At 36.6% G+C, this 72,089-nt stretch overlaps 1 long non-coding RNA gene across 3 annotated transcripts; it reads right to left on the reverse strand.

Annotated features, from left to right (window-relative positions):
* Positions 1-30,486: 30,486 nt before the first annotated feature.
* On the reverse strand, positions 30,487-56,900 carry LOC132072660 (uncharacterized). Of its 3 annotated transcripts, none has more exons than XR_009418364.1 (4): positions 56,835-56,900; positions 48,441-48,569; positions 32,114-32,185; positions 30,487-31,169 (listed from the first exon to the last, which is right to left on the reverse strand). It is a non-coding gene; the product is annotated as an uncharacterized LOC132072660 (long non-coding RNA). The 3 variants fall into 3 exon arrangements; XR_009418365.1 differs by having other exon boundaries at positions 48,441-48,539; positions 56,835-56,878; XR_009418366.1 differs by lacking the exon at positions 48,441-48,569 and having other exon boundaries at positions 56,835-56,897.
* Positions 56,901-72,089: the final 15,189 nt, after the last annotated feature.

Here is a 72,089-nt window from a genome sequence, read left to right on the forward strand (position 1 = left end):
ACAGGACATCCAAAGAATCACACCATGTGCCTGAGACGGTTGTCCAAATGCATCTTGAGCCCTGTCAGGCTTGGTGCTGTGACCACTTCTCCAGGGAGCCTGTTCCAGTGCCCAGTCACCCTCTGGGTGGAAACCTTTCCCTTATATCCAACCTAAACCTCCCCTGACTCAGCTTTATGCCATTTCAGTGAGTCCTGTCACTGGCCAGGGTGAAGAGATTGGTACCTGGCACCTGGCCCTCTCACTTCATGTGAAGATGGAATCAGGCCTCCCCTCAGTCTCCCCCAGACTGAACAAATCAAACACCTTCTGTTTTTTGCCTTATTTCTATGACAACATTCCTGTTCAGCCTAGTCAGCCTTCTGCCTCTGACTTGAGACATTTGGGAATTGCCTGCTCTTATGTCTTTAGAAGGTGATGTTTAAAAATTGACCAGCAGTGATGGACCCCAGCATCTGCAAAAACATTTTCCCAGGGGACTTTACTCACTCTTGCCCTGAGTAGCCCAAAGTCTTCTCTCCTCATGTTCACAGCTGAGGTTTTGCTGGCACTTTTCTTCCCATCAATAGATTTTAAACTCAATCACTTCATGGTTGCCATCATCAAGACAGCCACCGATCTCCACTTCTCTCACACATCCTCTCTGCTGACAAGCAGCAGATCAAGGACACCTTTTCAAGCCAGCTCCCTTATGACATGCTCCACAAAGCTGTCATCCAGGGCTTTTAGGAATCCTCTGGCCCCAGTTTTACCAGCTGTGTGATGCTACCAGCTGATTACTGGCAAGTGGGAGTCCCCCATGAGGAGTTGACTTGCAGGTGTCCCTTAGTTCCTCAAAGGATGATTTTTCAGTGTCATTGTCCTGCCTAGGAGGACTAGGGCACACTTGTATATGACATCTGCAGTACCTTTTTGCCCCTTGATTCTTATCCAGAGGTTCTCAACTGTGCCATTGACAACTGACTTCCATACATTCTAACTCTTTCATTGCATGCAGTGCCATTCCTCTGCCTCTTCTGCCCTTACAAACCCTCCTAAAAAGCCTGCAACCATCCAACAGGCTACTCCAGTCACAGGATTCATCCCACCAGGTTTCACTTATGCCAGTGATGTCAGATCTCTGGGACTGGGCCAAAGCTTTGAGCTCATCTTGCTGTCTCTTTATGAAATACATTATTTTACCCAAGTTTTGTGGATAAAGACAGGCATAGTAAGCAGCACCAGGAGAAAGCTGTGACAATGCAGCCAAGGCTGGAATACATTATATCATAAAAGGGCAACACTAATCTCACAAGAAACTACTCTGAAAACAGTTGTTTTATCCTGAAGTTACTTTCATTTTTCACCCCTCTAACGAGACTGCAGATTCTGCAGTCCAAACTGTGACGGTGTTGAGGAAACACAGAAGCAGCACAGAAAGAGGAACCAGCAAATCTTGTATTGATAAATAACTACTACATAAAATAAAGATGCACATACATCATAAATCAATCCTTGCCATGACAATAAAATGTAGAGAAGTCCACAAAACTCAGTGTTGTTGATGGGTATGACCAATGGGAACTCAGAAGTACTCTGAAGTCCATGACACTAACAAGTAAAGAACTGTAGGAAACTAACACGAATGGCTTGGGTTGGAAGGAACTCTAAAGATCAGCTTGTTTCCAATTCCCCTGGTGTTGACAGGGACACCTGTCACTCAACCAGGCTGCTTAAAGCACCATTCAACCTGGCCTTGAACACTTCCAGAGATGTGGTATCTACAACAACTTTAGGTAACATGTTCCAGTGTGTCACCACTCTCATAGTAAAGAATTTCTTAATATCTAATCTAAACCTATACAGTTGGCATACTGGGCCCTCTGTTCCCCTTACAAGGCAATCTCCAACAACTATAATCCTACTGTTTTATTACAGCTTTGTAATCCAAAGAGTTGTTAGAATACCAATAGTCATAATTCTGATTGACAGATGAACTAGGTGCCACCTCAGCTGAGTGGAGACCTGCAGCTGCTGGAAGAACAAGGCACATAAGTAGCATTTACTTTCCCCAGTTACTAATGGGAGCCTAACAACCTGCTCCTACCAACCAAAGATGTCTTGCCTGCAAGCGTAGGTCATAACTGCACTCCTACCATTCTCAAGCATGCTCTTGGCACTGCCAGTACAAACCAACACCTCCACATTTATGACACCTGGACTTCCACAGATTTCCAGTACTAAAGACAGGACCTACAGAGGAGCCTGGCTAACACTAGTGTCATCTAACAGACTACTGCAAGTGAACTTCATACCAGTTAAGACAACAAATTCAGGGTTCTCCCTGCTCCAGGAGTGGTGATTCCTTGGTGATACCTTGGCAAGAAGGGGAAGGAACATGGCAACTTTCTTTTTCATCTACTGCACAGATCAAAGGTTATAGTTTCATTATTTTAGCTTCAGAGAAAATTGTATATTTTATACCTGTCAGTTTTTCTTCAGAATATCTCTGTAGGATGACATTTTCCCCTCCCACATATCCTTTCTGTCTAACCCTTACTTTTTTGAAATTTTCATCATCCATTCTGTGCTTTTCTTCATGTTTAAAATGCTCCCTATAAGAACTCAAAAACCATGTTACTATAGTAAAAGGGTACTATGTTGCAATGATTGATTTGATCACCTTGAAAACCTTAGGAGAAAAAAAATTTAAAGGACACAAGAATGAAAAAAGCATCCTAAAATATTCCATCAACAGCACAGTGTTATTCTTGCCAGCATAAGGTTTTTCATTTTATCCCTAGAAGATTGAGAAAAACTCCAACTTGAAATTATAGGGGAAAAAAACAGAATTACCTCCATCAAGACCAATGGGGGCCAATTCCAAACCCAATAGTTTTAACATACCAAGAAGTTTCAGGGTGGAGTTTGACAGATGGGCTATGGTGATACACTGTGCTAGCAGTTCTATCTCTTACAATTTCTGTTACAACTACAGCTCACAAGTATTCAGGGAGCACATTGACTTTTACAGTGTCCCAGTGACTTCCTAAGACACACTATCTGGCAGAAACATCTTCAGGACACACTGCAAAAATATAAAAAGCAAGGCTGTTTATGGCTCTTATGTTCCAAGGAGTGGGAAACAGAAATCATACACAATCAGTATTTTTTCCTAAATCTGCAGCATAACTCCTAAATAGCTGAATTGTTCTGCTAAAATTAGTGTTTTACAACAAGAGACCACTAAATAAGGGACAAAATGGGATGGGTCATTTAGGTGAGGGGGCTATATAATGAAACTATACCAAATTCTAGACTATTCAGTTTTGTTTTCAGAAAACTCAGATTCAATATCAGATTTAAAAAAAGAACAAAACCCAATCTACTTCAGATATTTTTAACATTGCACTGGTCTGCATGAACCCTTAGCCTCAAAATATTACAGAACTGACCTCTGTAAAACGTAACATGTTTATTTTACTGTTAAATCATCTGTTAACATTGCTTACATTATGTTATCAGAAGATTATAGAAAGCAAGCATGCATCTTGGCCAATGTGCTACTGCTGAGAAAGTAAAGGGCACATTAAGATTCAAGAGGCATTCTACAATGCAGACATCTATACAGAGAGTACAGAAGCCAGTTGAAAGATTTCCAGTTAAAATTACTTGCATCAATAATAGAGAACCTCTAGTCAACAACATCAGGTCTGCATTATTTTCTCAACTATTGAGATATTACTGTGATCATTTTTGTACTAAGTATATTTCAAAAGTGGTTTCTAAATTTACTTCTCTACTATTTTTGCTAGATAAACTTAAATCTGTCATTTCAGAATACAAGTCATTCCAAACAGGTGAACTACTGCAGTTGTACAATATACAGCATCAGGAGAAGGTCAAACATATACATATGGTGGCATACAACTAATTTATGTTGCTTGAAAACAGTTTTCTAGCTCCTGAGTGAAATAATGATGGGGGAGTTCATATCCTGTCTTCCACAGACTAGGCAGGGTTTTTTTTTCTTCATCCTTTCAATTAAGACTAAAGCCTATTACAAAAAACCACTTTTAACAAAAATTGACTTTCACAGCAGTCCTCAAGTATGAGCAGCAGAGGATCTCATTTGACCAAATGTAACAAGATGTTCTTTCAGCTGTGTTTTTTCCCTTTTCCTGAACCTGCCACATACATTTTACTGCTTTTTGACAATAAAATTGCACCATAGCATACAACTGTAAACAAATTTCAGATACATGAGCCTGCTCATACAGGAATTTCTAACCGGAAGCCTTTTTTCTCCTTTGTTTCTTTCAATATTCCCCATTCATTGTTTTCCTAAAACAATGCACAAGTCTGAATGACAACATTAGATTTTTTGTTTTGGTAGAATTGCTTTTAGTTTAATTCTACTGATATGTAGAATTATTAATTTTACTGCTGTGTAAAAGCATTTGCTAGCCTATCTGTAGGTAAAAATGTGACTGCAGAGATCCATAAGCAGGGCCTTTTAGATGGAGTAGCCAAAGTGATCTTTCATTAGAGAGACAAACATATACCTCTTAGCAACTCGATAGCATTCACTTTCCACAGCTAATTTTAAGGAAATTGTCCTTGGATATCTACTGCCACTTGGGGAAATCAAAAATAAAATTGTAGAGTGGACATGTTATGTTCAGTAAAATAAAAGAAAGGCACAGGGAAATCTCAATTACTTAGCCTAATTTCCTTTATTTTCAGCTTTTTTTTTTTGTTTTCTGGCTAATACCTTATGACTAAAGTGTAAGATCAAGTTTTAATGATAATAACAGATCAGTTTAAATTTGCTTCCTCTTTGGCTTGAAGCTGTATTAAAACCTGGACATATTTTATTACCCAAGTCAAAGCCTATTGAGAACTATCAGTGACCTGTTTGCTGAAGTACATTAATACCCTGAGATCCTGGGCTGGGCCACACTGCCCAGGGTATGACACAGGTCCAGAACAGTGATAAAAGGATTAAAACAGCCTGATATAGAACAGATATTTTTAGCTTGCAGGAAATTATTCAGCAGCAGAAACTATAGTAGAAAAGGGACATACTCAAAGGGGAAAGGTTGCTGGATTACTGAATCCGATCTACTCTACAAGCTAGTACCCATAAGACTGTGAAGAGGATTTAAGAAAGTACATGAGCCTCCTCAAGAAGAACACTGGAACCCCTCGAACATAACCTGGCTGTGTGGGCAGGAAAACACTTCTGCTAGGTAGTTGTATTAAGTGTTATTGACACAAACAGCCGAACCATGTCCCTGACATCACACTGAGAAATAAGCTGACATCACACTGAGAAATAGGCTGAAAGAAGAAAACTGCAAGGTATGAAACTCAGAACTGTAAGGAAATGAAAAGCCTCCCAAAACCGCAGTGTCAGTTCAGCATTCAGTAGAAAACACCCCTGTTTGCAGGTGAACAGCTGCTGCACACTTCCCCATGGTATAAAAACACAGCTACTAAGTAAATGTAATTTGAGGAATCCACTGAGGCTCCCACCAGTTTGCACATACTGAGATACATCATTTGTGTTTCAGGAGGAGGCTTTTGAGCTGGTTTTGGCATTCACATGGAGTTACAGTCATGGCAGTCCTGCTCTGGACATACAGGCAGCATGTGAAAGGTCAGTGGATTTTCAGTGAGAAGGGCAGTGAGGCTGTTATCCTGAAAGAGTACACTTAACAGCGAGGCTCTCCAGGTGCTCTGAGGAGGGTAACAATGTCAGGTAAACAATTTGTGTTTATATGTCATTATTTGGTATCCTCAGGTTTGATCAAAAGCTCCTGACACAAACAAACAAACAAACAAAAAAAAAAAGTTGAAACAAATGTGCATCTTAGCAGGCCCCATAATTCAATCACAGCTGCAGAAAGGTTTCTTCAGCCAGAGAGATACACTCAAATGGCAGTATGCAATTAAAGGTGCAGATGTCAACAAAAGGTGGCCCTCATCCTCTTTCATTTCCATATCACTTGAATGTGCAAAAGCTATTCCATAAAGAAATAAAACTCAAATATAAATTACTCGCTCTTTATTGAAAGTTTGATTGTACTTAGAAAAATGTTCTTTTATTAATTCTAGATAGATGAACTGCCTATAGATGAGTTGACTCAAGATGACTTAGAAGCCAATTACTGCTTAGAGATGGAATACACCTACATAGTGCATGACAGAAGTTGATGATGAGTTACATCCCTGAAAAAAGAATTCATGAGCCAGACATTCAGAAAATTTCTTGTATTAGAAGGACTTCCAGATTTTTAAAGTGCTCTTCTTTATACTTCCTAACTGCCTGCTTTTAAGAGTTACAAGGTTTCATTTTCTTTTAACTTACAGAAGAAAAAGCATTTTCTTATTTCCCTTGCTAATTATTTTATGATGCCATAGACTGCATCAGTCAGAACAAAGCCAGTAGTAAAAGAACATTTAATGACATGCATGACCTCTGAATGCACATGGTCCTGGAAGTACATGGTGTAGCATAAAAGTACTTGATAAGTGAAAAAAAAAAAAAAAAAAAAGAAGCAGCCAGAGTAGCTGTTGCAATAGTACTTCAAATTAAAAGTGTTTGCATTTGTTTTCAGTGAATACCTTTTGGAAAAGAGACCTTACCTATTCTTTAAGTTAGTTACACAAAGCAAAAGTTTCCCCTAGTGCGAAAAAACACAAGGAAACAAATTTGAAAACGTTTTCTTCAAGTCATGTTGAATGAGTCTTTGGCTTAATCACTTTTTAAAATTATGAACTATTCAATAAGTATGGTTGCTATGACAAACATCTACGCTTCCTTCATTTCTAAAAGGATTCAAAGCTCCTGACCAACTAATCTCTTAGGATATGTGGGAGATGAGAAGGCATGGCAGGAAAAGGACTGGAAAATGAAATACATCCTTGGAAATTACCTCAGAGCTTCAGCTTGATGTAAATCCAATTATTGCTCAGTATCAAACAGCTAATTTTTTAGTAACTAATTAAAGGGAAGATATTATTGTGTACCACATTCAGAGAAATATTTCTCTTCATCTTCCTTGTAAGCCAACTGCATAATGAGAGGAATTATTACTAGGAAAGGAAATTAAAATAGGAACAAATAAAGAGTAAAGAAAAATAAAGTTTTAAGTTAAAATATAAACCAACTTTGAATAAATGAAAATTAAATGGCTCTAGTGAAATTATAAAATGTACATTTCAAAATTCAATGTAAATTTTCTTTCTGAATGAGACAGTATAAGTAATGTAAGGAAAGAGAAACAGACAACCAGCCCAATAATTAACTGCATTCCCCGTGATGCATTTGAACACATGCAGATTTCTTGGGGAAGATCAATAATGAACATGGACTGAGCATTAGTACTAGATACAATCTATGGATTTTCAGTATTTCTTTGATCGGAGGTGGCATCTTGTGTTTTCTGAACCTGAATGTTTAATGTCAAAGCACTGTTAAAAAGTTATAAATCACCCATCAGGAAGAAGCACAGTGCTGTCAGCCCCACCTATAATTGCTAAGATGACTGTCACCTTTATGAGAGTCTTCTTTACTCCTCTTTCTACACCTAAGAAACAGAAGTCTTAGAACTCATTTAATTATGACATAACTTAATTATGGCAATTAACATAAGGATACATGTGACTGTGAAGACATTGTCACCTCCAGTCTGACAGAATCTAGTATCTGTTCCATTAACCCACTATAAATTACATCCCCAGGAAAAAAGAACCGGTTAGATCTTCATCATAAAATTCCCCTCCTCTTTCAATCACTAGTGGTATATTTCCATACATCCATTCCAGATGCATATATATAGACATAAATACAGGTATGTATATACATATTTATGGACACAGAGACACATATTTATGTGTCCTGAGCAAGGGTAACTTGTCCTTTCATTTCTAGAGGATTATAAGTTTTTGCATACTCTAATTTAGGAGTTTTAGTCTTATTTGCATGGTGACATTCAAGAGTGGCCCATCTAAGGAATAACAAAAATATTTTGTGCACTCACTCAGAGTCAGTGCAAGTTCACCAGCATGGTCCAGTTAGCTGGCTCCTTATCTCCAGAACAGACAATGAAATTGGGCAAATGTTGTTTGGCAGATGTAATGAAACCTTGTCAACACATTTTGGTTTAGGTTTTGGTTTTTGTATGGTTGGCTGGGTTTCTGTGCAGTGAACGTTTGTTGTTGCTGCTTATGTTGTTAGTTTTTTTTCCCCAATAATGATACCTCCCATAGAGAGTGCTGGCCTTATTGCATTAAAAGTTTATTTTTCAAATGAGAAGTTAGATAATGCATTCTAAGCCAAAGTGCATTTTTTTTTCTCTACCCGTTCCTAGAAGAAAAAATTAGTAACGTTTCCAATATCATATTAATAGATCCATTATCACAATTTTTAACAAAACTGCAGTTTTGAAAGCCTTTCCAAGTACTTTTCAGAGGCTACTCATAGTTTTCTTCTTAGTAACACAGTCACTCAAATGCTTGTATGAGATGTCAGTGCATAGTTTTAGCACATGGTTATATCACCAAATAAGGCATTTCCAAATGGGAAGTGTTGCCTGTCAGCTAGATAGGCTGTTTTGTTAGCTTGAGTCCCAGGAGCCTGAGACAATGAACCATCCATTTTAATGACACTCAGTGATACTCTACTGCATGCAATTATAGGACTCTCTCTGACGAGGCCCCAGGGCATCAAAGCAATCATTAGTAACTTCACAGATTTCAAAATATTACTATAAAACTGTAGTGTGTAACAGGTATAAGCACAAAGCCAGGCAGTTGCTGGGAGGAAATTCTGCCTTTCAGGTTGCAAGAACAGCTTGCACTCCACATGTACTGCTGGATGCCAGGTGAATGTTTTGATCTGAATGCATTGTCATACATAGAGGCCCTACATGTGGTTAAAACAAAAATTACCCTGCACCACACATTTTATGCTTCACATGCATGATGCTCATTGCAGAAAGGGCTCAACTGGCTCATTACCAGCTGTATTCAACATACTAAGTCACATTTCACTCATGGCATAAGATGCTTCATCTGAGAAGAAATACCAGAAAAATCACTGGCCAGGCTGCATCACAGTATTTTATAGCCTAGAATATATCTAAGTAAACAAACCCAGTGGAACAAAAGAGAGCTGGCTTCATACTACATACATACTACTGCACAAATCAGGTCTGGAGTAGACATCCCTGCTACAGCAGTACTCCCTTCTATGTGCACTGTATAGTACTATGCACAACAAGATTTAAGGTTATACTGACAGCTAGAACTATGGTTTCCCTCACTGTAGACAGAGTCTAAGACAGTCACATTAATTTAAGACATTTGGTTTACACAGAGCATATGTGTTGTGCAGTATGCATATAGACAAAAGCACATAGGAGTTTATACTTTGATAGAAAATATTTATGAGAGAATTTTGTGCTCACTATGAAGGTATTGCATGATGAGATAATCTGTATCTTTTGTTCAAAATGTTGATTTGCCCATGATTCTAAAAAACAGTAGTTTAGTAGTATTTTTCAAGCACCTTCTTAAAATTCTTCTGATAAATTTCTTCCCTGAAGTGAATGATTTATTTGCTCAAGTGGGCAATGAAACTCGTAGCCGTAGGATAAAAAACTTTAGTCCCATTAGCAAAAAGATCTCACTCTAATGATTGGGGGAAAAAAGGCTGCAGCTATAAGATCCCTTCATCCATAAAATAAGGAAGTAGAATAGGTGTACCTTTTCCCATTAAAATGTAAACTAATACCCCACAGTAATTACATTTAAACTTTGGAATGAGATAGCTGTGTTTTAGATAAGATTTTAAGATTAAGAATAAATTTTACAATAGCACTAATAGAACAGCAATTGAATAGCTATAATTCAACTATACAAACTACTCACTGACCTCCAAGGAAGACAAAATTAACTACACAACTACAGCCTGTGAGAAGGGAGCCTTGATTATTCAAGCACACACTGGCCATCTGATCTTAGATGCTGGCGATATGTAGTGCAATTATTTGGATAATTATAACATTGGTTGCTCCCATATGTTTCATTAAACAAACCTGTGGCTTGTGAACAGGCTGTAAGCAGACCTGTCAGAACTGGAGATACCTGAACTCTTAAAAGGGGTGGCAAAGCTTAATGAAAGAGAATTAATGGCAACACATAAGCCCAAATACCAGCTAAACCACAAAGGCGTCTGATAGCTTAGCCTCCAAAAGACAAAAAGTGATGACAGACCAATGCAGACAATTCAGCAAAGTGGCATCTTTCGAAATTCAGCAGTGGACAAAACTTTAGACAAAATAAAACAGTACAACATTTATGAAATAAAACAAGGTTCCTTCTTATGAAGCCTTTCTTAAGAAGGGAAGACTCAAGAACATTTAGAACCATGTCTGTTGTCTCAGAAATTGAGTTAGTTAATTAAATATATCAGATGATAGAGCATTTAAGTAAAATTCTCAGCAGAATGAGTTCTTCATTTTATCTTCATTCAACTGTATTTAGTATTGGGGTAATTGTTGATTTAACTGAGCAGAGAAGACATTACACTTCAGTGAAAGTATATCTCACAGTTTCTTTTTTTTTCTAGAGGTACCATTTACACATATTGGTAAACATGTTTTATGCAGACATTGTGCATCTGGTCTAAAACATTCACCTGTCCCTTCCCTCCTACTAAGGAAACAGTGTTTAAGTAAAAATAGAACCTGTGTGATTTAGTCAGTCTCTAAATTCTGGATCAGCATTATCTCGTTTTCCTGGAACAGAGTCTCTTTATCCCCCAAATAATTTTACCAAGTTTGGGCACACAGAGGTTCTTCTCTGGACTCTCTACCAACGAAATTTTATTCTAGGGTATAGTTTTCAAATTAAATTGTTTGGAATATTTGTGCAGAGAAGCCTTTATGGCATATTAGCACACTTTCTTCAAGACACTATTCCCACAATGAAAGAAGCTTATCTGTGATTCTTCTTCTAAAAAAAAAATTAAAATCCAGAAGTGATGAAATACATTACTGAATCAGTGCCTATAGAAACGTACTGACACCCTGCCAACAAGTGTAATGTATGTGTAGAAGTAATTTCTTGCAGATATTCAAAAAGCAGTTTTCAAATGGGCTGGGATTCGTTTTAGAGGAGTACAAATCTTACAGAAATAAAAAAGCATAGTCTAATTTTGCTGAATGGAGTGTCAATATAAATTGAAAGAAATACAGCACTTTTGCATGCTTAAACAGTTTGTTGTGGCAACCTGAAATATTTTGACATTTTTAGGTCGTGGTTCTAGAATTGCTTTATCATCAGATGAGGTACAGCTGCAAATTCAGAGGGATCTACCACTGCATCAGCCATTATGGACTCCAGCCATATGCTCATGTGCCAAATTGGTACTCAAACACTCCCTACTGGCTGGATATGACAGTTACTGCTTGATCCAAATGATGTTTAATTGTCACGTTGCAGCACATTGATCATGCAAAACTTGGTGGAGTGCTCTAACTTGTCATTGTGTTTGGCATAAAGCACTGTTACTATATTTTGTTACCATTCAAATACAGTATCAGGTGTCATTTTTATTTTCTTCCAAGAAGCTGATGAGCCTGGGCACCAAAGCTGCCTGGGCACCAGCATGGCCTGCTGCACAGACCATCAGCATCTGCTCCTATTCCAGTGTCCTATAGCACAAGTGAATCCTTTTTGCAAACCTTTGTTTTCTTTCAGATTTCAGTAAAGAGCAGCTAAGCTGTTTGCCCTTATACAAAGGTCTAATATCATCATCCAATTTATTCTGCAAAACTCATAAAGAGGTTAATTTGAACAAGTAGCTATTTTTATGACTCAAATGCCTGAAATTTTTTTTTTTTTCTGTGTATATCTGGGGGGGATATATCAGACAAGTATCAGAAAGAATTATTGCTTAGGACTCCCCTGTTACTTTGCCATTACAGGCAGGTTTGCTCTGGTGCCCTGGATTTGGTCACGTTTACTTGATTCTAGGTTTACCAATGAAACCACAAATTTTAGCAGATTTGCATCAAGCTTTCATAGGGAAATGAGCAGTTGAATAGCTCTAATACTCCATGTTACAATTACCAGCATATTACAAAATCTCATTCTTATAAAATACATGGATCTTTAAAAAATATAACATTTCATGAACGGCTCTTTGAAAAGTGATTAGTCAAAACTCTTTTTTCCTGTTAGGTGCTTGGAATTAATAACATCATACAGGTCATAATGTAATACATGTAAAATATGTAATGTTTCGATATAACATAATGGTTATATCGAAACATTACATATTTTAACTGAAATATCATCCCAACCTTCCTGCACTCTACAGCATCTCTTGATGACTTCCTTATCCCTACCACTTGGCTATAAGCAGGTAAGTACTCTGTTGTCTCAAAAACGAACACTCCGCAATTCAGAAAGTTGCAATCTTTAAGTATGGAAAAGAACCTTACTGACAAAGGCGCTATTTGAATTAGTATTTAAAACTGAGTTTCCAAGGTCTCACTATTAATATTTCACATAAGGGTGTCTAAAAAGCATAAAGTCAGAAGGCCAGGAGTCAAGTACTGCTGCTAGCTGGATCCAGAAAACAGTCTCTAAATATAGCACTTAGAATTCATTTAGTGCCTCCTGTCATGTCACCAGTTCCTTATGTTGGAAATTACTATTCTAGGGAAGAATGCTTGCCAAATAGTCACTTCCTTTAAAAAAAAATAGCTTTTGTTTCTATTTCACACAAAAAAATTCCCTGTTTTTTCTTTCAAGATCACAAATTTAGCTACAATTTACTAAACTCCCTGTTAAGAGTACAGGCTTACACGTATGTAAAATGGGAACTCACTTTTTTCTGTCACACATTGCTGAATGGATGGCAAGTGCCTGCAGCACTTTAGGATTAGGGTGATTTCATTTTGATCACTAAGGGGCCATTTGTGCTTTCTCCTACTCTTCTTTCTTATACAGCTCCTCCTCACTCCTTTCTCCTCTTACTCCTGAGGAGTGCCGGGCCCAAACAGAGCCATGGCAGTCCCGTGGGCAAAGAAAGTGAGAGTAAAGCCCTGTCATCTGTCAGAGCAAAGTGGTTTCTTGCCTTAAATATGCTGACACTCTCTGATCCAAGACTTAAAAATAAACATCAGCTTTTCAGCAACTGCTCCAATAAGTGCTACACTAGAGTGCAGATAACCCTTATTAAATCAAGATAACAATGAAACACCCGTGGTCACAGTGAATTGGAGGCGATATTCATGGGTGAAGACACTTACTCTTGAGTAGTATAATAAAAATAAAATCTGATTTGACAGTTATGTCTGCTTTTCACTGAACTGCTAAAACACCCTGAAGATAAAAGACTTCCTGAACGGCTGCTTGCATCTAAAGCTACTGAAGTAAAACCTTCAACACAAAAGCTCACCTCGCACACACAGACCTCTTACTCAAAAACAACAGGAAGAAAATCCACCCAAACAGGCAGAGTTCAGATTCCATTGACTGCTGCAATTCCCATATAACTTGTCTAGCTATCACTCTTTTTTCTTCCCTAAAGACACTGAATAAAAGCAGAAGTAAAAAGCATCAGAGAAAACTGATACTGTTTTGTCAGCACCTAAGCTTAAAGAAAAAGGCAGTTTACCAGGTTAATGAATTTTTTTGTTTTGCCCCCAACTTTCTAATACACCCTAAGGTCACAGAGTGGAGGCAAAACAAAAATGAGAACAGTTTGTATAACAGCTGCCTGAATAATATTCCAGCAGAGAACAAATGTCTCCAATCAATAGCATTGAGCAGCCACTCTAGACCACCTGGGATTCAAAGAAATCATTCCAGCAGACAGGAACTTGAAGTTAGGGATGTTACTCATCTCTTTGTGAGTTTTGCAGATTAAACCAGGTCATGCCTTTCTTTAAATACAGACATTTACATAAGGAAGCCAACAGAGAGAACTAAGCATTTTCTTTATGTTGTTCAAGGCTCTTTGATATCCTGACTTTCCCCCTAAAAATTAAGACCTAAATCTAGAAGCAACGAAATGTTAACCACAAAATTATTCAGAGTGACACAGAAAAGTCATCCTTAGAGAAAGAAAGTAACTAAAACAAGTGATAAAACACAAACCTCCTCCACTATTAGTAAAAATTGGCATTTTCTTCACCATAAAGTGCTGACACAATTATGGAAAAATCAAAAGCAAAAAACAATGCTTTATAGGGAATTCTGGCTTGCTTGAAGACCAGTAGCTGACAGCTTACCAAACAAGCCTATACACAGTAGATGCTCTAACAGAAGCTTGTGCATTTTAATATTGACAGCAAACAACCTGATATTCCTCCCATACTAAAGCTTTACCTTCAGGCAGACTCAAACACCACTAAAATACCAGAAGTTTCAAACACTTAGTCGTTCACAGCTCTCAGTAAAAGTCTAATACTCATATCTTACCCAGCTGTTTAATCCTCAAATGGCTGGAGGCAGCTGCAAGGTACAGTGAGATACTCTGAAGATCGCTAGAGAGAAAGATGTAACTATCACTGCAGCTGCTTTGGGCAGAAGTCTAAAGCCGACATGTTTCTCGCAACAGGGATGTAAAGAGATTTTTGGGTATTTGCAACCTCACTTGTACTGGAGAGTCCTGCATCAATAAGCATCATTCATCTGCATAATCACTACAACTCCAGTATTTCAGCTCAATCACATAGGCAGCAATTCTAAGAAAGACTCAGCTGCTGCATCTGCATAGCTCAATTATACACGAGTTGTACAGACAGCAGGCTTCACAGTGGCTGAGTGCCACAGAGCTGCCTGGGGGAAGGGGCAACACACACATGTAATACTGAGAAGAAAAATATCTCAAGTACAAGAAAGTCCAGGGTTGTGTTGGCAAATAAATATTCTAATTTCAGGGGCATAACTATAACATAGATTTAGGTTGGGAAAGAGGACAGGTTACTTACCAGCCCTTACATCACTTAACATATTTAGACGCCATACACAAATTAAGAGCAGTTTAACTTGCTTACCAGAAGTTTGCATTTCATGGTTTGTGAAACTGTTGAGCTACCTCTCATTAAAAAAACCAAACAAAAACCAAAACAAACCAATAAAAAAAAAAAAAAAAAAAGAACACAGACAACAAAAACTCATTAAAACCTTACCTCTTTTTAACAAAGTAATTTGATCTCACCTACTAAACTAGCTCCTTGCTTTGCTCTCCACCATTCTCCAAGAACCTCTCTCCCCTAAACAGCTTTTACATAACACACCAACTCCCTATTTCACCTTAATTTGAAACTGGTGAAATTAATTAGATTCAAGGAGATTAATTAGAATCAGATACTGAAATTTCCTCCTTGGGCTTGTTTCTGTCATCACAAGAATGTAAGAGTGAAGTCATATTTGTAGAGAAAATTTGGTCTTACCAGTATCTCCTCTAATTTTATCTCGACTCATATATAACCAAATCATGGAAAGCTTGAAAATAAAAAAAATAAATCTTGGGAAAAAAATGGTCCTGCTGGATAACAAGTTGGCCATGAGCCAGCAAGATGCGCCTCTGGCAAATATGGCCAACAGCCTTCTGGGCTGCTGAGCATTGCTAATAAGGCAAAGTGGGGGCCCTTGCCCTCTACTCAGCCCTGGTAAGACACACCTGGAGTGCTGGGTCTAGTGATGGGCTCCTTGATACTAGAAGTAATTGGAAATACTGGAGAAAAATCCAAAAAAGAGCCACAAAGATGATTAAGGGACTGAAGCATCTCTCATATGAAGCTCAAGTTGAGGAAGCTTGGAGTGCTCAGCTTGGAGAAGAGAAGGCTCAGGAGGATCTCATCATGTATATAAAGGTAAAAAAAGATGAAGCTGGACACTTTTCAGCATTCCCCAGTGACAGGATAAGAGACGATAGGCACAAATTAAAATAGAGAAAATTAATTTTAAACATAATAAAATATTTTTTCCCGTGAAGATGGTCAAATACCAGCACAGGTTTCCCAGGGAACTTTTGGATATTCAAGCCCTAGCTGGGCATGTGTCCTAACCTATTCTAACTGACCCTGCTTTGAGCAGGGGAAGTTCCATTAGATGATCTGATGAGGTCTTGGCCAACCTCCTATAGTTTGTGATAACTCTGTAATGTGGCATGGTAACTATGCAAAAACTCCTCTGCAAAAACATAATAAACATGAAATATTCCAAACATAACAAATCTTTATAGCTGCCAGAAAAAAAAAAAATGTTTCTGCATAGAGAGAACTGCTCTTTGAAGTATTTTTGTACCTTTTAAGGTAGAGAAGTCAAACAAGCATGATTTTAGAGGAAATGACAAAAACATGTCTATTTTCAAGCTTGTAAGGGAATATTAAATAAGCAGTCACATAATGAAATAAAGCTGTTAAACTAATAATGTTCTTTGAGTGTTGCAAACCAAGTTTACCCTTGCACAAAATTCAACTCCGCAAGGATTATCCAATGTGAAAATTCATTTAAACTTGCAATACAAATATTCCTAAATATTCCTCTGAAGGGTTCTTTCAAGGAACTTCTGTGGTTAGGTTCCACTCTCTCCTATATCCTGTATTCTGTATAACCCAATTGTATTAATTACAGAAGGTAAAATATCAGCTGCATGTTTAACCAGAGGAAAATTAAAGACTTCAAGAAACAATCATGTTCAATGTTTCAGCTAGATTGCAAAATTATGAGATGTGATTGAAGTTATTCTGGTTTTCACTTCATGGTATCCATTAAAAGTAGGACCATCTTGGGAAGTTGTGTCTTTTCAGAAATATATAAATTATACACCTTGTACTACTATTGCTGTTGAATATTGTAGTTTGAAAAAATAGTTTACTTCAGGAGAGAGCAATTCATGGTGGCCAAGACTCTAAGTAAGAGTCTAGTTAAGTTTTCTCATTGAAGATACTTTCTGAATATTCGAAAATAGACTCTAAAAATAAGAGGAGGGTGAATCTACCTATTCATAGATGTCAAGCTTTCATGTGTTTCAGCAGCAGAGAATAAATGATTCATTCCTGTCTGTATTGAGGTTCCTGGCAAATTTCGCATTACCTTCAATGAAGGGAGGGACTGTCACTGTGGGTCCCTGAGGATGAGGGTTATTCTTAACAATAAAGCAATGTGGATCACTGTGCAAAGAGACCAAAGGAGCTGCCCCAAGAACACACAGCGAGACGCGCTGTTGTTCATTTCTCTCTGAAACCCTGTGTTGCTCAATGTCCCTTTTCTGTGGAAGCCAGTCTTCTTCAAAGCCTGACTGCGAGGAAGATACCTCACAGGCACACAGTCCAAGATTCAAACATTTTGAGGAGGTGTTTGATGTCTTTCTTCTTTCCTTTTTCAAAAGAAATTAGCCATATCCAAATAAATAGCCCTTGCATTTGGCCTCTAATTAAACTCATGCTGCACAATAACCCTGCTGCCATGATGTTGTGTACATTGCTTTCCTATAGCCACTCTTCTAAAAACATTGCTGTGCATGTTGAGATAGCAGACAGTGGCTCAACTGATTGCAATCCTGGTTTTAGAATTACTGAGGCACTGCAGTTTGTTCTTTCAGGAGGCTGTGAAGCCCGTGTTCCACTAAAATTTCTGATGTGTGTTTCTATCCAGGAAGATAAAATGCTTCCTTCTAGTGCTGTTAGTCCAACAGCTTCACAAAATCTAGGAGCCTGACACAATGGCAGCATCATAAACTGCTATGAGGCATTTACAACCAAAGCAGACGTGTGCTCTAGAGTTTTACACTGCTTTCCACATCAATTGTTTATGTTGAAATGCCAATGAAAGCCTGCATACACTAGGTTCTGAAAGTACCCTGGTAAATACTTAGACCCACTGTTTAAAGAAGGGTATAAACACAAAATGCATTAACTGGCAACACTTCTGTCTGCTTGTTTGATTTGAGAAAACAACATAGAGTTTTAGTTAGTGAGTTAATCTCCCTGAAGCTAATTTGAGGTTATTTTTAAAATTTAAATTACTAAGGGAGAGACAAAATTCAGACTCTATTATTTGTTTCCTTTTTTTTTTTTTTTTCCTTTTACATAGAATTCAAATATGGAGGGTCAATAAAAAAAATTAAAATTACACATCACGTTCTTTCCTGTGTTCTATATCACAGCAACACCAAAATTTGCTCATGCGCTTCTTGGAAGTGTTATTGTATAAAGATTTTACTCTTGAAAGCTTTCTCAAAGGTGTTTTGTGGGGGGAAAAAGGGATGACCCTAATCAAGAGAGAACCCTACAAGAGATCCATGATGATGTTGCAGGGTCAGCCAGGAGGTTGTACCTGCACAAGGCAGACATGACTCAAGAGAGCTTTCTGTCGGGGCAGGTCTCCAGCTGATTCCTATCAGTGGTCTGATTTCTTCACCACCCATCCTGACCAAAAAACACTTCACCTTTTCCTCATGGCAGCTGTTCTACAGATGTGCACCAGGCAACTGTGCTGGTGAGAATAAAGGTGGCTGCGAAAACTTCTTTGGAGCTTAAATAGGAATATTTAGGCCTGTCATCACTTAGAAAGTATCTTTGCTGAGGAAATGCTTAGTAGCAATTCAGATATTACCACAATAGAGATAAAGAGTTTCATTTGTTTCACTATGGCATTCAGTAATTAGCTTTAAAATCTTTCAAGGCCAAAGTTTTCTGATTGCAATCCAATTAGTATAGTTGTTATGTTATCCTCATTACAATGGAATTTCATTAACAATATAATCTAAAGCACAAATTGTCTTACGACTTAAAGGGCAGTTACTTCCAAATTTGCCCATTCCATACAAAAAAAAAAAAGTAATAATAATTTGAGGCCTGTTGCAATTCAAATTTTTAAAATATCTTAAGATTTTATGTGTGAAATGAACAATTGGTTATTTGGTTTGTACAGATGTACTGAACAACTCTAAGAGACAATTTAATAGAAAATATTTGATTTATGTTTACTGCAGTTTATATCTGGCATGTTTGTAAAAATAGTTTATACCTGGCAGAAGACAGCACCAGACCAGAATTCTAACAGGTATGCTTATTTGATTAGCATGCATTAGCCTTAAATAGATATAGTATCTTTATCTGTTAGTACAAAAACTGAAGTGTGAAAAAGATTTTTTTTTCTCTTTCCAGCTACCTACCTTATTTTGCATTTTTTTAAGTCCTGAAGCTAGAAAATTCAAACTAAATTTTAAGACCATATTTTTCATAAAGAAGTTCATGTATTTGGTTTAAATCTTTAGATTGCTATGAAAATACATCATGGTATGATTTTCTGAGTCTTAATTTCTTTCCTTTCTCCCCCTCTACATCATTCCTCCTTTCAGCAACCTTTGTTTTGTTTATGACAGAATGAAGCTCAGGCAGGCAACTCTCAGAAGATTAAAAGGCAAAATATTTAATTCAAGCTTTCTAAACTCTTTCTTTGTTATTGTTATTAGACTCCTTGTAACTTATGAAATTTAGCTTAATTCTGGACAATTTATCAGCATACTGAAATGTAAAAGAATATGTGTTAAATTAAAAGGCCAAATATCCCTTTATTTACTATCTGATAAAGAAATAGAAATTTAATTAATTTCACAGAGATATGCAGGAATGCATTATATTCCCTTAATAGCTTGGGGGGCCTTTAGAAAATATTTGAAACAACTGGTGACTGAAAGAATCAAGAATATGGTCATTGCATGTTGAAAATAAAGTTGGGGGAAAAAAAAGATTCATTAAGCAGGGCCAAAAATATTTTTAAAAGCTGAATCACTTGGTTTCATTTTGACCCTTAAAACTGCTCATCAGAGAAGCAGATCTTTCAAACAACAAAAATTTCAAGATATCTAGAAGCCAAAATATTTTTTCCCAGACTTCTGGAGGAGTTTATATGAAACCAAGGGACTTACTGAAACAATCACAAATTTGATAAATATATTGTGATAATAAATATTCTTTTTGGAAAAAAAACCCCAAAAACCAATCAAACTATTCTCAGTGTTGTGCAAAGGTAGTTCTGCTTGTTAGTTCCACTGAACATAAGAATTTGTATCACTAGTTATCTGCTCTGCAGTTTATTTAAAGCAGTAAGGAAAAGCACATTGTGCTCCTTCCAAGAATTCAAGTGAATGTATGCCTAATGCCTTTATTAATTTGGCAACTAATCCTGAATTATTTTTGATTACGTATAATCTCTGAGCAACAAGCACATAGACCAATAACTGTCAAAGTGAGAATTGCATTACATTTATCCTAACGTTTTCTGTTAAAAGTTCTGCAAAAACAATTTGCAAGAAACTAAACCATTACTGAAAACTATATTTCATTATTTTTCCTTCCTCAGCCTAGTTATTTGCTTTGAGGACAGCCTTTGAAATTAAATGAATAAATTTTATGCTCAAAAATTATTAATAATATTGCACATTATTTCTCCAAAGCCACATAGATTGGTGGAAATGCTAATATGTCATAATATATGTCATTGTTTTCTTTAATTCTCTATAGAAATCAATTACCTGATAAGACAGGTTGTCACATTATTTTGTTATTATTGTTGCTGTTGTTGTTGTGAAAACAGCAACAATACTTGTAACAGAAGTAGATATACCAGTCAGTAATATCAGTATCACTGCCTTGTTATAGAATGTGCTAAAAGATGGACATGGCATCTTTGAAGAAATATAATAGCAAAAATAATTTTTTTTTTCAATTAACTCCCGTTTCATATCAATATGGCATAACAGCCAAATATAGGAGTGGTCTTTGAACATTTTGCAGCCCAGAGCATATGTCTAGAGATTTTCTTCTAAATAATGAGCTGTATGTAGCTAAGACCTGGTTTTTGCTGTTAGCAATCACACTGTTCTTGTTAAACGGGGCGGAAATAAGGATGAGGCAGGTGAGGGGCAGAAAGGTTTGCAGGGTCCTTCAAGGTAGGAATTCCTATTCTTCTGCAAGCAAGCTGTAGGAATAGCTCCAGAGAGTGCAGCAAGAGCAATGGAGTCAAAACCTGGTTTCCCTTGATGAACATTTCATATGTCAAACACAGTAGATATTGTTACTCTTTTCTTGTGGTTGAAGAACATATTTGCTCCATAATCTCCAAGATTTTATTCTAAATTGGCAACACCCTTTACCTGTTCCATAGATATCTTTCTGTCACAACTAAAATAATTCAAATAATTTGAGTGCTTTTATGCATAAAATCAATGAATTTCAGTACATAATTTTTAGACATTTTCTGCCATATTTTGAAACTCATTGTTTTTGCTCTAATGGAATCAATTTCTTTATAGAAGAGGCTTATACTGCTAACCTGAACCTTCATAAACTTTCAACATTGTTCCTATGATTGTCTTGAAAATCTGGCACAGTATAAAAGAAATTGGTCTCTCTCTCTCTTCAGTCTATGTCTTAGAAGACAAAACTGTGACTCTTTATTAGTTTGAAATGGTGAACGGGAGAAAACGTGACCTCCACATCTGATGTCTCATCCTTTTGTTTCTCTGCAGTGAGTGGAGATGTGCCCAGCCCAAAGATTCTGTGGCACTGCTCTGCAAACACCTAAAGGCTTACGGCAGTGACAGCCTCTTGAGGGATGGAAGGATGCTGCTACTCATCCATTTACTCCATTACTGTGCGGTTTCAGCACAGTCAGGGGAGTGGAAAGTTTGTTACAACTACTCAGACAAACTCCCAAACTCGGAATGGGTGTCAGTAGCAGGCAGTGGGTCGGAGCAGAAGGCACATGCAGAGGGTACATCATATATGCCCAGAGACATAAACATTCGGTGCTATCAAAATTACATGTCCTCAAAATTGAAAGAAAATATCCTCTGGTTACCAGATGTCCTCAACCCCACACAGAAAATTTGCTAAGTATAAATTGCCAGATGACCAAATATACCAAGTACTGTTTCTTTCCTTATTTGTTCACTGAAACAACACTTGGATGCAAAAGCCTAAAAAGGTTAAGGACCCAGTTTGAGAGCAAATCAGTGTTTTTTCCTAGGGTTTGCAGTTTCAGACATTAGTTCATCAGAATTAAATCAACTCCTTACAGCCTGATCTGATCAGAAAGTTGCCTATTTTAAAGGATCTGTTTTAAGTTTTGAGGCCAACTTTAATTACTCACCAAGTACTCTCTATGCAACATTTTCAAATAAACAATAAAGCAGAAAGTACACCTAATGCTACTGAATGACATGTAGGAAAATCATAACTGTAAACTTAGGATAACAACAAAGATGCATTTTGAAAAGAAGTCATTATAATGTGCATCAAATGAAAGTTAAACATACACTATCATATCCATACTCTTAATTGCAATATAATGCAATACAGATTAAGCTCCAAAATCTACATATATTCACATTTTCCATAGTATTTGTAGGCAATTGAAAGTAAAAGTGTTTTAGCTCTTTGATTAACTCACATTGCTTTAATCCAGATTAATTTAAGCACCTAGAACCAGATTGATTAAATAAAAAAAAAAAAGAAGCTAAGGAAGAATTTGATCCTGTATTGTGTGAGTTTCATAATAAAACACCTTTTTATAATACATTTTCTTAACACTTAAAAAAAAAAAAAGCCTCAGCTATCTCTTTTGGCAATATAAGAAAATGAAATTGATAGAATTCTAGTTTAATTATTTCAGCTCATAATTGTTTGCTTCTTTCATTATTTCATTAGCTTTAATTCAAGACTTGAAAAAAATGGAGGAAAGGAAGAAAAGCTACTTCTAACATCTTTCTTGCAAAAAAGCTTTTTCACCTACCAGTTCAGATATTGTTCCATATTGTGAGATCAAGCAAAAAAATACAAAAAGGAATTTTTTTAATATTCAAATACAGCAGTGAGGACTATTTCCTATAAATTATTTCAAAGTATGTTATGACAGGGCATATTGTACTTAAAGTCTTGAAAGGCAATTATACCATTTGTACTTTCTGAAAAGTAATAAAATCTCACAAGATTTAAGTTCAGGTTACCTTCCTTATAAAACTGACTCTTCTAGTTTTTTTAAGAATTTATTACTTTTATTTTCCACCAAAAATGTGGAATCATAAAGGCATAATATTTATTATTTATTTTAAATAAAATTGTACAGCTACCACTAAGTAGTGTACTTAGCACTCAAGCACTAGCATAGTATTTTTTTATTTTTAGAAGGTACAGCTTGATTTGTATGTAATTCCTGTCTTTTCAATAATACTCAAGAGCTTTTATGGTTTCTACTAGCTGTACATGTTATTTCTCTTCCCACTAGAGACAATTATTTTATGCCAAGCATAGCCGACCTTTCATGGTTTTCTTTGTTTTATTGCTTTCATCTTATAACATTATCATTACCTTCTATCCTAATTTAAATGCAAAATCAATTTTTTGACAACATGAGTAAAAAATATTCAAGTTTTCAAATGCCAAAGAGTGTAAATAATCACTACAGAAATTTAAGGGATGTTTTTTGCTAGAGGAATGCATGCTCCTTCCATTTTCTATTCTCTTTCATCCTTGTAGCTTTTGCTTTGAAAATCCATGTTTCCAGGCAATAACAAGGGCATGAAGTTATTTTCTGCAAATTGTGCAGTTCTAGCAATCTTTGTTTCTCTTAAGCATCTCTGCCAAAATGGTTGCATAAGCATTTTCCAATTACACATCAAAATGTTAAGCTGTTCTAATGCATGCAAAGGCCAGAACACTGGGTACTCTTGCGCTAGGTCTTCTCCATCAGCTTCTTATTTGACCCACACCCCTTTATCATGGTTAGAAGAGGAGCAAGATACCCTCTTAATAGTAAACAAGTAGGTAAAACAGAGAAGGAAAAAAAAAAACAAAAAAAAAAAAAAAAAAAAAATGGAAGCAAAAGGGAAGCATTTTAGTTTTTAAGTAAGACTTACATCTGCTTATAGCAAGCCCACAGTTCTCTGTGTTCAGTACAGCTCTTACAGCTGCTAGAGTAAAAGTCTACATTTGCCTCTCTCACTTTTCCCTTCAAGCAGGCTTCCCAAAATTCTCCTGAGCCTCAATGCCCAAAGAAGATGAGATCTCTATGTAAATGGACTTCTAATCTTGTCGAAAATTCCCTTTCCTTCTGCAGCCTCCATTCCTCATGTCCTCACAAAGACAACTTGGTATTTCAGCAATACCCGTAGGATAAATTGCATAAGGCAAGAGTTCTGTTTAATCAAAGAGGGAGGAAAGGTGGTTGTGGGTCAGGTTTAGCTGTGACCAAAGCAGTTCTTTCAGAGGCAGCTGCTGGAGCTTCTTGGAGACAATTTGTAAAAGAATCAGCAGCCACTTCAGCTGTGCCCCGGAAACCGTCCCACAACTTCTAATGTAGAAAGGATTTTACCTTCTACCCATTTGGTACAGCAGGAATGCTGCAGATGGAACAACTGGTGTGTCCACTGCACAGCTGGTGAATTAAAATCATATTCCTATAACTAGGCACACTAAAACAGTACTCCAAAAGGGCAGGTGCAGATTGCATGCTAAAACACGGTATGATGTAAGCGGAATGAATGCAATGTACATCACTATGTAGACTATCCTGCTCTCCCACTGTACTTACTTAGCAAATAGAAAACTTTTGTGAGAAAAATTAGTTAAAACATTAGTTAGTTTACACAATCCTAAGCAAGTTGTGTAATCAGCTATTTTGAAACTACTGCTCTTAACCAGTAAGTTTCCTTTTCTGAAAATGAAGAAGGAAAAAGAAAAGAAGAAAAATGAATAGGTTGAGTAGTAGAAATATGTGATACTAGCGACCTTCTTTTCACCCTTATATTCTTATCTACAACTCTTCATATTTTAACCATAGCACTCTCCCACTTTTAAGCTTGCCTTTCATGTCCTTGGAGAAAATCTCATCACTCTCAGCTCACAAGAAAGTGTGCTGAAACCAATGACAACCAGACTGATTTCCCTGCCAACTGATAAGCCTGTCAGCTTTACTAGATATTTCAGAATTTATAGCATAGATTGCATCTTCCTAAATTAAGAATTCAAAAATACATTTGTGTATTTTCATATCAGCTGATGACCTTCCATTTTGTTTATCTTCAGTAGATAGTCTGTTGCAGGCAGTACAGTCAGGGAAAGCTGCTGAATTGATGTTCTTGATTTTACATTCTACACCTCTGCTAGTCTTTGCTAGGATAGAGCTAATTTTTTTCGACAGTAGCTGGTATGCAGTGATGTTTTGGTTTTGTGCTGAAAATAGTGCTGAGAATTCACAGATATTTCTGCTATTTCTGAGCAGCATTTACACAGAGTAAACACCTTTTCTGTTCCTCAGCCCACCCCTCCTCTGAGGGGCCTGGGAGTGGACAAGGAGTTGGGAGGGGAAACAGCCAGGACAGCTGACCCCAACTGACCCAGGGGATATTTCAGACCTTATGACACCACACTGAGTATATGATGGGGGGGAAAGAAGGACCAAGGGGAGGAGGGCATTTGGAGCCATGTCATTTGTCTTCCCAAGTCACCCTTATGTGGAATGGATCCCTGCTTCCCTGGGGATGGCTGAACACCTGACTGCCCATTGGAAAGGGTAATTGAATTCCTTGTTTTCCTTTGCTTGTGCAAACACTTTTGCCTTCCCTATTAGACTGTCCTTATCTTAACCTATGAGTTTTCTTATTTTTCCCTTCTAATGCTTCCCCCATCCCATCAGGGGGATTGAGCAAGTGGATCTGTGGTGCTCAGCTGCAGGCTGGGGTAAACCAGGAGAGCATAAATAAATTCACAATGAAGGAAAATACTTGCAGAGCAAATATTTGCAGCATATTTCACAGCACACATACAAGACAAACAGAGATTTCTGAGCACAGAAATCAGAAAGTGACTTTCAGTCCAACAAGAAGAACAAGGTCCTAAGCCCACACCATTTAATGAAAAACAGAAGTAGCTCATCAATACAATTTTGCAGACATAAATTGATCAGGATCTGAGGAACAAGACAGTGCCAGTCACCTGATGCATAATGCAAATACCTGTTTCCTCACATGCAGCCGGATTAGACATATCCTCTTCCTTTTAAAAGGTGGGGTTTTTTTCATTTACCTTGAACTATATTTTAATTGATACAACATTATTTTAATCTTTGGTTTGCTATGGACATATAATCATCATACATATCTAAATCCCATTGATACAAGGACATCAAGTTTAAATAAATTACTTCAAAAGCAGAATTTTTTTATAAATGCTCTATGTAATAATATTTTTCTAATTGATTAATGTTTTACATTTTTTTGTATTGAGTATTAGAAAAATTTAAGACCTATAATTAATGTTATAAGAAAATATTTCAAAGTAAATGTAACAGAAGTTAAAGAAATCTAATAAAGTATCATTTGATTTTACTCTTTCCTGTATTAGTTGTTTTTTTTCTCTTTTCCTCTTGACATTTGTTTTCAGTAGCATCCTTCTATCTTTTCTTGTTTCTTCAGTTACCTTTTTCTTCCCTCAGTCACTTTATTCCCTTTTATTTCTTCCTGCACTGTTCTGTCCTACTATTTTAGCTTATTTGCTCCTGTGCCTTTTTCAACCATCATTTGGGCTCAGTAAGAGAGCAAAAACTATTTCACACAAGGAAAGAGCTGCATGGAAAAGAACAATGTTTTTTCTCAGTCTTCCCTAATGAATCTGTGGCTTTTTCAAGTGAAAATACTTAAAGAAATTATTTGCTGAAATTCACTAGTGTACCAGGGAAAAGTTGCACTTATCTGACATTTAAGTAGTAATGTGCTTTAAAAACAGGCAGCACAATTATGGTGTCCATGCTCATGAAAGTGGTATTGAATCTGTAACTTATGGCAATTTGTGGTTTACAATAGGCAGACATAGACTAGCTCTGGCTTGCTAAAGATGTTTTTATTCTTTCTTGGGTGCATATTCTTCTCAGAGTTGCAAAATCCAAAGGACATAAACATGAATGCAGAAAGTTAATAAATTCCTATTGATCACCCCTTAGATCTATCAGTTACATGTTGGGCTAAACCAGTGACACAACATTGTTATAGAAATACTACCTATGAAAAAATAGGATTAAGTTTCAAGACATTACACATTATCATTGATTTATTACATGACCTCATTTTTATGTACTATACAGTTTAAAATAAAAATTATTTTCATATAGAAAAAGGTTTTTAGTCAAACTCCACATTAAAAGAGAGGTTCAGAATATGTTACAAGTGCAGAAATACAACACTCCAGTTTGGATAATATTAAAAAAACCAAATTAACCTCGTCTTTGTCTACTCCAAAACTCTGCTTTGAATATAACCTTTCAGCTTCATAAGAAAAAGTAATTCTGAGAAAATCAAGCAGTAAATATTCCAAAAGTTTATTTTTAATAATTGTATTGTCTTTAATACCCACCAGTTTGGAAAAATTTTGGAATTCCTTTTGCATGTGTACTGCATTATCAGACAGAAAAGAGTTTCTGCCCTCAATGGAGGATAGAGTACTTGGACAAAAAACATCTCTGGACAGGAAATAAAGTCGGGAGAAGTACATTATCTTTGGCATATCCTAATTTAACAACTTGCAACTATCTTCAAGCAACATTGACAGTTCCCAAATGTTTAAACATTTATTGCTTATACAATTCAGTATCAGCACATGCTTGGAGAAATGTAATACCATGCATTATTTTAAACAGGATTATTTTCCCATACCCTGCAAAAGGATATGAATTTCTTGCACTTAAACACAGTGAAGTAATTATCATTTTAAAGAGCTTTTAATGAAGGTATTTCAGTATTCAATAAGGTGTATGGGAGCTGTGGAATAACCATTTTACATATAAAGTTTCCCTGTGAAATTCAGAAATAATGAAAAAATCATTCCAAAGGAAATAAATGCAGGAAATATTTTCTGTACTATTTCACCAAAGAAGCTATTAGAACCTTAAGATTATAAATAAAGAATCAACTCCCATTTTTATCTCTGTATATTTCTGAGCTGAGTGGTGGGGTTGACACATCTAAGAAATGTGATTCCATCCAGAGGGACCTGGACAAGCATGAAAAATTGGGATATGGGAATCTCCAGATGTTTAACAAGACCAAGCACAAGGTGCTGCACCTGGGTTGGGGCAGGCCCAGCATGAACACAGGCTGGGGATGAACAGATCCAGAGCAGCCCTGCTGAGAGGGACTTGAGGGTGCTGTGAGAGGCTGGACATGACCCAGCCATGAGCACTCACAGCCCAGAGAGCCAAAGGTGTCCTGGCTGCATCCAGAGCCCCGAGGGCAGCAGGGCAGGGAGGGGATTCTGCCCCTCTGCTCTGGTGAGGTGCACCTGGAGTAATGCACCCAGCTCTGAGGCCCCAGCACAAGGAAGGACACGGACCTGTTGGGGCAAGTGCAGAGCAGGCCACAAAAACAGAGGGATGGAGCACCTCTGCTATGAGGAAAGCCTGACTGATTTGGGTTTGTTCACCCTGGAGAAGGCACTTGGGAGACCTTACTGAGGCCTTTCAGTACTCAAAGGGGCCTTTTACAAAACATGGAAACAGACTTTTTAGTAGGCCTTGTTGCAATAGGACATGGAGTAATGGCTTTAAACTAAAAGAAGGTAGAATCCGACTGTAAGGAAGAAATTACTTATTGTGAATGTGGAGAGACACAGGAGCAGGTTGCCCAGAATGGTGGTAGATGCTCAATCTATGGAAGCATTCAAGATCAGGTTGGACAGAACTCTTAGCAACTGATTTAATTCAAGATGTCCCTGCTCATTGCAGGGAGATTGGTTTGGATTGGAAGGAATCTTTAAAGGTCATCTAATCCATTCCATGATTTCAATAAACAAATCAACATATTTCATAAATGAAATAAAAGAGAGAATTGCTTATAATGGCATATGTTTAAATGTATGGTCCATTTCTGCACTTCTGAGAATGATCATCATCTCCATTTCAGTGGTAATTTAATGGAATAATTTTAATTGTGAACTATATGGTATATTTCTGTGTATTAGGTAACTGAGGCCAGAGTATTCAGAAACACACATGTCATATTTCTCTGAATAAACAAGTCCAAGCACCTCTCTTCCCCTTGGTGGCTTAATTCACTATTTGAGGATGAATGCACACACTACCTGGTTAAGTTAAATGAGACCTCTGAATCCCAACATATTCAAGATATTGAAAATAAGTAGTCAAAAGTACTAGAAAGCAAAAATAATTCTGGAAGAACTTATATCATAGGTCTGCTTAAAATCTGAACAGACAAGGCAGTCCCCAGACATCTTTTGCTTTTGTGATCTATGGAGTAGCCATTTTCAGCACATAATATTCTAAACTCAGGAGATCTGATTTCATAAAAGAGTTTCTGAGTTCCAAAAACAGCTCGTATGAGCACATATACTACAACCTAACCAGTTCAGAGAATTTGCTAAAGCATAAAACCTATTTTTTACGTTACTATAAATAGTTGTTGTTCTTCTCAACACAGTTTCAGAAAAATTCAACTTCCTGTCACATTTTTTCTTCTCACAATGAAAATTTTTCTAGCTTAATTTATCTCCAAGTCATGTCTAGCTAAAACCTACGTTTCTATTTTATGTAGCTAATTCTGGAAGAATCACATGAATCATCTCGAGTACTCTCAACTGCAGGAGTATGACAGTAGCCACTTATGGTTTTGCCATGAGTGAGATGCAATTGTAATTAGGACACAACAATAGTGAGTGAGTACAATTCCTTGTCCAGCACACAATCTTGGTCATGCTGAAGCTGGACCCTAACACAGCAGGCAGCTTGCACACACTTGCACATCTTTTCCTCTTTGATAACTGTGCCTCTGACAAAGATAACCGCAGTAGCACTACCATTTATTCAAACATCAAAGGACCACGCAGATTTGATTTGACATACATACTTTCCCATATTTTTATTGAGGCTGATCAGCTTCAATAAAACAATTAAAGAGAACACTTAGTTCTGAAATAGTTGACCAGTTTGTCAGTCTTTCCTTAGGCAATTATGGCATTCTTTGATGCCAATTATGGCATACTATTTCTACTTCATCTGACTATTTCAGTGGTTCCCCTCCTCAGATCTCTCTGCAGGAGGGCTATAACTGGCATCTACATCACCAGTAACTATATTGCTTCTCTTTGGCCAGAAGTCATAGCAAGAGTAATTTAGAGAGCATCAAGCACACTGGTATATAACTGTATATAACTATACACTGGTGATCTAAATGTGTACAGGGAATTTCTCCTTAAGAAGTTAGGATTATGACCCTTAGGATAAAAATAAAAACAGGAAAGCAAAATTTAGACCTTACACTGCAGGAACTTGCCTATGGCTTCAGTCAGAGGCAAGTATCAGTATTTGTCCCACAAAAACAAATTTTCATCTTTAACATCCAGGAAGCATCTATTATTCAAGTTTGATTAGAGAAAAAAAAATCAATATATTGCAGCCATATAAAAATGATAATGAGACATTTATTCTTTTGATATATATAATGTCAGCTTCTCAAAAGAGTAATCTTTCATTTTCCCACAGGCATACATTGGAGGGAAGATTTTCCAGTTTTCATGGTCTATTTATAGATGGAATTTGTATTTTCATTTTTCTCTTCTGCAAAGGAGTATTATTCCAACAAAATGCAAACTACAGAGCTATCTTTCAGCACTAACAATGTAATAAGCAGAAGCTAAAATCTAAAGCTCCTGCAATGCTGTCAGACTGGTCACTGCAAAACCAAAGACTGCTTCTTTTGCTTATGTCATGATTTAAGCCCCAATGGCAACTAAGCACCAGGCACCCCTCACTCACCCCCCCATCAAGTGTAATGGGGAGGAAAAACAGAAATAAAGCCTGTAAGTAAAAAAAAGCTTAATAGTTGCAACAAAGTAAAATATTATAATAGTACACAACAGTAATAGTAATAACAATAATAAATAAAACCCAAGAAAGAAAGTGATGTACAGTACAATTGGCTAATCACTCACTGAGCAATGCCAAAGCCCATCCCTCTTTCAGGTAACTCCCCTCTTTATACACTGGGCATGATGTTGTATGTTATGGAATATCCCTCTGGCCAGTTCAGGTCACCTGTCCTTGCTGTGCTCCCCCCTCAGCTTTCTTGTGCACATCCTCAGTGGCTGAACATGAGAGTAAAAAAAAATAAAATAGTCATTGGTTTAGGGCAAATACTCCTCAGACACAACCAAAACATCCCTGTGTTATCAACATTATTCTCATAATGAATGCAAAATGCAGCACTGTGTACCAGCCACTGAGAAGAAATTATCTCTGTCCCCACCAAAACCAGGACTACTATCCTTTAACTAATTAATGAATTAAAGCACCACAGCACCTTCTTGCATAAACTGTTTATTTTCTTTATTCAGATAAGAGTTTCCAGTTTTAGTGGTAAATGCATCTTGAGTTAAATCTGAGCACTACTTATTAGTCAAAGACTGTTCCCAGTTGACAGAACTGTGAAAAATGCAATTATACAAAGTTGATAGATTATTTCTTTTAAGAAGCAGCAACTGTCATATTTATTCAACCTGCATGTAGAAGCCTGTACACAATTATGTCAAAATGTGAAGATATCATGAACAAAAATTGGAGAAAATATTTTCAGGTTTTTAGTGGGTCCAGATTCTGCCTATTTAAACAATATAGATTAGAAGACACTACAAAAAACAACACATTCAAACAGAATTTATTCACTTCTCTTCTTAAAAAGGACTGTAACGAAGTTTCTCTGTTTACTTGACTGATGCTACTTTTAAGTGCTATCTTTATGGTCTCATCACTCTCTTCCCTCAACAAAAAGGATGCTAACACTCATACTGAGAAGACTAAAAAGGGAGCAAGGGGAAGATGGGATGACCCACATAAAAAAATTACTGAATTTGATAAGAGCTTAAGTCTCTGCAAAATTTCCTTTTTCACTTCTACCAGGTGCAACACAAAGGAGAGAGCATGACTTTTACAAACCAAGTGACCTCATAACTGCTAAAGGTCTTTAAAAAGATACAAGCTCTCTCTTATAATGAAAGTGTCCCACAGAAAGATGAAACACTTGTCTACTCACAGAACAGAGTAGGGCTTCTTTCCAGCCACAGAGTAAACTGAACTTCCAGTCTCTGGGTTTGAAAACTTGGACCTGAAAATAGGAATGAACAGTCTCACAATGTCCCAGGAGAATATGACTTATTCTGCTGCCAGCTGACTCTCTCCTAATTGATCTCAGAAATCAGCCTTTTTGCAATTAAAAGCTAAAGAAAAATATCTTACTTATAATTTAATATTTTGGAAGACACTCTAATGATAGAATCTATAAATTCATTTATACATGCATATATGCAAATAGCATATATTTGAATGTAAACTAACAAACTGACATTTAAGATGGAAAATACAACATACAAGTGCATTTTTTTCCTGCAATTAAAGCCATGCTAAAGCCATGCTTAACTGCTAAAAGAAATATAATGCAAAATAACTTCTGATGATTCTGGATTTGCTTTAGACATCTTAATCTTAGGTTAGATTAGCAGCCTGGAGGGAGGGAGTCAGATTGCTTGTTTTGTTTTCAAAGTCAAATATATTTGGAAAGATGTAATTAATATTTGTACCAAAAAGCAAGACAAATCTAGTTAAAAAGTACAACTGCAGAAAGTTTAACCTGAAAACTAAAGACCTGAACGTGAATACTTCTGCAGCTATTAGTGTAACATTTCGTCTATTATCCATATCCGTTAGCTAGAAAACACGTTAGATGCCTAACACGTAGCTAATAGAAAGTCTTTAATTGCTGTCATAGAGAAGAACCCAGAGAGCAAAAAAACCACAAATTTTCTCCTTTGTATGAGTAAAAAGTTTCAATGCTTGCAGAGCAATTCCACTGTTACAGGTGGAAAATATCTAGAATGGTATTAAATGGCTCAGTTTGCCCTTTAAATAGAGGTTTTAATGTGCAATGTAGATACATGCTGGCAGATCCATGCACAGGCATGTTCTTACAGTGCCAGAGGCCTCATACAGAAGTTTCCTGAGCTACTAGCTTAAAATTTTAATATAACTTGTCACTTTGGTGAGAGCCTATGACAATGAATAAACCCAAAACATGAAGTTGCTTACTAGGTGAATATGAAGCCTTACTTGATTTTTTGGGGTTTTTTTTTAATCTATTTATTTTTGAAAGACACAAAACATTAGGAGCAACATGAGAATCCAAATGAAATTCCAGCAAACTTCCATTAACTTCAACCAAGCAAGAGTTTCACATATTCATATTGACACAGGCCAGCACACAAAACCTTTGACAAAGGGTAAGCCTGCATAACCAGGTGCTTAAGAGGTGAAAGATACCATAAATAACATCATAGCCAAATTTGCTCAGTGTGCATTTCAGAAATTAAAGTAACATTCCATCTATTGCATCTTCTGAGATGCCTGCTGAGCTTGGCACCAGAACTGAGGCATTAAAATCCATTTCAAAGCTGTTGCATGAGTATAGAGAGGATTCTCTGGAAACAGCAAGATATCATCACAGACTAGCACAGGAGGTGGAGCAAGCAACATTCATTCACAGACGTCAAAAATAGTCTCCAAAGAACAGACAAGTATTGGCTGTCAAACTACCTATTGGCAGTGCTCTCCAGAGCAGTCGGAATCAGTCTCCCATTTCATCCTCATGTTTTTCCTAGGCTGGGTTCAAGACCTCACAGCTCTCTCAGTGTTCACAAGATCTCCTCACAGTTCTCTCACTGTACTTCAGCTTTTGTAAGGAAAACTGCCACCATTTCTCTCTCTCATCTGTCTCTAGTTCTGTCATATTATTTCTTCCTGCGATCATCCAAATTTGTCTCACAAGGCTTTTCTTTGCACTTGCCTGCCTCAGTTACCTGAAGTCACGGGTGCATAAAAAAAAGTAAAGAAAGCAGAAGATTCATAGGGTGAATCAGACCTGAAAGTCAATGTTTTTGGCAAATTTCATAGCTAGTTTCACTTCTGGGACTCCAAAGGAAGTCAGGTACCTTCCAATGTGAAATCTGTAGTCTTCTCTTCACTTGGGTTTTCTATACTATAAAGCAATAATTTACCACGAAGTGCTTTTGGCTAGAGAGCACACCACTAGAAAGTTACACTGAAATGGTGTCCTATTTCATTCTTTCTGAAATGCATTTTACTATTTGGTGGGGGGTGGGAAAGTATTTCTTAGAAGCACATTAAGATGTTTGGTACTCCCAAAGTTGAAAACTGCCTGAGGAAAACACCACTTGTGACTTTATGAGCTTTTCTATGTGGGAAACAGGTCTAAGGTACTATTTAAAAAAAAAAAAAAAAAAAAAAAAAGTAAATGTTTTTAAAAGTGGCATACAGAGAAAATGCCACTGTATTTTCACACAGAATATTTACACACACAAAAAAGTAGGTCAGCATTACCTTATGATTCCAGCTCAATTTCATCCTTAAACATCTGTCACTGGTAACATGGTTCTCCTTTTGTGTCCCTGTCAGATATCTCCCACTTCAGTCTTATAGAAGTAAAACCCACAAAAACCAACAAAGAAACAACAACAAAACACCTCTTTTCCCACTCTTCAATTTAATAATTTTTTCCTTCCTGTCTACTTCAATCTCCTTGCTCACTCTCTGGTAGCCTTCATATCTCACAGCAATATTGTTTTCTCTTCCCTACGCAAGGCCCCCAACAAAAGATAATGGAGGAAAATAAGTCCATTACAGATTAAGGTTGTTACCACTGTTATCCCTGAATGTCATGCTTAAGAACATTCATAATAAAGAAAGAACAAGTCTCACATCTCCACCTCACTACATCATGGGGAATAGTCTGGATTGTAATTTTTATATATCATTAGATATGTGTATAATTTGAAGACTGATATGTTCAAGCATCTGTAAGGCTTTGCATCATTTATTCTAAATAACACAATTGACTGTCGAAAGTGTTTGGATTATAAGCCTAATAAGAGTGAAATAAGACAGATGCTGTGTTTTTTACTAAATATAATTTTTTCTCCTGAAAATCAACACATCTGCAGAAGTACATGAATGGACTGATTTACTTGAATGCTCTGTCCATCATATCTTAGGACATGCAGTGGCTATACACCTGTTACATTGCTCCAAAAATAATTGAGTTTTCAGGAAGAAAATCTGAAAATTATACTAATTTTCTCAAAATTGTCAATTGTCTTTTCCTATTTCCTACAAAGCTAGAAGTATTTCTAGTGAGCGCTTACTACCATGCTCTTTTTTTTTAAATATAACTGTGTAAATAAAAAAAATCATGCATTACACATGCACTGTTGATTCCCAGGAAGCCAGAAGTTTGGAAGAAATGTTTATGTCAACTTGCAACACCTGTGGAGAAGATAAGACCCTTTTATCCTGTGCTGCAGAAATATGATTTTAGCTTAATGATTCATCTAACTTTCACACAAAATGATGAACATACATTATTTGTTTATTTCATAAAGGCTAGCACATTTATTTATATATCTTCCAGAGAATAAAAAAAAATCCATTTCCTATTTTGAAATTTCAGCAACTTATCAATTCAAGTTTTTGAGAACCAATAAAATGAGTAAAAATGGGAAAAAATAAACACCGTCATCTCAAAAAAAAACCAAAACCAAACAACAAAAATCCCCTGAAACTAGATGCAGCTATCCAAGCATTCAGCCTGTTCTTGCATTACAGATTGCTGAGAAAAGATGACAAGAATATTGGATGAAAGCTTAGAGTACAAACCCACATTTTTTCTCTAAACTTTGGGGATAAAACATATCACTCAGACCTCCAGAAGATTTTGAAAGAGGCTGTGTCATTGGTGCTCAGTTAATTTGCATTTCTACATATACATCTATATGCTCACTCACATGTACACATACACACACACCTTTATTCCACCTTTCTCCCATGCATTTAAAACAACCCCACATTGCAAATTCACCGAGAAGTACTTAAAGATAACTTCAAAGTTATATGGTTACACATTCAAGAGCCCAGAGGCAAAGTAACAGCTAAACTTTTAGATTTATTGCAGTGGCTATCTCAGTACTCACACAGATAGAACAGAACTTCTGCCTTCCAGTACTTTAGAGTCAAAGAAATAATTAACTATTTCTAAATCTGCCTAATTTTTAAATCTTATTGCATTAAAATTAAGATTGTAACTAGAATAATAAAACTGAGATAATTAACAGTTTTTCAAGAAACTCTAGATCAGTGCTATCCAAGGCACCTAAAAGAACTGCATAGGGAAAAATATGTTTGTTCTTTCACAAATAATAATTCTATATAATTTGACTGTGATGAATGCTGGTACTGAAGTGAGAGAGATTTAAATGCTACTCTCAGCAATTAAACTAAAAACAGTTAAATAGCTGTTCTAAAGTTACTGAAGCATAACTCAAGTAAGTAATTAGGCAAGGCATAAAAATGCTACTTCAAATTTATTATATATACAGCTCACATCCAAAGAAATATGTTCTTTGGGATCCTTTGTTCCCAGCTCTCTTTCTTGGACAAGGATGAGCATAAGAAAAAATAATTATATTTTGCTGCTTTTTTCTGCAGAGATAAACCAGACTGTCAACTGCGTATTGGATCACTTGTTCAGGAATCTGCAGGATTTGGGGTCCTGACTCTGCTTTTACTTCCATCCCATCTCTTGTGGAAGTGAATGTAGAAGGGTTTCTGTTAACATTTCAAAAGACTTTTAAGGAGGCAGGTATCATTTTAATGAAGGAGATAGGGTAGTTTTTTATGGTTTAGTTTTTCTCCTGGCTCAACTGCATCTCATCTTTTTCCTGGTTTTATGTTAGTTAAAGTATCTTTGACACAATCAGGTTAGAAATTCTGAATATTTATGCCTATAAGCTCTGTAGAGGAAGAGGCATGGGCTATTAAACCAAAATGCTCTACTGACAGTTCAAGATTTTCCAGCTCTGTTATGGATTTCATCAGCACCATGGTCCCCTTTGTTTTCCAAAGGAGTAAGAACACAGAAGATCACAGTATAAAATATACAGCAAGGCTGAAGCCATGGCACAACATATTGCCATATAGTCATTGGTATGGCCAGTACTATAAGCACATTCCAAGCATTTATCACATCCTGCAGCTATACTGACCCAGTGCCTCACCAGACTGGGCACATCAAATGGACCCAAGTCAAAGGAGACTGGAAGATCTCCAAAGCCCAGGGTATAGCCTGGAAGTAATTTATTAAGCATAATTATTTGGCCTAAAGGAGATGTATTAAAATTTATTGTTTCCTCTGAGGCAACACAAAACCAAATTTCAGTACTTACTGAGGTGCTACTTCAAATTCATGCTTTATAAAACCTCAGTGGTCTTCAGTTATTCCACAACTATTTCCTGAAGGCAAAGGGCCCTTACTGTCAACAGAAGTAACTCAGAAGAAAACCGGTGAAAACAGGAGTTAACAAAACAACTTTCATAAAGGTATATAAATCAAGAACATTCATAAAAATTCAATTACATTTCTTAAGCTTAAGAAGAAAAGGCAGAGCACATTTTATCTGGAGCAAAAAGGGATAAAAGATACTCAGAACTGTGAAACAAAGGGCTAGATATTCATACTGCTTTGATATAACAGTGTCAGACAGTCTAAGAGGAATAGGCATGTTATTTTCTGTAACTTTAAAAACCAAAACCTTCCTTGAGATAGTTGGAAGAGAAGTGCTAAGATGAAAATGAACTGCTGTTAAATATAATTTGGAGTTGTTATGCTGCTTTATGATTACATTTGTTGACAATATTTTCCACCTGCCACCTCTGTAATCCAAGTTTTCTTTTATATTGTTGGAAACTTTTTGTGTTGTGACATTAGTCTTGTCTAGTTTTAAAAGTGGCTCCATATAAGGCTAACTAATAGAGAAGATTGTTTTATAACTTTGTAAATTTTATTAAACTGTGTGTACATCAACCTGAGACTGATTTGAAAGACCAAGGTACTGGGGTAAGCTTCTTTAAAATGTCAGCATCAAGTGATAGATTTTGAGGAAAAGCCCTTCCTATGTGGCAGGCACAGACAAGCAACTCTGTCAAGAAGCAGATGGCAGGCATACAGCTGAATGCTCTGAATATTCACCAAGATCATCACTCAAATCAAAAAGGGAAGCATGGAATAGACAAATGGGATGGAAGTAACTCTTAATGCTCAGATTTGCCTCGAGACACAAAAAAAAACCCAAAATAACCAAGTGGAGAAAACCACTACCTCTCCACAAATTGCTTCCAAATTGTGTTACTTCTGGGAAGTGTGGCAACTATGAAAAATAAAGTCTCTCTTCTTAGCTCTTTCTTGGGACAGGTAGGATTAATCACTCAAATCTTTAAAAACTGATCAAGGAGAAAGACTAAGTAGGATTAAGAGATACTGGGAAGAACATAATTAATCCAAAGGAAATTTCTAGCTTTATTTTGAGTTTAAAAGCAAGTCAAACTAATACCATTTCAGACTGAAAGAGGGAGACATGAGGATATCCTGGTCTACATACTTTTACTGTTCAATCAGATTATCTTTCCTCCTTCATAATTCTAAACTGTATATGTCTACAAATCAGCCCTAAGAAACTCTTGAACAGAGCTCAGTTTTCAGTTCTGAAGGCTGTATTTAAACAGGCACAGACAGGAAACAGAATCTTAGTCATACAACAATAATAACACAATGGCAGCGTCCATCTATTTCCCCAGGGTTACAGAACTGGGAGTTGCATAGCACTTGCACTGAGCCCATCCCATTGTAATGGCTGCAGTTATAGATTGCATGTTTTAGTATGATAGGTAAATTTACAGGCATTTTTATCAGCTATGATAAAATGCTGTCATATTCAAGCATACAATATTTTCCCATATTCTTCTGGCATCTTGATTTTATTCTTACTCTGAGAGGTATTCTGGCACCTTAATCAGTACTGACTTCAAGAGCTACCTGTAATGCACATTTAGAAATCAGAGAATTTGTGATTCAACATCTGAAAATGCAGCTGTCATACTGTTCACTTTGGTGTCAACAAAAACAATTGCTGAATTCTCAAAACCATACACATACTTGATACAAAAGCAATAATGTGGTTTTTGTGAAAAAACACATTTAATTATCATCCAGTGGACAAAACAATCAGGACAGTTTAATATTATTTTACATTTAACTTGTTAATAAGAGGCTTAGAAATGTTTCATAAGAAAATTTCTTTCTAAACCTAAGAACAATTTTAATTTAATCTGTCCTCTGACAAAAAGAATTTTCTTGAGTAGCAAACTTCAGTTCAAATATAAAGTTTCTTTCTAGCAATGAAGAATATTAGATTCCAAGAAGAAGATCCCTGGAAAATAGAAAAGCACAAGCTCTCAGTACCAATATCCTTAGAGGTAAACACACCTAGAGAAACACCCAAAAAATGAGACTGGTTGCCCGGAGAGGATATACAATCTGTGTCCTTGGATATATTCAAAACTCAGTGAACAAACTGAGATGACTGGGCCAGCTTTAAGCAGGGCGTGGGAATAAGAGAGCTTCAGAGGCCCCTTGCAACCTCTAACACTCCGCACTTGCATGATTCCATTTCTGCTAACTCTATGCAAGTAATTCTCTCCAAATCACTCTATTAAGAGAAGATAGACAAAATAATTGAAGAATTGAGAAGAGAAGCACAGGAGGAATTAACTGGTTGCTCAGAGGTAATTGCTGAATTTTTATCAGAACCAGAACCACCAGATAAGAAGTCCTGACATTAAATTGGGCTGTTTATTCAGTAGCATTTCTAGTGAGCGCTTACTACTATGCTCTTGTTAGAATTCAGTCTAAAGCCAGACTGAAAGGCAAATAATGAAATTCACAGAAGCAAAGCAAGAAGCGCTGAAAGGGAATAAATATAGGGAGAGACATATGGAGTAATTAAGATTCAAAGTTCTCAGATTATAGGAAATCATGATGTGTTTTGTATTAAGAGAGACAAGCAGAGAGAACAAAGCTAGTGAAAAGAGCCTGAAGTCAAATTAAGAGAGGAAACAGTATGGTAGGGGTGGAAGAAGGAAACCTACCGTGAGTGCCTGAGGTGCATACGTGATGGAAGAATAAATTTATTGGAGATGGCAGTGTATAGTGTCAGACTGCAAAAGAGATAAAACCAAAGACCTCCTTATGCACACCAGTTTTGCTGCTACTGTAGGTCCTATTCATTGAATCAATATGCCAAAGGGATACTAAAGAATAAATAAAATTTATTAGAGTTGAGAGGATACAGTTTGCACCAGTTAAGAAAACATTTACTTAACTGAATAGGTTAGAGTATGTTATTATAGCTGTATAATAAAATTGATTCTCTGCATCTTGGAGTACCTGGACACTTGCTTTGTGAATGAAGCATTTTCTACATACTTTAGAGATAATGACTCAGCTGGCTACAAAAATTCTTCTAGCCATCCCATACCTCCCAGCACCCTCTAGCAGAATTAAATGCCTATCAGTTGACAGGAGAATCTGAAAAAGTTTTAAAAAATGAGGCAAGTCATTGCAAAAAATGATAATCTATATTTTTGAGAAAATGACAACAACGTAGGTGACATGTTATATGTGCATGTTTTGGATAAGAGAAGTCAGATGTGTGGTATCAGTGTTTACAGCAGCCTCTGTCTACCCTCCTTATAATCATGAGGTATGCTTTGTCAACATACTCACTTCCACCAATAATAGCATTTAATTAGTGAAATTGTCTGTTCCTTCATCAGGCTCCCATAGCCTGAAGTAATTTTCTGTGTTCCTTAGTACTATATGTGACTTGAAATGAATCTCATGTGTTGTGCATTAGACCCTTCATTAAGTATGTTTCTGCTGTCCTTACAATCTTTAAAAATGCTCATCCAGAGCCCTCAAAAAATGCAACTAATTAATTTTTATATATTTAGCAACAACCATTACAAGTGTCTGTGCTGGAAAAAATTCAGACAACATTCTAGCAGAAAAAATAGTTCTCACAAGCTGAAGAAAATATAGCTGTGGGACATAATTAATACCAGCTGTGTTCATCATATACATTATAGGCCAAGGACAATCATGCTTATTCCAGATTCAGTCAGGAGTCCACCAATAATTAATTCTCTGAAAACATGGAGAAAAATAAATTATGCTTTGGTTAGAACCATATTTCCTGTCCAAAATATGCTAACACTTTCTTTTTCTCTTGTTTTCTTCCTTGTAATGACAGAAGAACTTGAAACATTTATACCAGTTTTAACTGGAGTCTTTCTATTTGACATGTAGTGGAATAATTTAATACCTTTCTGCCTACAACAAGCAAGAATGCATAACCAATATTGTAATAATCCTCTGACCATTCTTTATCATGTGTTACTGGACCTAGAGACACTAATCATGAGCAACCCTCTTGGCTTTAACACAAGAAAATTAAAAAACTAAGTGCATGATAATGGGCATCTACCTGGCACTTTTAAAGGCATTAGTTTTTTGTTTGTTTGTTTTAAAGTAGGTACAAGTCCAGACCTTTATGAGTTTTCTCAACTGTAAAACATTACCAATATGCATAGACATCCTTCCCACCCCCTCACACTCCTTGATTCCTCATCCTTCCCGTGTCATAGAAGAGATACTCATGATATTTCACACAGCCATTTTTTGCAATTTTAGTGTGTACTCTTCAATGCACAAGTTTTAATTTGGGAATGACAAACCTCATCTGATGTACTACATCACAATCCTGCCCCCTTAAATGGAGTAGACACTTAAATCAGTCATATCTTCCAGGTCTCTCATTTCCTGAGAATGCATGCAGCTATTTTCTTTTCATTATTTTTCAGTCAGCAGTAAGAATATGACAGTCTAAATCTAGGATCATCTCAACCACAGGTACTGTACAGATATGTTAATAAAAAATGCCATTTTTCTTTTTTCATTCATGCCAACCTGAACAGATACACAGTCTTTGGAGGGGCAGAAATTAGAGGATTACTTTTGTAATCCATTGTAGAATATTTTTGCTCAGCAGCTTCTTTGTGAATCAAGAAGGCGATCCTGCAATCACCACAGCTCATCAAATTTCACTTAATAAGAACTCAAGAGGGCACTGGTGAGAAATACAGTGTAGAGAGAGAACTGAAATGAATTTGATGATACTGCTTTACAAATTGTATCTAGTACAATTCAATTAGTTTGATGTGTTGAGATCCCAGTGGAAAATCTAAACAAGGGAAGATTTATAGGAAAAATAGTTTTCTCTCAACTAACATTGATTGATACAAAAAACAAACCTTACTGTCAAAAGAATTATGTGAGATAGCTTCTCCCTTTCATTCAAACCACATCAGCTGGCCTCGCAATCTTTTCCCAAAAGCCCAGACACACACAACACGATAGCCGCAGCATTGCTATAGCAACTGGAGGGAGAGTTGCTAAAAATGTATACAATTTAATCATTCAGCAAGGCTAATTTGCAAAACAGTAGCTAATAAAAAACCCAAGAGATGCCACTGCTACACATCCCTCTACATCCACTCAACAGAGAGCACACACACACATTTTCACTCGGCACTCTTCACCAACAGCAAAAAAGAGAAGTTTTAGCTGATATAACTGTAAAAGACACTCATTTTTTGGAAACTAAATGTTGTCAATGCATGTTGGAATAATTGTTTTCTACCTCTCAAGACTTGTCTCGACACTCCACTAAAGTTTAACAAAGTATCTAACACAAACACATTTTTGGCATTGCAATTAGTTTTAAAAAATGTTTTTCTCAAGCCCAGGGCACCATTAAACTCTAGCCTTCAGAATGCTGCACGTGACATATGACACAATTTTACATATGTCAGAAGTCAGTCCCAGTAATTCCAGGAAAACAGTGGAGGAAAATATAGTTAGAAAGGTTCAATGCCCCTTGGAAGAGGGGCTTACTGGAGGTCAGACTTTTGCACAGTAACACATTCAGTTGAGTTGTAACTTCTCATGGGAACTTTGCCAGTTAAATATATATTTCTTTAGTTGGGAATTACTTTTAAAAAACTTTAATTTTGTGTACTAAACATGACTTTTTTGCAACATAGGCACTTTCAAAATATTTGTTCTGCTACCAAGTGTGCTTGTACGAGGGAAAAGTTCAGATTAGGTTTTATTCCTCTAACATCACACAAATCCCCCTAAAAATTATCATATTTTATGTCTCATTTATTCGGCAAAGAAGTTAAAGTACCTCAGTCTTCCTGATTTGACTCTTCAAAAGCACATTTGACAGCTCAGTTCATATACTAGAACTTAGGTGTCATGGTTTCAATGCTATGTGATCACCTCTGTTTATCATACTCAAACACCTATTTTGGTTTCAAAGGCATAATTACCTGGAGTTTTGAAACTTTACCAGTCAAATTTTTTGTATCTTTATTTTCCATGCAAAACCTCAAATACTGAATTATATTGCATCAAGTACAACATTCTATCAACTTTTTATTCTTTTTCTTTCCTGTACAACAAATATAGAAATAGATTTTTTTCTTGTCCTCAAACGCCCAGTGTCACTGTCTAAATACTTATTAAGTCTAATAGGTTGGGCTGAACTTTTAGCAGAAAATGCTTTTAATCCTTTTGGTACAAGGGTGGCTTTCTGCAGCCATCAGCTGCTGCTCTGAAAGCACTTGAAAGGTGTTGTTCTTTTTTGATAGCAGCTTGTGTGATAAATATGCCCACTGACAGCAGAAACCTGCAAGCAAATCTCCCAACTGATGCCGTGCAAAGCCCATAATTGCTTATTAGCACTTTGGCTCATTTCAGACAAGAGTCTCTCCAGCCTTTCCCCCCGCAATCACAAGGTTTGTAGCGCAGAGTGGTTTGGGTTGAGCAAACACACTGGAGAGCCACAAGTGCCCTCTTCCGGATATCCAATGCTACTCCAGTTTATCCATGGACCAGCACTGAGGATTGATCCGTGACCAGATGTCTCGAACACTCTCTGCTCAAGTGTTTTGCATTCTGTATCCCTTGTCTGAATATGCAAAGATTTCTTGAATTTTAAGCTTTTTAGTGCAAGCTACACAGACTAAAGAGCACCAGCCAAATAGCTTAATAAGAAAATACCTAGCTGTGTAACTTAGGAAAGATTATTTCCCCATCATTTATGGGCAACATCTGTCAATGTGTTTCTTAACTGAGTACAGAAAATGGATCTTTAATCCTATCATTTTCAAGCATCATTTAGATTAAGAACAGTCCTACTTTTTCCTCCAAGTCTGACTTTTTTTCCTATTTTTTGGTCTTATAATATCAATAAGGATAATCTGTATATGAAGGAATACATTACAATGTCAAGACTCAAACATCAGTGTATCTTATACCTAGCTATCAATCCTCAGTGAGGTAGATAAAGTCTCTCAATTCCCATCTGTGCTGGGAATTGAGGTTCAGAGGTCTGAAATGCACCAAGCCACATCCATAAATCAGTATGTGCCTAAATAGAGAGTTAATATATTTCCTATTTATTATATTTCCTGCATTTGACAATCTAGGCATACACATTCACATACATTAAAGATTAAAATGAATGCTTTGCATGACAACACAACTTAACATTCAATTATTACACAGCTACTGAAAGGAACGTGGTAGACATGGGTTTACTCTATAACCAGCAGCATGTGGAAAGTTATGAACAAAATTGAGAAACATCTTAAGTCTAAAAGTCCACGTAAATGAATACAAATAATAGATCATGCTTTTATTTTATTCTAATCTGCTTATGTTGGTTATACCAGTTAATGTTGCTGTCTGTAGGTGACTGGAAAACACAAAATGTCGATGATGCCAGAAAGCAAAGAAGAACTAGCCATTGTGGATGTGGTAGCAACTGTGGAAATGCTAACCTACTTCATGAGTCAACACTACAGAGGGGACACCAAGGCATTTGCCATCTGCCTCTTGCCTGGCTCAGAGATGGCACATCTATTTGCAGATGTATGGCACCTCTTGATCAGGACTTGCACACAGTTATTTTCTTGTTATCCCAACTACAGGTGTGCTTATAATAAGAAAAAAAAAGCCCTCAATTATCTATGTCTCAAAGACTTTTCACAACATATTCAATTATGCAGCCTCTTGGATCAAAGAGCTTCTTCATTTTTTAACCTCTCTAGATCTCTGAACTAACTTCATTGGCTTGTGCTGCTTTTTAGCACATCTTTATCTGAAGAAACTCATTAACATGCTGACTATATAATTTGCTAATCACTAATGAAAATTTTATATCAGATCAGACATAAAATTGATCTCTATGACATGTCAGTACACACCTCTTGCCCTTCGCATCCCAGCTCAATACTGCTGCTTACCATTATCTTTTATTTGCGTTAAGTCCTTTGGACAGTTTTCAGCCTCTGTGTTATTTGAGCCAATTTACAAATATTTTTCAATGAGACTTTGCAAATCACTATTAGTAATTTTTACTATCCCAAATACTTCATTAGATTTTACATACATTAAGCTTCCTATATCACTATTTTTTGACTATTCAAAAAACAAATAGCTAAATCATCTAGCTATTTACTAGATGATTTAGAAGTTACTTTTGCCTGATATTCTTCATTCTTTCCTTATTCTATCACTCAGTAAGCTGTGAGAGCTTACAAAATCAGTATCTGTTTCCATATACTACCAAGACTTAAAGTTAGGACTCTTGCACAGTGCTGTAAATTTAGGTTCATGCTTTCCATCAGCAATATATTTATCCCACCTCAGTGGCAGCTTCTCAGTTCTCCATGACTTTCTAAGTCATTACAGGTGGTGTGGTCACCATCCTTTTATATCCTGGATGCTCAGAATATCCAATCTATGCTTTTCCTCCCAACCTTCTGGTCCTATCCCCATAATATTTTTTTATCAGTTCTGATTTGCTTCCTCACTACTACCCTCCTTAGACAAAAAGGCAATAGCCTTTACTTATACTGGTATATACAAAGTCCTTTCATTTCTGCTTTTTTTTTCCCACTGTTTTTATGCTGCATTTAATAGTAATAGTAATAAATTTCCTTGCTTTCTACAGAAAAAAGAAATACTGGATTTATATATGCCTGCTTGAACATCTTTTTAAAATCCACTGATACCCAGCACAAATCATGTGGCACAACTCTGAACAGAAGGCTTTTGTCAGATCCATTTGTAAAACAAAGGTTATCAACATTTCTAAAAAAGTTTCTGATTAACTAGAGCTTTTTTATAAATCTTTTAGGAAATCTTAATTGAATATCTGAGGAAAGATACATTGCTCTTATTTAACTATCTAATAATTATCAAGTAGATAACCAATACTTTGATACCAAGCTTGCATTATTTGTTATTTAGGAATTGGTCAGTGATTAAATTTTTGGTATGTGGAAAAAGCAATTCTGGTGCAATGAAGATCATATACATCCTTAATTAAAAACTAACTATATCCAAGTCTAATTTTATTTATGAGCTTTCAGGGAATAGTATTAACTTCTTGACACTACAGAACTGATTCATCAGATAATATGCAAGAAAATTTGTAGGAAATATTCCTTTGAAAGGCAAAACTCACAAAGTAATTATGTCTTTTATATATCTAGGTATCTGGCTCACATTATGTCAAAAAACTCATATCTTTTCATGGATTATAATTAGCACTTAGTAATTCATAAAATGCTAGTAACTGTAGGATTTAAAACAGTTAATAAAAAAAAAAAAAGATTCACTGGTGAAATGCATTGTAACTACACAAGACAAGAAGAACAAAGATATTTTGTTTCCTGTATACAGCAAAAAACACCAAAACAGAGAAGAAAAAAAAAGCCTGAAATGACAAGATTTATTTTCAAAATAATTTCATTTGGCTAACTTTATGGTCAAGAGAAATTAATTCTTAGCTGTCTGGTGGAGAGAATTAGGACAGGTGCCTGAATGCCAGCTGCCTTTTCAGCTCTTGTCACACAGGACAGGGGACACCAAACAAGTCTGCACTCTCCTGTCCAGAGCCAGACCAGGAGCTGCAGCACATGAGAATGGCAATAGACCTCTATGTATCAGAAGCAGATAACAGAGGGTGAGATCAAACTAGATGGCTTTACTTTAGATGGCTACAGACAGGAGAAAGCAGTTTAATTCCATTTATATTACTTCATATAAGCAAAAGAGAAGATGAATTGAACATTAGTTTGAAAACAAATGCAGAAATAGTGAGAATGTAATTTTCAATGTGAAGGTCTGTAGAAACTTGCATAAAGTGTTGGGTATTGTTGCACTGAAGTCTGGTTTTAGCGTGCTTTGAGGCCAGTATAGATTTAGAAAATTAGGTTGAATTTAATGATCATTTTCAACTATCAAAAAAATTCTCTTTGAATGCTTATTTTTATTAAAGAACTTTTTCTCTGGAGAGAAGCTTATAAATGAGTAGAGAAGTTACCATTAGATTGTTGAAATATAAGTTTTATGTATTTACATTTCCAAATTTCTTTTTCTGTTTTTATTAAATTCTTTTTCCCCATGTGTTGCTTTCCTTATGATCACAATCTGACAGGCAGCTGATTTTAATTTTAAGCTGTTTATAGTATACCTCCAACTTTCATCTGTTATTTGCACTTCTTGTGATCTCTTTGGAGAAGGGAACAAGTATTCCCATCTTTACAAGCAGGGCCATGAGTATTGTGGGAGCTACCAGAATAAGTACTAATAATGACAAGAGTAATAATTTAGGCAGCTTTCTCTTATCTGCTCTATCAGAATCAGTTCACCCATACAACATTAGCACTTCACTATCATCCACCAATGATCTGCCAAAATATTTAACTTAAAAACTGACAAACATGTCTTGGCTGCACACACACTGAAGTATTAAAAAACTGGAAAGCAAGCTGTATGCTGCCTATTCATATTTTATTTATACACAGACATGGAGCAGCATTATGAACGTCATCATGAGCCTAACAGCATTTCTCACACTCAATAAGGTTTTGGCCAGGAAAATCAGTATCACATAAAAGCAGTCACCTGTATTTGCAGATACAAGATTTCAAAGAAAAGACTGCATCAAAAGACCTAAAACTTGAAGTAAAAAACAAGCTAAGGAATTCTGTGAAATTGAGCATGCTAAAAGACAACAGATGAATTGTCAAGTTCCTGAAAGCACAGAAACAATAATCTAAACCCCTATAAAAAGTCCAGAACTGAAAGTAACAACATCAGAAACACTTTCTAGAGTCATCATTGATATTTCTCTGATGCCACCAGTTCAACATATAGCAGGACTCCAAGTGAAACAATTTTAGCACTAGTATCCCTCAGGAAAGGTATTAAAAGTAACTCAGAAGAATATATTTTAAACCACCCCACTGCCCCAAAAACTTACCTTAAAAACATCTTATCCAGAGCAGCACATGCAACTCCACATCTCAGCTGAGTTACACTCCAAAGAACAGGGGACTCAATGAAGTTCAGACAAGGGCAACTACAAAGAAAAAAGTTCGCAGCAGCTGCCCTACAGTGAAGGATTAAGAAAGCTAAGACTCCTTGATTTGGAGACAATGACACAAAACGAACATCACATTTACACTTCAAAATTTTCTGTATCTAGTGAATGACTGCAAAACTATTATTCACTAAATGGATAACACTATAACTAAGAAAAACCCAAAACCCCAACCCTCACAGTACAGAGAAAGAAGTTAAAAGACAAGAAAGATCTAACTTGCCAATGTCTTTGAAAATGCAGTTCGTGGACAAAAAAAACCAAAAAACCCATGCTATTCCCCAAATAGCACTTCTCCTTATTCTCAGTTGGAGAACATTAAGCTGGACAGACAACTGCTGTGACTCAGCTGGGCCTTCTTATGCTGTAATCTCTTTTACCTTTTATCAAGAAATTTTATTATTTCATTAAAAGAATGAAAATGCAATAATTAATAATGCAAACGCATACTTATTGGGCAGTCTGTTAACTAAGATAATATACAGCACTTCAACATAAAATGTCAGAATTTACTTACTACAAGGAATAAAAACCTAACAGAAAACACCCCACCTTCCAAAGCATTTTTCCCTGAATAAACTGGAAGGATTGAAGGAATGAGTGCACACTGTTTACTGACATAACCATACACCTACAAAAAGTCAGTCACAGCTATTCCAGGCTTTTATGGACATCATATTAAGGATTGTGAAGTAACTGAAGCTGACAATGTTTTTCTTTCAACAGAAAGAATCTGTGTCTATACTTGTGATATCAAACTGCAGTGCTTTCTCAGAAATAAGTATTTTCAAAGGAATAACAACTGCCAACCTAGTGAAGAACAATATAGAAAATTATATTCAGATAAAAATTCTGGTCTCTTATCAGGAGTAAAAAAATCATAAACAACCACATTTTTTCCAAGTCATCAATATATTCTGGTTTTTCAGGTCACAAATATGTCCTTTATTGTTTTCAGCACCCACCTCCTGCTGAGGGTATCCTCTTTTGGTTCTTCTGTTAAAACCAACCAAACAAGAAAAACAATAACACCAAGGCTCTATTAAAGAATTAAGTACTTGATGGTAAACTTTTTACTTATCTATGATGCTCAATCTCTTCGAAAGTATTTTTGCTTGTAGACACTAGGTTGAATCCACTTCAGCAGCATTGGCTTTTAATTGTTGGAACTACAGAGTACAGAATCACTATCTGTTTGCATCTGAAGTCATTAAAAGTGGACACCAGAAAACTCTGTTAGTACCCAATCCTGCAGATTGCTGGCTGATATTGTGTTCTCTCTGGCAGTTTTATTCACTTACTGGGATCTATACATATTCAAACTCATTAAACTATTTTAGTTCCAAGTACTAAATCTAGCAGAAGTTTCAGGTCCAGATGTCTGGTAGAAATATTCAAGCTCAAGTGCTCCTTTAGAGCTAGTGAAACAAAATTCTTGCAGTCAGACCCTTGGAAAGTCAAGGGTACACAAAGAAGGAGTGCTAAATTCAAAAAAGACAAGTGTTTTTATGTCCTCTGAGAAGAAGTCTAGGAAGCCTAAAAGGACAAAGCCCAAATGTTGTGGTTTGATATGCAATTAAAACTAAGAAATGTTCATTAAATATTCATTGATTCCTAAGTGAAGGTGGTTCCCTAAATTCACTAATTCTACTTGTGTGTGCATAGGAGATTTTACTTCAGTCACTCAGATATCCTGACAAATTCTGTAGGTCATGAAATCTAATGTGCAGTAATTGCACTGTGTCACAGACATAAAACCACACATTAAATACTAATTGAAATTAAGTTGAGTCAGAACATTTCTAGAAAAACAGGTTCTGTCACTGAGCTTAACACTGAAAATTGCACTCTTTCACACCAGCACACCATACCATGGAAAATAGCTTTATTTTTGATTTAAATATGACCCAGATAGCAGGTAATACAGAGAAAAACTTGGATTCTACTATTTGATTCTGGAATTCCTAAATTTCAAATGAAAAGTTAAAAGAACAAGCCATTTGAGAATGCTTTATTTAATGAGCAGTCCTATGCCACTGGTTAGAATTTGGCAGTTAAACCATCAGAAATCACTGAGCCAGCATATAATTAGGATGGAAATGCAGCTATGCATAATGCCCATAATTAGGCCTATGAAAGCTGAAACAAGCAAAGCCATTAAATCAGTCAATGTTTAAATCAGATGGTCAGTGTACCTACTCACTGAATTGTTTGCACGTGGTTTCTGAGGTCCATCGGTGAACTGCAGGTCATACACACTGTGCAGGCATTTTGCAGGAAACCACGCTTTGTTAGCTCCTAGTCTGATTTAAGATTTATCACCTACCATGTTCCAAGTACTGTTACAGTGCACTGCAAAGACAGCACAGCACACTGACCAGGCTAGTAGCTTTTTGAATAAAATAGAAAACAGATAGCCCAAGTTTACAAAAATACATCCAGTTAGTGCATATCATCTACTATGTATTAATGTTTTTAATGTCCTGAGTGTTTTTGTAGTGAATTTGCTTTGTATATCCTTAGCAATTATCCATCATATTTCCATGCTCCAGTTTCTTTTGTGTGCTTCCTTGCTTCAGTAATAATTTTTAAGTTCAGTGATCAAAAAAGCTCACCTATGCAACTGCCCTTTCACAACAAACATATGACACTATCGCCAATGCATCTGGACAATTGCATTAGAGAAGATCTGGGAATTTTTGTCTGAAGCTTTTCTACATGCAAGAAGAAATTTTTTAAACACACCAATTTGTGCCAAAAACCACTTCCAAATTCTGGTAAAGTTTTTTTTAAAAAGTTATTCACAACACATTAAGGGCTTTACTTCTGCTATTTCTGCCATGAGGAAACCTGATTACTCAGACTTGTGAGATTTAACCACAAAGATTTGCAAAAGACTGTCCTATATACTGAAGTCCCAGGACTCTCAATTCTGACATAAACTGTATTCTTACCTACCTTTTCCTGACTAACAAGACCTGAAAAGAAAATAGTTTTATGTATATGGACTGAGTAACACACACTGAGAAACAACAAAACGCCTAAAGCCTACCTAATTTGATATTTAAAAAAAAAAAACATTTTACTGTGAGGACAGCCTCCACCTGTTGTATTTCCACCAAAACTTTGATATAAAATAAACATATTTCTTTTTTCAGCCCTCTTGGGAGTGAAGGGAAACACCATTTACAGCTCAGCCATAGATATCATCAGCACACATACTGGAGTATGCAACACATTCCACAGTTCCTGTGTTGCCCTGACAAAACTAGACCAATTCCTTTGGAGGAAATCTGTTTATCTGCTTTATGCCAAAAATCAGGAGGCAGACTGTAATACTGAAATTGAAGGAGCAGGAACACAGAGTTCTTCTGACATGGTAAAAAGCACAGGAATTATGCTTGTAGCAATCCATCTGGTTTTTAATCCAAGTAATCTAAGTTTATTATTCTTTCACAGTTTCTGTACATCTACCTCTATATGTCCCTAAAAAATCTTAATACAGGACCCACTGGACATAGACAGTACTTCATTAATTTCAATGTGTTTAATGTGTTTTAATATGTTAGCCCCACAGCAATGGTGTTCAGTTAGGAAAGATTCACTCACTTAATGCCTTCCATATTTTCTCGGCTCATAAGGAGCTGCACAGTACTGCAGGGAGCATATTGTAGAGTTATTAAATGCTATTATTAAATATGCCATATTACTGCTGAAATCTGTACAAGGCAAGAAAACAGAGAACCCTCAATATTTGAACTTCAAATATTATACAATATTTCAGTAGCTACATTTTCACTTCATAATTCCAAAAGGTCTCTACACATAATCACAGCTGAAGGTGAATATATTACAGTAAATGTGACAAGTTAGATGATAACTGTGGTGTTAGGGTTTAAAGATTTGCAGTCATGATGTGACTGCATTATACATAGTGATAGTTTTCATAATTTATTCATAATTTTAGGAATACTATGAAAAATATAGAGGCACTTTAAAAACCAGATCAATGATATGTGCATCACTCAGTAGTTGAAACTCATTTACTGTGTGTTCTCATTTGCTTTAGTGCATTATTTTGCTGAGGGCCAGATTCCAAAATAGTAGCAGTTTTCTTGCTGCTTATGTCATTTTACTGAAGCACTCAAAAGTTTGGGTTCTCTAAGATCTTTTATATCATCTTCTAGTAAAAATCCAGAATTTACTGAGATTATGTATTAAGAAGCTCCCCATGGAAGTAAAAACTGAAAAACCCCAAAGGTTTATATTAATTATTAGAGAAGTCAAGGCACTGTTACTTTCCTTGTTGTCAAGACTTGGTACCACAGCTGAAGATGCCATGTCAGCCTCCTGGCCCACATGGGCAAGGAAATAATGCTGCCCAGGGATAAATGGTGCACAGTGTACCACACAGCTGGAGTGTGTCACCTCCAGAGCTGTCATCCCGGGCTCTGCAAGGGACAGAGCCCCACGGACTGTGTGAATTGAACTAACACAGAATTTACATACATACCTACAAACAAAAGACACAAATACAGACTAAATAGAGAAAAGAATGGACTAGTGCTCTGGCCAACAATGAAAATATGCTCAGGAAGTCAAGTCATCCATGAAATGCCAAGACAAAAAGGACTACTAAAACCTTTGACTAAACACAGAAACACACCTACATAAAAACATACATATTTTTTAAAAATACATCATGTTAATATATACTCTGAGGTAGACCTTGCAATGCATTTTTGCAGCTCATCAGAGAGACCTCAACAGCTGAGTGCTCCTTTCTCAAAATGGATTCTGAAGGATTAGGAAATATGTTGAAAGAAAAACACAAATAAAATTTTAGTACCTAAGAATCTATTATACAATTAAATAGCTAATGAGCTCAAGCTGCTTCCTTAAACAGAACATATCAGGAATAACTTGATTACTCTATGAAAGTATCTTCACAGAGGAAAAAAGGTAGGTAGTTAAGAGTTCTTTAATCTAGCCGAGAAAATGAAACAGGAAGCAAAGGTTAGAAGCTAAAGTGACACATATTACAATTAGAAATTAGGCACTCATTTCTACCACAACCAATTAACAAGTACATTTGTAAGTTCTTTTCCTGTTGAAGCCTTTTGAAGAGCTCTTTTGTAATCTGAAAAGAAAATTTTATGTGAAGTTTTAAACACACTTCCTGCTGCTTCTCTTTAGATTAAAATGTAACAACTGCTTATATAAAATGAATTGCCAGCTAGGATAAAAGGGACAAGGAGGGGAAACACCCTTTTTTTCCTCCCTGTGACAGAAGAACTAGAACTTGGTAAAATACAAACTTACACAAGTTTCACCTCACATACTATAGCTCAAAGGAGTCCACCAATTTATCAGCATTGCTCCCACAGAAAGAAGTTCTGCCTTAGGACTTGGGGTACTGCAGTCATAGAATTTTAGTTTTAAATGAACATCCAGTAAGTTTTTGGACTCACTTTCAAAAACAGAAGTACAAGCTTTTAACATCTTTTATTAAAAAAATGTGCCATTTCATGTCAGTCATTTTTAGTTCTGAATCTAACAAAAGACAACATAATGAAATGTCTCACCAGTGATTGAACAAACTGAAAAAAACACAGTCAAGCTTTCAGTAACATTAGGCAGGCAATATTAACAGATTATACTCTACACTGAAAATTGTAACAAGAATAATAATTGAAGTCAATTGCCAAATCAACAGTAATGTAAAACATGCAAGTAGTCTAGCTAAAAGGTTTCTAGTAATTTTTCCAGGTATGCTTACAGGCTTAAAATAAGCTGATGAACTAAAAGCACACAGGAGAGTAGACAATTTTGATTGTTTGGCTATTTAATATATGCTAAGCATGAAAAGAAGGACACTAAGAAATTCACACTACTCTGTAGCTTCCTAATTTTATCTTATCCTCAAAGAATCTAATGCAGAGCAAGCTGGTTGAATCATTTAATTTCTTGCAATTTTTTTGCTAATTGTAATGCAAATATCATTGACTACATTTTTCTTCTGGGTAAGATTATTCTACCACCAATAGTGGTGAAAACAGCCTTTTTTCATTTCTTTCCACAAGAAATACATTATATCTATATTTCAACTGATTTAATTTTATCTCCTTTCTTCAGTCTTTTCCCTATCAATTATACATTAGATTAATATTTGACTATACAATTAAACAAAAGCTGATTTTTTTCTCCCTAAGTTCAGCAAAATAAATTTCTTCAAGTGCAATGTGTAGAGTAATCTCTATAAGCTATTTTATTTCTGGAAGTTATATGAACTCTAAAATTTGCTGTCTTTTGACATTTACTCCAATAAATGTGAATTTTACACTTTTACAAAGTTTTGACTCCGTGGTTATTCAGGCATACATTCCACTCACTTTCTTGAGTTATACAGCCAATGAACTGTTTGACACTGAAGTCAAGCTGCTCACTGTTGCTCAAGAGTGCCTGCCCTGCAGCTGCCTGGTCATGTGCAGCTTCTGCTGCTCCAGATATACCAACAAGCCAAGAGTGAATATCAGTCAGTACATCTGCCTTAGCAAAAAGATTTATATACTCTTCTATAGAGAAAAATAACTTCAAAAGTGTAGCTCTTTCAATGTGTCCTTCTCAATGACCAGTCTAGGGTCTAAAATCGGGGAAAACAGCAAAACAGAAAATAGCAAGAGCACCATTTGTGATCTTTGTCACTGTCATTTGTCTAGCGTTACTGAATTACATGAAAATATTCAAGAAGAAACAGAAAAATATGGTAAACTGTGAAAATCATTTCAAAAACTTTGTCATAGTTTCATGGTGAGAAAGGTGTGTGTTGCATGCAAGGAATTACACTTGGATTCTAAAAGTCCTTGGTGGAAAAATGCAGTAGACTCTAGAGTTTGCGTTGTTTTGATTCATCTTGTTCCAAAATGTCACCAGAAACAGCAACATTATCAAATGTCCTGAGTTTTAAATTGTTTCAATAAAGGATTTACCACAATTATATCTTGTAAGTTACTTCTGAATCTACAACTGAATAATATAGATTGAACAAAGTGAAACAAAGGCTTGTTATTGCTTTAAAAATGTTGTTCTACTGATTAGTACTACAGAGTCAGTACTGATGCCTCAACCAAACTCAACAAATTCACAAGTTTGGAGTGAGGTGGGCCACCTGCGTGCCAGGTGCCTATCAACACTGCTCCATAACTCCTCTCCACAGCTGGACAGGGGAGAAGATACAATGAAAGGCTCACGGGTCAGGGTAAAATGCAGGGAGAGATAACTCAGCAACCATCATCATGGGCAAAACAGACTGGACTTAGGGAAATCAGTTCAATTTATCATGAACCAAAATAAAGAGCAGGGAATGAAAAATAAAAACTGCATTTTAAAAGAGCTTTCCCCCATGCCTTCCTTCTTCCAAGGCTTAACTTCACTCCTGGATTTTCTACCTCATTCTTACCTGCAGGGCAGGGGGATAGGGAATGGGAGCTACAGTCAGTTCATCACACATGCCTATTGCTCCTCACACTCCCCCTTCTCCAACATGTCCGTTCCCCAGGACACAGTGCTCCACAAACTTCAGTCCTTCAGGCACAGACTACTCTAATACAGCCTACTCTAATGTGGGCCCTCCCTGAGGTCTCAAGTCCTGACAGCAAACCTGCTCCTGCACAGACCTTGCAAGGGCTCACAGCCTCCTCCAGGCCATCACATGCTCCAGCTGGGCTCCTCCATGGGCTGCCCATGGGTCTCTGCTCCACTGTGGCACTCCACAGCTGCCTCACCATGGTCTGCACCATGGCCACAGGGGAACCTCTGCTCCTGCAGCACCTTCTCCCTCTCCTGCACTGATCCTGCAGTCTGCAGAGCTGCTGCTCTCCCATATTCTCACTCCCCTCTCTACCTCCTGTTGCTGTTGCACAGCTTTCCCCCCTTCTTAAATCCATTATCCCAGAGGTGCTACTGCTGTGACTGCTGATCTTGGCCAGCAGTGGGTCCATCTTGGAGCCAGCTGCAATTGGCTCCATCAGATGCAGAGGAAGCTTCCACCAGCTTCTCACAGCAGCCACACCTGTAGATCCCCTGCTGCCAAAGCCTTGCCACACCACACCAATACATGGGGCCAGGAGCCTGGGTGATGCTTTTGACTCAGACAAGCTTGGAGATAAAATTATAAAGAGATTATAAACCAAGAGCAGTAGGCTGTTGTCATTATATTGCAAGAGTTCTATTGTCATTACATTGCATAGATTCCATATTACTAGAGTTTTGTACCTTGATGTTTCCCGTAGGCAGCTCCTCTAGGCCTTGTTTCTTCCTTGTCCTCACAGCAGCCAGCTGACTCCAGTCACTCCCAACCAACCAATCCACTCTTTTATAACACTCTTCTTATTGGCTACAGCTGTGGCCTCTTAAAGTCAGGCCTGTTCCCAATCTCTAATAATTGGCTCAGCTGCCAATTAAATTACCTTAATGGGGTAAGCTTAATTACTATACTACCTTTATTTTCTTATATTGTATCCCCCTACAGCAGGTTCTTTCCCAGTAGAGAAGAAAAATATTCTTATAGGCTGGGAATTGGGTATTTTTTGAACTTGGGTACGTGCCCCAGAAATCTAGTTCAATATCTGTGACTGTGGGAAAAAATATGACAGTCTGTTTAAAAAAATGTTTCAAAAAGTTCAACAACATAAAACCACATAAATTTCTAACAGATGATCAAGTTTTCAACCAGCTGGCAAATTACACTTAGGTAGTGAAAGGGGAAAGATTGTTTGCAATAATGGGCCTGCTGATTAGTTCCCCTTTGCAGAAGGAACTGAGTAAGTAAAGCTTGATGCTATATCAGAAATATTCTCCAATCTCTTATTCTTTCTGTATGTCTGAAATGGAAGTTCAATATTTATTATCAGTTAAAGCAGTCTCCAAAGTCAAAGAAAGGTCTGTTCATGATGACATCATCTTCTTCTGTTCTAGAAAAGAATATATTTGGAACACCACTGACCCAATGTGCTGCTGATAGCTACTGTGGAATAACAACCTCATGGACAGAGTAAGATATACAAAGTTGTCATAAAGAAATGTGCTCCAGGCTCATGACTCACAGCAATGGTTCTTACAGCACCAGGCCTTCTGTCTTCCTCACTTATAGTTATCCACTTTTTATCCATCTGTGGAAAACAGAGGCCATGAATGAGAAATTCAGTTTTATGGAATATTTTTGTTCATGACGTCCATAAAAAAGGAACTGTGTTACAAAAAGTTTCCTCTCGCTTTCTTTCCTTGATATCATGCTTCCACTGCCTTGGGAAGCAAAACATTTTTGCTTTTGTTGCTAAAGACATTAAGCATGTGTGATATAACACAGAAGTCCTACTCTGCATCAGCAACCCTGTGACACATTTTTTCATTACTCCTCTCCACCTTTTCTTCCAGAAATGTGCTTCTAAAACTCATGTTCTATATAGGCTTACTGGATAAGTGTATTTCCTCTGCCTAGAGATTTATCATAGTTGAGTAGAAGTTGTACCTGGGACAACATATGTGAAGAGCAAGCAGGGAAGATGCTGAGATGCATGAAAGGCAGTTTTTGGACTTAGTTCTAGGACCTCCTTTCCTGCCTGAGCACATGGGGACAGGGATGGTGTACAAAATAAGGAAAATGTGACGTGGGTTTGACTTTGAACGGCAGGCACAGAACTGGGCTGCAATTCCTGTTTCAAAGATTTTGGGGCGCAGTGTAAGGAAAGAACTACAATGACCTGGGGAGAACAGAGTGAGGTAAAGAACCAGAGAGGGTTATTTAGATGCCAGTACTGAATCAGAAAGGTTGACAAATGGAAATTCCTTTCATTGGTTTCATTTCTCTAGAATTTTCTCAACAGAAAATAATAGGCAATCTAAAATGTAAGAACTATTTGAGTTAATTGTAGTAAAGTATATGAAAATTTAGTTTCCCAAGGTAATCTTGCAAAGGAAATGGCAATGGAAACAGTTTTCTTTCTAGTCTTAGGCAAAAAAGCCTAAGAAGGTTAAAAACATGGGCAATGAAGAATAAAATGTAGAAATAATGCAGTCTGAAAGAGACTAAGATTAAAAGCCTTTTCCTATGTTCAGCATTTCAATTTTATGCCACTTTTTTTGAAGGCCATTCAGCTTCATTTTATGCTTTCAATACATTTTGACTAGAAACATAAATCAGCTGACAGACACAAACTCAAGTAAACTGAGACTTGGATTTTATAGCAATATTGATAAAAGCTAGTGGGCATTCCTGCTGGAACATTGGCATTTGGCCTGAGAGAGTACTTTGAGAGATTTTTCAGATTCTTGATGCATCTAAAGACATACTGGTGCATTGCAAGTAATAAATGCAGAAAGGGCAAGGGATGGGGAGAAGGGTTCTCTCTGTGGAAACAACAAAATAATTTTTGTAACAAGATTCAAGGATGTAACTTACCAAAGATTGGGTAAGTTTCAGAGCCTGGATAAGTTTTAAGCCGAGATGCAGGGAAAGATAAAATAATATTTTATAGATTTCTTTGGTTAGTTCCTATCATGCAGAAGGGAATATGTAGGAAAAACGTGCAATAACTTTTTATGTCAGTTTGACTGGCAAAGCATAAGCTGAATTAGACTGCATAAAAGGTGAAGTGAAGCTATTCAAGGAGGGTCATAAGTAAAAAAAAAAAAATTAATCCTAAATTTAAAAACATGTAAATAATTCAAAGCAGCAGATTTTCTTTTCTTTTTTTTTTTTTCTTTTATTTTAAGATTACTCTTTCTTTTATGTAACTCCATGCTGGAATACCCAAATTTACTAACCACACAAAATCAAACCTGAAATATATCTCCTAAAATCTCTCTCTGTTTCTTCCTCCTAAGTCAGAATCAACTGTGACAAAACCACCCTCAGGCTTTTGTGTAGGCCATTCAGTAAAAATATCTGTTCTTGATTACTCCACAACAGCTGTCTTCACTCTGCCCCAGATCTTTGAAAATATGTCTTAATGTCTGTAAATCCCTTGTTTCACTGTTGGTTCATTCCTTCACATCACTGGATGGAGGAAACAGATTATTTCCTTCCTCCTCAGGTCCTGTTTTCTGGACATGATCATTCACCATGCTTTTCTCTGCCATCTCTTCAGCTGACCAGTGTTTTATTTGAAGTGCAATAACCAAACCAGGATACCAGGTGCTGGGTTTGGTTGGGTTTTTTTTCCTCTTACAACAATATAAATTTGACAACTGGTGTTGCCTTCAATAAAACATCTCCATTTTTTTTTTCACTTTTTGGCTTGCTAGGCAGTTTCTATCTTTCATTCCTCAGCTGATTATTTTTACTGAAGTGCAATAATTTCCATTTGTCCTGCTTGAACTGCATCCTGCTTTACAGACCAAAATACCAATTAACAAGATTGTTTTAGATCTTAAACATCTCCTCCAAAATACTTGCAGACATCCTCCCTCCATTTTCACTTGATATAAAAGAATACACCATCTTAAACCATTTTAGGATGATTCTCCTTGGCTTTCCTTTGTTTAATTAGAATTCTACAAGAATTTTTCACCTCACCACACCAAGATTTTGGTTTCCATCACAGTTTTGCATTTTGGGAAGCTTAATGAAGTTGACATTGCAATTATTTTGTGTGTTTTGGCAGCTATTGATCAATAACTATTAGCTGTTCCATTAGAAAAATCCAAAATAGAGAGAAATCCAGATTTGAAAGTAATAACACTTGCTTAAAATTTACAGCCAAAATAAAACCTGTTTTTTCCTAGTAGCAATTAGAACATACATCTGTATTTTCAAGCAGCAAAGTTATAGTGTAGAAATAAAAAATGTAAAAGAAAAAATGTATTGAATAATAAATCAGGTATATATTGAAAGAGAAAGAGAACAAGAGCAGAACAAAATCTTGCTCTAATTGACTAATATAAACATTTACATTTTTCGTAAGGATTAACAGATTAAGTTGCTTTATCATGAAAGGAAAAATTGCTGTTTATGACCTGGTGTTAGACAACAGTAAATGGCTTAATCTGGTTTTCTCTGAGGGTAAAACTGTATGTAGTAATGGATTTAAGAGATATATATACATAAGTTTATTTTATTAATGCACAAACTGTAAAAAGTTTTGGTACACATGTGTCTGTGTAACCTTTTACAACCAGCATTTCTATTCCGGTATTGCATGGGCTTACTTTTATTTTTCCAAGGAAATAAAAAGTACTCTGTGCCAACTGAAAGTATGGTGAGATAATCTTCCTAAAATTGTGCTTGAATGGAGTAATGGATTCCTAATGGCAAAGTGATGATATGTGAACACCAATCAATATGAATTATTGAATATCAATATGAATCAATGTGCATTAGCAAACTCAAGCTGAGAAAAACCGAAGTGCTTAGAGGCCATAACCATACACTGGGCTCCAGATCTTCTCTCTGTATCATATTCCTTCTTTGTGAGACAGCACTCAGCAAATCAAAGGCAATGTAATTTCTGTGTTGTGTTCAACAGAAAATTTAGAAATGCTGTGTAATACTCTAGATTTATTCTGCAGTGTAAAAGAGAATTATTGAAGTATAACAGCTCAGAATTTTAAGATAAATAAAGAAGTTTTGTCAGCAGAGTGGAACACTGAGTTCACCTTTGAGCTTTGTCTACATAATCCTTACATTTTATGCTGCATTTGTTGAATAAAATGCCATGCCATGAGTTAAACACTCTGGAAGAAATAGTTTGGAACAGGAATTAGTTTCAGATAGACAAAATTAAAATAAGAACTCAGGTACATGCACATCATTAATAATTTGGTTATATTATAAAAAAAGGATATTTGTGTCTGTAGTATAGACCAATGAAGTAGTAGTATAAAGCAAAAAACATGTATGGTACAACAAAAACAAATAGTAAAATTAACTGAGCAGAAATTTTTGCAATGTAAATAATATAAATTTTCAAAAGAAAGATGTCTGAGAACATATACATGCTTGATGTTTTATTTCAATTCCAGTAAAGAAGCTTCAGCATCTGGAAATCTAAAAAAAGAGAAGTGACCACTCAGTTATCACTGCAGCATTGCTCAGTTCTAGGGTTCAGGCTTTAGTTTTCCAGACAATTTGTCCTGAATCTCTAGTGCTACTCTGTACAGATTTACTAAGAAACTAAAAAAGGACTGCATGTTTTACAGTAAAGTGATTTTCTCCTTCTTGATTTCAAGGTTTTGGAGAGCAGAGATAGGAAAGATTTAAAAGAAGTGTAGTCAAAAAGCCACAAAAATCCAAAACCCATGATCAGGGTAAAGTCTGAAAAATGTAAAGCAGATCTAATAAAATTTAGAAGAAAAAACACTTTGTTCTTTCTAGCTTAGTGTCACTGAAATATAGATAGCATCTGAAAGTTCAGAAGAGCACAAGCAGTAGCATTGGTAGGCGTAGATGCTTTAGAAAAAAAACTGACCAACATCATGCATCATACATAACGCAACTGAAAATCAGGACACATTGTTACAAAGTATACAGTGGATTTCAAACACTATCTATTCTATACTGTATAGTATTCACTAGTGTATTCTGTTATTTAGAAGATTGTGTCTATTTATTACTTTGGGACTGAAGTGGGGACCTGCAGACTCCACCTGGGTCTACTGCTTCACAGCCCAATCTCTGCAGCCTGAATCTGCAACAGCTTGACTCCACTTGTCACTGACAAGGACAAAAAATTACAATATATGTGAGCTAAAAGCCTATACTTGTAAGCTTGGTGCAACAAGAAAATAACTGGAGAGCAATTGATTCTGATTTTTAGGATTTATGTCCTTCAATTTCTTCTAAATGACTGAAAATTAGCTTTAGCCTCACAGTTAAGGATTGTTAAATTTTATAGATTATTTTCCAATCTCCAATCTCTTTTTGCTTCTCAATCTCCTATTTATTTATATTTATGAAGTATTACCAATATACCACAAAACATAAATGTCACAAAAGTAATCCTGAATGTTCCTTCAGACAAGAAATATAACATTTATTTATCTGAAGTGTAAGAATAATTGTGTAGCACGTCATGAGAAGTCATTTTTCAAGCAAAAAATATTGTCCCTTTTGCTGGAAAAACAGAAAGGGAACCTCTTCACTTGTGCCCCTGAGAATGCTGTTTTTCTTCAGATTAGTTCAATGATCCAGATAATAAATGAATAATAAAATCACTACTGTGCATGATATTTTTAATTAGGGAATATATTACAACTCCTACATTATAGTTTCAGGCAGCAAATATAATGGTCTGGATTTCTGCCTAGAATACTATTACCATTTGAAAACACTTTCTAGTAGATTCTAGAAGGACAGAAGGGTTGATTTTCCACACAAAAGATGATGCTAAGCCTCTTTGACTAGGTAATATCCTACAAATCTTTTTTTACATCTTTGTACAGTTAAAATTCTTCTGAAAAAGTTAGGAAGAAGTTGATCCTCACAACAAATGCAATCAAATTCAAGCCATGACTATCATTTGGATACTATACATATTCACCTCTCAAAGGTGCTGCAGCACATACATGAAACTCATTTTGGCATGGCTACACTACCTTCAGAAATTAAGTATATCTTTTCCACAAAACCTAGGTCAAAATAAAAAGTGAGAAAATTAATCTCTGCATGTGCATACTAAAAACTCTGTAGACCATCTGAAAATGTGTTTATGGCACTCACAAACATTGCTTCATTTTGTTAATGATTTAGTCAGAGACTTTTAGACTACTCCATTTTTCTAGATATTTAATTTCTTAAGAAACAATTGGAGTATTCTCAATGTCACAGGTTTATTTCCCCCATTTACCTTATTTACTCACATTAAGCTGGTAACATAAATTAGACTAAAGCATAATTTATGACTGCCTTAGGCATATCATCTTGAAAGGCATTCAGTCTCAACCTATAAACATCAACAGACTGACAATTCATCTCTATCTTGGTAAATTTACTCCAGCAGCTAATCATGCTCCCTTTTACACATTTGTTTGCCTGATGGGGATGTACACATGCCCTGTGCACCTATTATTATTTCCTTCTCCACTAAAATGAAGTCCTGTAACATGCTGAAGTTGCCCTGCATTCTATCAAGTCTCATTTGTTTGTTTGTTTGTTTGTTTGTTAAATTAAACAGGCCAAGCTTATTCAGATTTGCACTGGGGAGGTATTTTTGATGATGTTACTCTTTCAAGATATTCATGCAGGCACTACAAGCAATGTTGTTTGTTTATTTATGACCACAAGAACAGCTGCAGCAGATCAGACAAATAAGGGATCATTGTAGGAAGATACTTGGAGACACCATATAAAGACTGGATAAGTATTTCCCTAAATATTATTATATTGGATGGATATTTCCATCTATTTCCATTTCTGGAGAAGAATACATGTCCTCTCTTTTATTCAGTTACTGCTTATTAGAGGATTTTTATGCTTAAAGGTTTTAAGAACCTTTGCTAAAGGACCTCATTAAAAGCATTTCAAATGGGCAGGAGATCTTCGAGAGCTGCCTGTGGCTACCTTACCCAGCACTGTGCCTGTCCAGACAAACAGAGCTTGAGCAGCAATCCTCCTCTGGACCACCCAGCCTTCCAGCATCTCCTGCAAATGGGGGACCTTGTACAGCAAACAGTGTCTTCTCTCCTGCACCAACACAGCATCATCCAACCTAGTCATGGAGCTGCTTGGGCTGGGGAAGCATTTCAAGGGAAGATAATTTCTCTTGAAATACATAGGAGGTGAAAACACTGATAAATTACAATGGAATAAAAGATGAATTTGCACATGGTTAGAAATACTTATGTAGGTTACTAATGATACTGCTGTCACCCAACAGTATGGCTATTACAGAGCTGCTCAGAAACTTTCATAGAATATTCCAGCACAATTACTTGAACAAGGGTGCATTACAATGTATAAATGATCTTTTTACATGTGAATAAAGACTTAGAGCTAGCTAGATTATCTGGTTCCAACGTGGTTAAAATATAATTATTTCACTCACAGAAAGATTCCTATTGTGTTTCCCATAACTATGTGATGCATTCTCAATGCCCTATTGTGGCATCTGCATGCAGAGCACTTCTAAACAGTAATTATTGGTATAATTCTCACACACAGCCACTATGTGTATCACAATCATGGGTGGATTCACTTGCTGAAGCAGAGCACTTGTTTTCCTTGCTGGAAACTGAGGGAGGAAAAGGAAACATAAAATCTCTTTTCGGTCTATTACAGACTGCAAGTGTCTCCGTGCAAAAAATGAAAGAATATTTTTGATTACATGGCTGCAAAAACTGCAATGCTGCCCCTTATTTTGATAGCTAGCCTACATTTTCTTACATCCACTGTAACTATTTACAGTGGTAAAGGTGTAAAATATATGCCTGGGCTTGATCTTCCAAGTTAAAGCTGAGCTGAAGCTTAGTCTTCTGAGAAAGAAAATGCTTCATGGGACTCAAGCTAAATGAAATGCAGCAACAGGGACTGCCTTTCTTTACACATATCATAAAGGAAACTAATATGGCCTGAGATCCCACTGTCTTTTCAGCAGAGCTATTTTACAAGGTAGGAGGGAAGCGTCTCTTAGCACAGGCAGCTGAAGAAACACTGGCACTGCAGCACAGGGAGAGGTGGAGCAGCAGAGCCAGGACTGCCCTCCAACAGCTCCCCTGGAGCATGGGTCAGTCTGTCCCTGGCATGCTGCAGAGCAGGAGGTGGGCTGGTAACCAAGCCCCCTGCCTCTTCAGGAAGATGCTGGCTGAGAAAAGATTAAATCAAAATATGCTCACTGTGATTATTGGCTACAGCAGTTGATAAAAACTGAGGTGCCCTTGCCCATTATTTTCAAGACCTTTGAATCTTGATGGGGTCTGTGTTCTGAATCACATCTAAAATAAGGTTTGCTGTATTTCTTTACAGGAGTCAATGGGTAACTATGCTATCATCCATAAATCATATCCATCAATGTGACTTAAAAGGACAAGTTATTTTCTCTCTGAGGTTTACAGTCAAAATAGATCTCCAGGAAATAATACTTTTTTTTCATTACACTTGTGATCATGAACAGATCCTTTTCTACTAGCCTATGTTGATATTTACATAATAAATCTAATCAGAGCATATTCAAAGCACAAGGTGTAACAAAGAGTGTCAAGTGAAAATGGGTTCCTACCTGCATCATGAAACACAAAAACACACCTGGAGCTCATAAAAGATATTTTGATTAAAAGAAAAAAAAGGTTAAATTCCATTGATTTTTTTTGTCCTTGATACATCCCTTGCCAAAATTGTTGCCATTTGGTCAGAATCAGAAACATCAGAAACATCCATTTAGTCATAATCCAGGACAGTGCTCCCAAAAGCACTGAGATAGCTTTACTGACATCTCAGTATTTTGCTTTCCATTGCCCTTAGCCACTTAAAATGCTACAGGCTATCAGCATACTGATAAATGTATGCAAAATGTAAATATGGGAAATGGGCCCACCTCCTAACCTCTCAGGAGGCAGTCAGTGGACATTGGCCAAGCGGACATTTACATTTCCAGATCATCAACATCCCCCTATCTCCAGACAAACAGTCTTGTGAGAAAGATGTTTTAACACTAGGACAGAAAGCATGGAATGTTGAGTAGAAGGCTATTTCTCAGGATCCTGTACTTCCCCTGCAAAGTCTGTCTCTACCCAATAACCACCAAAAACCACCCATACCCTACAGAGTAATGCATCTGGGCCTACATTCCTGAAGAAGCAAACAAAAGAATTCAAGATCTCACAGGTTAGAAAGAAAAAGCTAGCTCCTAATGTATGCAAACTGCATCCCTCTGCATATTTTTAGGTGTATACTTGTCTCAGTGCTTAAAATTAGGCTGCCTTTAGGCAGCCAAGTCTCTTTCAAGAACTACTGATGATGATATTATTAACTTTTGGTACTTAAATTTTGTTAGTAACACCTGATTTATCCCACTAAACAGCACTACTATTTCATCCTTAGCTCTGGACTGTGGAAGTTCACAGCTTTGAGGTTTTCATTTGTTTTGTCTTTTCAGAAGGTGCAAATAGAAGCAAACTACCCATCAAACTTATATGAATACAGACTGTTGCATGAGGGATGCATTACAATTTTACCTTTCTTTTAAAAGGTATGTTTTTAAAGGTTTTTAAATGTTTTTAAAGATTTTAAAGCATTAGTTATTTTAATTGGTTCTAGATTCAAATAGAACAAATTGAGCAGACAAATAATTGTTCCATCTTCTGTCTTCAACTCCCTTGAAAGGTCACAGAACTTTTCTTTTTCCAATAAAAAGCTGGGATTGTATCTGCCATTAAGATTTGTGATATACCTTGTATTGATATAAGGATTAGTTTTACTTAGATGTAATAATTACAAAGACATTCATATTAATCTTAGTTCAATATTGGATATAAGCAGGCCTTGGCTCCCCATGAGATAAAGAACTGAATCCTGTGTATTCTGGCTGAGGCAGTTCAGAAGGTCAATAAGCAGGATTTCTTTGTCATTTAGCTTTGTCATTTAGAAATACAGCATTTCCTTCTCTTTGTTCAATTCACATTGTTGAAACTACTTTTAAGCAGGTGTTTAGAACACAAATCTTACAGACACTAAAAGAAGGAGATGTTTGGTTTTTGACATGTGTGATCTGGTTGGCTTGCAGTTGACAAGGCATTTTACAGGAACACATCTGACTTTTTACAAGTTTCCAACAGCAGTAAACTTTATTCCTGCTGACAGCAGAAGCAATTGCTGTGTTCAGAATAAACTGATTGGTTTAAAAGTTTAACTTTGTTTTCTTGTGTCATGTTTTATGCTCTAAGGTTACATTTAAATATCTTTCAGATAATCATTTTGTAAAAAACAATTACTTGTATGTTACTGGGGTAAAAATATGTGTGAGTGAGCACCAAATCATTGCAAGGTAAGGGGAAGTGGGGTTTATTTGAGCTGGAAATAAGTATTTAACTTACTCATGTAGAAAACAGTATTTTCATAGTTGAACTTTCACAAATTATTTTCAAGATCAGAAGAACAAAAATTAAGGGAAATAATAAAATAAAAGCAAGAAATAAAACTGCCATCATAACCATCTGGAGCAGGAACTTTGTGTATTGTGATCCAAACATCTGCCCTCATGATGGCATGAGGGGGCAAATTCTTGGGAATTGCTGATTCTTGATTAATGGGCCTCATTTTGAAATAATATCAATAGTGGCAACTCAGCATACACAAGTCTGTAAAATATCACACACAGATTGAGCAGCTAACACTATTACAACCATTCTGCTTTGTGAAGATGCTCCAGCTACCAGCTGCTACTGCCAGCCCCCCAACAGAGCTCAGTACCCCTACACCACCGCTGAGTCAGACGTATTTTATTTTTGGTTTTGTTTGAAAGTGTTTGGATCCCCTAAAATTAAAATTTGTGGCACTTTATTTCTTCCAGAAAAATTGCACAATCTGTGCAACTGGCTGGCAGGTGAAACGAGGCTGAGAGAAGAGCACAGAACTGTGTTGAACTGACTTTGGTAGGACAATGGAAGGCACCTTCATTTGGCTCACATGGTGCTATTGGCTTCTTCCAGTGGATCGGCTTCTTGTTACCTCTCCTGTTTCCTTCTTCATGCTACTGGCTTTATCAGGGAGGAGTCACAAGATGCATTAAGTGCGTATCAATGCTACAGGATATTTTGGCATTGTTATCAATTATTTTAAAAATCCATAATTTAAAACGTATATGAGTCCATGCTCAAAGATGCCTTGTCAACTGCAAGCAAACCATAAAACATTTTGCATACCAATTCAGTGGTAACATTCCTCTGCAACAGTAATTTCATCTGCTTTCATAGGTTCTGAGATTTTTCTAGCCCAATCATCTCCTCTGCACCTAAGTAGTTTGATTTTTCTGGCACCTCAACAAATAAATTTCACTCATTTTTTCCACATGCTTCAAATGTTGCATATGCCACAGACACATTACTTACTAAATAGTAATATTAGCACAGAACACAAGGTTCTGCTTTGAATTAAAAATTTCAATATACAGTAATAATATGTGAATAATTAGGATATGTCCATGAGGTATCAGCATCAGCAACAGTGCAGAGAGCTACACAGCCCTTTTGATTCAGTTTGTCAGCACCTCAGCTCTCTGTCACTGTGCTGTCATTTGTTACTGCACCCCTCAGCCTTCCCTTTCACCTTCAAATCTTTACATTCTAGTTGGCTGTCCTAAAACTGCATCGGCAAGCTCTGCATGTCTATTACAAAATAACAGCATTATAGTGTGATGCAGCAGCTTACACCCAAAACCAAAATATATTTTACTCAATATAATCTATAACTCTTGACATATCAAGTGATAGGCTTCAGCACAGCTCCCCTAGTGCCCCCTCTCTGCTCTGCTCATCATGCTGCAATTTTCTGCCTACTAGGTACATTCATTGATTGATCAAGGCTTGCAAAAGTCTCGGTTCAATAGGATAGACAGGACCTCAGCAAAGGCTGTTTTATGCCTGTCAGCAGTATGATGGGAATTCTATCATGAGACACAGTGACTACTTGCAATCTCATAATTTCATTAAGCAATAGTGCAAGTGGTCTCACTAGACTGAGTAGATGACATATTTGCATGAACAGTGAATGCCATCCACCTCATCTAAAACAATACTGAACAAAACAGGGAGTTTAACCAGAGAGAGGTCTCTTCTGAACAAGCAGATCATTTTCTAATCACATACTCACTTGCACCTAGTGGGTTGGGGGAGAAATGAAGAAAGGTATGAGATCAACTCTAAAAATAGTAACTCACTCTCCTGAAAACAAGATATACTTACAGAAATTACAATGTCAGTTGCAGTATTGCGAAAGCAGCAGACTCAAAGTAACTTGTTAGTCTCTGAAGAAGTATATTCTTCTGCCAGCTTTTTCAGGAAAATCTAATAAAACATTGATGAAATAGAAGAATAATTTTCTCTGCATAAAAATTAAGTGGGAACATGAGTCTATACGATGGACAGTTTTTGCATTCATCTCACATCTGCTCAGGAACTGCAGGAATAATTGGGAAATGGCACATAGAATATTTCTAAACTGATGTGTATCTGAAATAGTAGATGTCAACTCGAGTCCTACAGGAAGTGACAGTCAATACCAGCTTGTTGCCAGCTATTTCTGCAACAACCTATAAAGCTTGACACAGCTAGGTAGTCTTGTGCTAAGACTAGATCCTATTGTTTCAGAAGAAATAAAAGGGAAGACAAGTATTACCAAGCTGTATCAAAATGCATAATTTCACACAAGTCTGTGTGCTGGCACTTGTCAGAGCCTTCAGAGGGAACTGAGGTTCTGACAAAGAGTATTAGAGTTTAGGAGTAAGGGTAAATGCCTTAGGAACTCCATAAACTGGAGTAACTCAGCTGAGTGATTTCTACAGAGTTATTTACCATCTGTTGGTGATGACTCAAGCTAAAAAAACACAGATGGATCTTGATTCCAATTTTTGTGTGGGTTTTTTATTTTGTTTTTGTTTGTTTTACTCTGTGATTTTTTTTGTGGTTTTTGGGGTTTTTTTGGGTTTTCGGTGTTTGGTTTTTTTTGTCTGAACTGTTCTAAACTTCTGAGAGGATTAAGATTTTGCGTCATTTCGGAAGAATAGATTTTTATAGGGAGTGTCTCCTAGTTTTTACTTATTCAGAGCTAATTCTCAAACTATTTATAGTAATAAATGATGCCATGAGTTTCAGCTTTAAGGCTAAGTAATCTTCTTGGAAAAACTTCCAGTCTGTTTGTAATGCATTCTGAAATTCTCTCTGCTATTTATTGAGGCATAGATTATTCAACTTCCTTCCTCACACATATATTGTGTGGTGAATGGGATTTACAACAGCCAGCCTGCTCAGCAGGGAGACTCCTGAATTAGCCAAGACAAATTACCAAAAAAAAAAAAAAAAAAAAAAAAAAGGCACAGACTGAATCCTTATGTATCTCCTGAAGCCTTAGAACCTTGTCAGAATTTTCTGTATGGAATGCAATTCACATCCTTAGAAGTTCTAGAGGACTGGGATGACCAAGTAATCACTTTGAATACAGAAAACTGGCTCACTCTTTCCTTCAAAATAGAAACAACCCCTCCGAATAGAGTTACAGACTCTTTTTATTGTTTAAGATACATGGTGTTTAAGTTAATAGCAAAAAAAAAATAAAATTCCACATTAAAAGGAAGACACAGGTACCTCTGTGAAAACCATTGGGGTCACTTTTGTGTGCTAAACTCAGGTTTGCAAAGAAATCACCTTTGAGCACCCTCACTGGGGACGCCAGGAGAATTCAGTATATCTGGGGGATGGATATCAATGGCACTAAAGCAGGAAAAATCATAAAATACTCCTCTTAGTCCAGATCGTAAATATGCAAGCAAATGCACAATTAGTGTAATCGGCTAAAGCAGTGTGACCAGGGAAAACTAAAAGTTCTTCGTGTCTGTGCGTGAAGTGGGGTCTTTGTGGATTCCTTTACAGCACAGAGTCTCTGTTGCACTGCAGGCACCTTCCCTGCAGCAGTTCCAAAGGGAAATAATGACTGTTCCTGGCAAACAGGACTTGGAACTCTCACAGTGAACCTAGTAATAGCTTGACTACTTCCAAAGCTACCTACAAACAAACCAAGTTTTTTGCTCAAACCTCAAGTGCAATCAGGAACAGATGGGAGAGGGGGCTGCCCAGCCCTGACCCGCTCCGCACAGAGCAGGCAGGCTGGACGTGTGGCAGCTGAGCACCCTTCTGAGTTCAGGTTTAACACCTTTTCCAATGTAACTTTAAACTGAAAGTGACGTAAAACCCAGATTCTGAGGCTTAATTCAACTATTCTCTTCCCCCTTTTCCCCTTTATTATAGGTACCCCGTGAAGTTTTAGACTGCCTTTCAATCTTTGTCATCTGTTGATCTATGTTCAGAAAGTTACTAGCTTACAATGGCAGCAAAGGTTCTATTGATTCTTTACTTTTAGTTTTGTTTCACATATGCTTGAAATTTTTCAAATGGAAGCCTAAGTTGAGCAAACATGAAACCTTCCTCAACAAAGTTCATTTACTTGTCTTCAGTTAAAGGGCAGAGCTTTACAGAGTGCTTTGTGCATGTGGACTAGCTTTAACTAGAGATAATAAAATTCAGTAATACTAATTAACTTCATTTAGAAAGAATGCTTTCTGTAATTTCAGTGGCTTACAGCATTACTTTCTCAACTACAGGTCCCAGCATACCTGGGCAACTGCACTGCTTGTGTTCAACAGGAAGCAAGGAAGTTTTGCCCCTTTCTTGAATCCCACTCAAAATAACTAATGAACAATTTAGTGTAGAAGACGACCTACACAACTGAGAAGCTGAAGTATCATCAATCCCCATCTTGAAGAGCAAAAATAACAAAAATGCCTTTGTGGATCTGATCCAACAGTTTGGACTCTCCACCCTGATAATAGT

Source organism: Ammospiza nelsoni, chromosome 4 (assembly GCF_027579445.1).
Source record: "Ammospiza nelsoni isolate bAmmNel1 chromosome 4, bAmmNel1.pri, whole genome shotgun sequence".
Taxonomy (NCBI): domain Eukaryota; kingdom Metazoa; phylum Chordata; class Aves; order Passeriformes; family Passerellidae; genus Ammospiza; species Ammospiza nelsoni.